Here is a 72089-nt window from a genome sequence, read left to right on the forward strand (position 1 = left end):
TTTAATTTTTTTTATGTTCATGTTTTGACCCATTTAAAAGAACATGAATTTCCCTATTCTGCAAATGTTCATATGAGTGTAGAAAAATAGATTTTTTTAAAGAGTCACAATTATGCATTAGTCACAACATTGTCATTTTGCAGGCCTACCCCGAAGACTCCGTGGAACTACCTTGCTGTGGAAAGGGAAGACCAAGTCTGCAATAAACCTCCTGCAAGATGATGTGCTCGTCGCTGACCCTGGGACCAAGTAAGTTTCCGCCGCATTAATTTAGCTGACTCATTAACCAGATTTCTTCCTATCAGCTACTTTTAACAAACTCATTATGTGCCATCTGAATTGCTGTTTCTTTGTGTTGGGGTTATGAACCATGACGATAATGATAATAACTTTTCTGTTGTCTCCTAATAACACTCCTTGGAGGCAGAAAGAAGACATACTGTAACATACTGTTCTCTTCTATTTTCTCTGTAGATGTCACTACAGCATTTGGCATTCTCTTTGCTCGCCCATGTCCTCTCTGAGAGAGTTGTCGGTTTCAATTACCAGCGATGGATTACGGATAACATTCTGGGCAGGTTGGGAATGGAGGACACAGGGTTTGACATCAACCCTGGTATTCAAAGTCAAATGGCTGTAGGTGTATACGCCAGCGGCCAGACTGCACCTCTTTATGACTTGGGTTGGTACCGCCCCTCAGGCCAGATGTATTCAACAGCTGCTGACATGGCTAAATTATCAATGATGTTACTGGGAGCCTATCACCGCAAGATACTGGAGCCCGACACTTTAAAAATAATGCAAACCCCTTTGTTCCGCTGTGAAAAAGACTACTTCGCCAACCGCACCGGAACACCATGGGAAGTGAGTGAACAGATGGGATATGAGGTGCTACGCAAGGATGGCGATCTGGACGGCTACTCCGCCATGTTCTCTCTGGTGCCTCGCCTTAAACTTGGATTGGTGGTGCTGATGGCAGGCACGCGGCCACAGAACCAGGATATTGGTGTCAAAGGCCCTACTCCGTTTATCATTCCTGCCATTGAGAGGGCCTTCAGGGAGGCAAGCGGTTTTCCTTAATTCCTCCGCCCAATCCTGCATCTCCTGACGTGGGCTTTTACACCTTACAACAACATTACGTTTTACGAGATTAAGTGGGACGCAGATGGTGTCTTAGATCATGCAGCAGTTTGGGACCCCAAATAGATTGATCCTCATTCCTGAGCAGTATCGTACCATTAAATTGAATTACCTAGTGGACCGAGTCTTTAAAGTCGTGTTTGAGAAAGAACTATCCGTGTGTGCTGCACGTCAACAACAGCGTCGGTGTCCCTCGAAGCCCAAGACGGGCAGCTGTTTAACTTTTATGTCTTTGACAAGAAAGGCATATCTCCTGGATTCGACGCTCCGGGCTCAACACATATAATGTGATTAGAATATCTCGCAGACCCACGTTCTCTAACTGAGGATGAAATGGTTTCTGAAAACCTTGTACTCTGAGACACAGAGGGTATATTTATGAATGATTGCATCAAATGATAACAGAGGATGATTACCACTGTCATTGTTTTTTTTCTGCAATAGCTTAAATTCAGTATAACCTATTTGGTAACACTTTACAATAAGGTTCATTAGTTAACATTAGTTAACTACTTTAGTTAACATGAACTAAGCATGAACAAAACTTCTACTGCATTTATTGTTTCAGTTCATTTCAACATTTACTAATGCATTATTAAAATCAAAAGTGAACTGTATTTTCATTAACTAACATTAACAAAGTTTAATAACTACTGTAATAAATGTATTGTTCATTGTTTGTTCATGTTAGTTAATACATTAACATTAACAAATGGAACCGTACTGTAAAGTGTTACCACCTATTTTTGCACACATTCATATACTTGTATATATACTGTAGATGTGCTCATATTTTCATATCTCCTTGCCATTGTATATAAAAACCTTTTTTTACAGTTAGCATCGTAAATAAATAATAAATGCTACTTCCTAAAACTAACATTACGAGAGATCCATGTGTTTTTAAGCAAAATAAGATTATTTTATTAATGGGCTCTTATGGAGACCTCATTGGGTTTAATGATCTTGCTAAATCACTGTCACATTTTCATTTTCTATGCTATTGCAATTGAAGTATGCAGTAATAAATTAATAATAAGAATGCAGTAATAAAATCCAGTTTCCAATGCTGTAATATTCTTTTATACAAAATAAGCCTTGTTTTAAGTCCCGTTTGATTTAGGAATATTAATGTGTTGGAATTTTCTGAAAAAGATTTGAGTGTGACAATCATTTGGAATGTACATGTTTTGGTGGCCATAATTCATTGTTAGCATTGAAAGGTCAATATGCATTCATACCTTTAACCCTAAGAGTTTGTACTTGTGTCCTCGATCTCCATCATATATTAGTAAGAATAAGTATGGAATTATGAGAATGCAAATAATAATGTTCTCCCAATTATTTGCCCTAGGCTTAGTTTGTACAGTTGAATGAATACAGATCATTTACAAAAACATACCAAAATAAAACATGGGTATCTGCAATTGGAACCTAATTCTGCGGTATATTAGGTGATTTGGAAATAATATACTCAAAACCTTTTAATATAGACTACAACATTGCTTTATTTCTATATTAATAAACAATTCTTGTATCGTATATCAATAGAACTTGGTGTTAAACCCATTAATGTTTTTCTTCTCTTTATCATGTTCTATAAATTACAGATCACAAGTCTTCCCCGAGACCGTGACCCATTCATCTCTCATTTATGTCACAGCAGGATGAAGCTGCTAGATTAAACTGTCAACAGGCAAGGTCACCAACATGGGACAGAAACAAATAATGAGCAATGTTTGAAAGTGAAGCCACAGTTCTCCAATCGATTTAATAGTTACAATCCACAGATACAAGAAATATTCTAATTCTCAAGATGCTGAATTCTAGTGAAGCACTTTTGGCACAAACATTTCTAAACCAACAATAAAACTCCATCACTGCAACATTTAACTAGAATCCCCGCACACAGCATTCTTGTACCTGTCAAGCCCCTGCAGTTAATTGAAACATAAAATACACACATTTACGTAATAGTCTGTAAAGATTAATGTGCCATGCAGCTCTTATTGTTCTATTTTCTTGATGTATTTTCCAAAGACTCCCGTCTGGGACAAGTATGCTACTTCCTCTCCTCTCTAGTTCTGGAGGCAAATAGATTGGGGGAACAATGTGCTTTTTACCCCTTCTTTTCATGTCCCCATGACACAGATGACAAAAAAGAACAACTTGTTTCCAATAAGACTGATGGCGATCGTTTAAAATGATTTCTGTCCGTATGACATTTTATACAGTAATACAGTTTAGATGTGTAGGACAGACGTCCACCCACATGCTGATAGATAGATAGATAGATAGATAGATAGATAGATAGATAGATAGATAGATAGATAGATAGATAGATAGATAGATAGATAGATAGATAGATAGATAGATAGATTTTTTTAAATGCATTGTATTTATACAGTCTAAATAAATGATCTACATGCATAAATCCTAATTTGAGTGAAAAAGCTTTGAATAAAGAAACAAGGATAATTATGCATATACACTGAATTAAGTAACACTTTATTTTGATAGTCCACTTTAGACAATCTAACAACTAGAAATAACTTTGCAACTACATGTCAACTAGCAGTCATTAGAGTAGACTGTCTGCTTAACATCTGCTAACATTATTTTGATAGTCTTTGCAAGTACATGTCAACTTATTTTACTAATTTTACCATAAGCTAACAGTCTATTAATACTCTAATGAGAGTTAGTTGACATGTAGTTGCAAATTAATGAGCGGTAGTTGATGTGTAGCTGCATAATTTATTTAGTTAGGAGAATGTCTAAAGAAAATAAAGTGTAACCCTGAATTATACAGAACAATTGATACAGACTTTATGTGAATTATAAAGTTGAATTATATTATTATATATATATTTTTTTTTAAACAGATGCATAGCAGAAATTTCCTAATCGGTTAATCAGTGACTTTGGCGTCTCCTGTAATTTCACTAATGTTCACAGGAACAATATCATTGACCACGCGTGGCTTGATAACAAGTGGCATTTCTGCAAAATTGTACATGGTTTTATTTTTGTTCTAACTTTTATTTATTTATTTGGACAGCATGGCCACACTGGTTAGCATTCTCTTAAGTTGGTCTTTGGCTACAAAAAGCCTGATAGACAATACCAATCCAAACCCAGTATGTGTCCATTCACATGTAGTTTTAAGAAAACGTCACTTATTTGCGTATTTTTATTGACCCATTTCACATCTGTCTTTTTCTGTTATTAGCAAGAGGTAACCAAAGCATCCTATGTGAGATTGCAGAGCATGTTGTCTCACATAAAAGCATTCATTCTCCCTTTCCCACCCGCTGCTGATAATGACAAAAGGAAGTGGGCCGCTCGTGTTCCTGCTCTTAGCCTGGACGTTGGAGATCAGTGGGGTTGTCTTTGGGGATGATGTAGAAAGGCATTGAGTCATTACGAGAAGAGCCTGATGGCAGGCGACTCCACACCAGAGCTTGAAAGCGCTCCCGGAAACGACTGGAGAGAAGGTTGTAGATGAGGGGGTTAACAGCGGAGCTGAGGTAGAAGAGCACACCTGAGATTATGTGCACATATTCAAATATGTTATGCATGTGGTCCGTCCAACTCGTGATGAAGCTCCACAAGAGTCGGTCGATGTGGAAGGGAGCCCAACAGATGGCAAACACTAATACCACCACAACTATAGGGAGAGAGAGAAGGAATCAAGTATATTGTATATAATGTTATAAAGTTCCAATTGCAATGGACTATTTTTGTGATTAATTCAGTGTTTAGAATAGACGTACGGTTAATTGCATTTAGTTCACTACAGTTTCAATGTAATTTTTAATGAGACATTGTTTCAAAGGAACTTTGTGTAAATATATTGCCTATGAGCAAGATAAAGATGACAAGAGCAAGGAAATGTTTTCTGATGTTTTGAGATAGGGTGAGGAAGAAAGACTTAAATCAATTAATTAAATGACTACATACTATCCAGCTATAAAATATTGATGGGCTAATTGTTTATTCAATTAAAAGTAATCGATAAAGTGCTGCTGGCAGTACTGGTGATGTATCTCAATCTATTGTCAGAGACATTAAAGCAGAGTGAATTTTTTAAACTGAAGGGGTGAGTCACGCAAGGCACTTTAATTGTGTGGAAGTAGTGTTGAAGTCCAACTAAAGATATACTTATTTGAATGTGCTAAAGTGGAACTACTGCAAGCATGCTTAAGGTACAGTACACTTTAAATATCTTACATTTAAAGTTGCATTGAAAGATCATACAATCATTATCAACAGTGACATTAAAACGCATTTTAGGGATAATATTAAGAAGAAAAAAAGATTAATTATGATATATCATTAGTATGATATGATATCTCATCAGTAAATCTTGATTGATATGTCAGTAAAGTTAATAAATTTATACTTAAAATGAATGAAATAATTGCATTTTAAATTCATCACATTTTTATGTTTAAATCACAAGGCCCTTTTCTAGATAGATGAGCACTGCTAATGCTTCTCTCAAACACTTATAATATAAAGAAACCCTAAAATAGCAATGTGATGAGCTTATAGTTGAGTGTATAATTGAATAGCTTTAATGGGGAGAAATTTGTGCCATTACATTTTGTAACTGTATAGACATATGCTCTATAAAAGCAGATGAAAGTGTCTTGCTTTTAGGTCCCTTTCATTATGTTGGTTCACTTTACTTTGTGAGTTTTACCAGAGCAGAGAGCCATGATATGATCATAACACCTGCTAAAAACTGAAAGGCGCTTTGGGAATAACATCATCGCCATTAAGGAAAGGCATACAGAAGATGTGAAACACAGGGATTTCTTTTGTTGTTGTTGGTTGGTCGGTTGGATTTGGACAATTGTTTGGCTAGAAATTTCACTCCTCCATAACTTAACACGATGCAGATAGATGTTTTCAGACATCTAAGTGACGCTTTTACTGTGGGACTTAGATTTGCTAGTGGATTAGTGATGCTACTAATTTGGATTTCCTATAATAATGTCCAAAAGGAAATAAAAAATAAATGTTACGTTTTAAAATTCTCTTTTATGAAAATTTAAACCCATAAAGAAAAATACAAAATAGCCTTTTGTTTCTTCTCTATGCCATGCCTTGCATGACTCACTGCTTTAGTTTTTCTATACAGTATATTACTGATATATTTTAACCTACCAATTAATTCTGCATTAATTTCACTGGTAATTGAGTGAGATGCATGAGAAATACTGCTATTGTGTGGCCTTCCACACACACACACACACACGCACAATTTAATAGCACAAATAAAATAAAAGTAACTCGAATAATATATAAATATTTGCATAAAATTATTTATCCCATACACTGAAGATTTTAATATTCTATTAAATAAATATATATATATATATATATATATATATATATATATATATATATATATATATATATATATATATATATATATATATATATATATATATATATATATGTACACACACACACACACATATATATAAATGTTGTTTTTACTGTAAAAATCTGGCCATCACTTACAATGCATCTTGGTGACCTGCCTCCTCCGTCTGCTGTCCAAATGGATTTTCCAGCTGTCCTGGTTCTTGTCCAGTTTGTCCTTCCTCTGCTTCTGTCCCCTGGCCAGTGTCAGACCAATCATCAGATACAGCACGCTGATCATCATCATGGGGACAAAGTAAAAGAGAACAGTGGTGACTTGGATCACCAAGTTATACATCCATTTGGGCTTGAGGAGGTTGCAGGTAGCTGATTCCAGAACCCTCTCTGGAAGGTACTGGTACTGCAGGCCATGAAGTGAGGTGTTTGGGATGGCGCAGATCAGGGACAGAACCCAAACGCTAGCGATGACCCTTTGCGCATGTTTGTTGGTTATGGCATAGCGGGTTTTGAGTGGATGGATGACAGCTATGTAGCGTTCAATGCTCAGCACTGTTACGTTGAGCACAGAAGCAAAACAAACCATCTCAAATAAGAAGATCTTGAAACAGCAGATGCTTTCGCCAAAGGGAAAGGGGTAGTTCTGCCAGAGCTCATAGATTTCCAGCGGCATCCCAAAGAGCAGCACCAGCAGGTCTGAGATGGCCAAGCTAAAAAGATATAAATTGCTGGGTGTCCGCATCTTCCTGTCTTTAGTGATCACGGTGCAAGTGAGGAGGTTTCCCAAGACCCCAGTGATGAAGATGAAGATGTACGTAAAGGTTACAGGAAGGAAGAAAGGAGATCGTCTAGGGCCCAGAAGCCTCAACAGAACATCATCCATGGTCTGAAGCTGACAGCGTCCACTCTCGTTGCCGGTGAAGTTGAATGTAGTGATGTTGCAGAACACATAGTCCTGGTCTGATCCATTCACAGACTCACAAAGGCAGGTCAGAGCCATTATGGCAATCGAGGGAGAAATTATTAAATGTGCCGGTCTTGAAGTAAGCGTTTGAACTGCTACCTCTCAGAGTGTACCTTCAGCATGATGGAGACCTGTGTCAAACAGATTTGTACAATCTTAGTGCAGACTAGCCAGTATAAAGGCTGATGCAGTGGAGGTACATTATAGTGTGTTTACAGGAACATTATCTGCTTTTTTTTTCTTGATTACTGTCATTTCCTCAATTGCAAATGGATTTTAATCACCCTGAACATTGTGAGCTTTTCCATAAATTTGATATTTAACCATTACCTTGACAAGTAAAATATTTATTATTTAAATGATAGGAGTATTGCTATAAATGTGTGTGTGTGCATCTTTTTTTTCTTTTTTAAATTAAAATATATACTAGGCTATATCCATCCAACCAGTTTGGTCTAGGTCTATCAGGTCATATTCATCATCTAGATAGGCTAGACCAGCTTGGATTTAGCTATTGACCATAACTGACCAGCTTGGTCTAGATACAAAAAAAAAAAAAAAAAAAAAAAAACTATTTAAAACCATCTGTCATTAGATGGGTAACAGATAAGCTGCCATAACTCTTACCTTGTGTGCCATGGTACAAATTAGCCCATAATAATAAAGTAATTCATTAACAGGTATAAATGATTTAATCAACCTGGTCCCACTTTTCCTGAACTCACTCTAAATGTAAATTCATGCAAACGCATATTCTGTGTATACAGCCTTATACCTCTTCATTAGTTTATTTGAGATCCGTGAGAAACTTAAATTATAAACTCATCAGCCCACATTCTCATCCTTAAATTAATCAGGATGCGTATTGATATGATTTGACTGTTGCTTTTTGACCCAAAAAATAAAATAACAAATGCTAATTAAGGTTCAGTGTGTTCATGCATGTAAAATTATTTAAAACATTGATTACGCTATCTAACAGAAGCAGCATATGGTTTATTAAAACATATTTGTAAAATATATAGTTGGTATACAGCTGACTGAATTTCAGTTTAAAAATGTACTTTATATAAATGTTACTTCAACAAATACATCATTTAAGCCTTAAGTGTTTTTAAATTAAGAAATGCTAAAAGACACGCACCTTTCCAGCGTCCTCAATGCACGCGCACCGCATCCAGACTTGTTCTTTCAACTTGATCCCTGTTCACGCACATGTTAAAACGATCGCAGTAAGCAATCAGTGTGTCTGTAAAGCTGTAAGACCCATAGCAGGTGTCATTCACAGTCATTACAGTGTCTCTGCCTTGACTGAGTTGCTCGGATGATGGATCTTTGCGGTGAAGACGCTCCCTAACAGATGACAGGCTGCCGGGCTTTCATCCTTCTCGGTGTTCGTTTCTCAGAGGTTTCATCTGCAAATCAAAATGATTTTGCCTTTGATTGTTTATGCTTCACTCGTTTTAAAGTGGATTCAATGGACCGGTATGGAGGGAGGCAATTTCACGCGCGTCTGTCTGCCTCCAATCACAGTGGCGGATGGTTGAAAATTGTCTAGGTAGGGCGCCAACAATTTTAGCATTCATTCCGGTATGATTTATCCCAGTAAAACAAAATAAAAAGTCTGAAGACTTAAAACAATTTATAAATTATAAATCATAAATTGTTTTTCCCAGTTTAAGATTCGAGATGACTCCCACAAAACTGTTTTCGACAAGCTTTTTATAGATTAATTTAAACAGTTGTAATTTTCATAATTCACAATTGATGTATTCACTGCAACAGCAAAAACTGAGGTATATATACTGTGTATGTATATATATATATATATATATATATATATATATATATATATATATATATATATATATATATATATATATATATATATTGCATTTGTTTAGAGCATTTTCTATACATATATAAATAACTACAAGTCAAGCTGCAATACCAAACAGGACCACACGGAGAAGCCAACACAGAACACTACTAGTCGCCTTAACCAGACTGTATATAAATATACACGGATCCATTCAGAATTATTAAACAAAGCAAACCACAAATTAAGAAAGTAAATCAAATAAAAATAAATAAAAACATTCTGAATCTGTCGAATGTGGTGATCTGAAAGCAGGTCGACATGACCAATGACCATACCCATGTAGTATACACACCACAGACCCCTGCAAACCCCTGTAAAAACACGCTTCTTCAGCAAGTGCCCATTATAAAACACTTGTCAGACATACGACCATACTGAAATGCGCTCGTGCAAAAAGCTATCAGAGAGCACACATACACAGTCTGTTTGTTTGCACATTAATAATGACAGACCCACACATCCAATAGTGTACGGTTGCAGTATGTCAGTGTCATCATCTTTACCTCTATTAAACAATCGTCATCCATCAAAACCTTACTGGTTTGCTTTATTCAGCCCCGACGTCAGCTTAAAGATATTTAATATAGGAATGTGTATTCCCACCAACCGCTGCTCAAGTGTCTTTACTGTATTTTTGATCAAATAAATACAGCCTTGGTGAGCATAAAAGTCAAATTAAAAATTTATTTAAAAAATCGCTCCATTAATTTTGACCTGTAGTGTGTATGTATGTGTGTGTGTGTGTGTGTGTGTGTGTGTGGACTGCTGTATATAGGCTAACAACACTCTCCAGTCTTTATTACTCTTTTTTAGAATATGCCACAGTTTTTTATGGAAAATCCATTATTATGAAAAAAAACATGGATTTGCCGTGATGAATTTTAGTGCTATCTTTTGCTTAAAAAACTATTTTCATAATTTTAACGGATGTTCAAGCCTTCTAGGCTCTTAACTAGCTATGCAGTGTGCACTGTACATTCAACTATACTCACACCTTTGGGTCAAATAATTCATAACCTTCTTTGATTGAATTCACTTCAGCTGTATTCATGCATACACTTTCTTTTTAAGTTCTTTAAATTACAATTCAGTTTTTTTATACTGTATATGGGGGGAGTAAAATATGTGAAAAAGGTCTAAAAGATAGAAAGCACTTTATGATGAGGAAGTGGATTTAATATCTACTGTATATGTGATTTAAATTTCTTTGAACTGGTGCAGTAGTGCTCTTGATTTAGATGACAACACTCTGAACTCTGTGTAAATTGGACATGTTCAAAGTGTTAAAACTTTGGGGCTTTTATGAGGTTAGTAGTTCATGTAACTAAAAAATTATATTCATGTAACTTTTACATTTACAGCAATAAGACCAAAACTAAAATCCATGGTGCGTTAATTCAAATTTAGATGCACTTTTTAGATGCAGTAATTCAAAGATCAGAGCAGGTATATAATCTACAGAAAGAGGGCATTATATGTGTCTAAGCAAACAGTGAAATGCAATGAGCCCTGAGAGGAGATAGAATTGTATGTCCATATGTTAATGTGTTTAGAAATGTTTTAGTATGCACACAAAATGTCTCAGTAAAAAATTTTTTATATATTAATTTAAAGGGGGGGGGGGGGTTGAAATGCAATTTCATGCATACTGAGTTTTTTACACTGTTAAAGAGTTGGATTCCCATGCTAAACATGGACAAAGTTTCAAAAATTAAGTTGTACATTTGAAGGAGTATTTTTGCATTTTTTGTTTGTTACAAGTTTCGGAAAGTTTTTTTCGAGTATGGCTCGGTGTGACGTTAGATGGAGTGGAATTTCCTTATATGGGTCCTAGGGCACTTCTGCAGGAAGAGCGCGCGCTCCCGTACAGCGAGGCTGAGAGCACAGACATTTCACTGATCAGAGCGATTCAGTGATCAGAGCGAGAGCGTCGCGAAAAGTCACAAAAGAAGTGTGTTTTTGGTTGCCAGGGCAAGACAACCCTGCACAGATTACCAAAAAAAAAAAAAAACAGCATTAAGGGACCAGTGGATGGAGTTTATTTTTACAGAGCATCAACGGAGTTGTGCAAGTGTTTTTGTTTGTTCCCTGCATTTCGAAGATGCTTGTTTTACAAACATCGTTTATTTCTTAAGGATGATGCAATCCCAACGAAAAAGGGTCACGATCGTGTGTTGGAACCGCAGGCGGTGAGTAAAACTGCTTAAAATATATCTGCCTCCTTGTTGGTGCGTCCCCTCCCATGCCGGAAACCCGAGTTCGAGCCCCGCTCTGAGCGAGTCGTTGCTGCTGCTGCAACGTTTAGTTTCTGTTCAGTTTCAGCCTCGGGATCTGATTCTGGATCATAAATAAACGGCTGAATCTGACTATAAGCCATGGTTTGTTTTGGATGATGGTTTTTCCCTCACGGTAATGTCACAGCTTCCACATGCTCTCAACACAAAAGCCTACTGGCGCTCGTGATTCTTTAGCTCCGCCCACACGTCACGCCTCCAGTCGTTCTTGTTTTTCCGGGAAAAATCGGTACAGACTATCTTTCTCTTATGAATATAATAAAACTAAAGACTTTTTGGAGTTATGAAGGATGCAGTACTACTCTATATGTACTCAAGATTAACAGGATATTGAGTGAAAACGAGCATTTCACCCCCCCCCCCCTTTAAGTAATCTGAGCATCAATAATGGATCATCACCACTAATAACAAATTTTAAAATGAAAACTGAATACCATCAGAATTTTTGTATTTATTTTTTTTGTATTCAAAGACATTTTCAACCCTTACAGAACATAAGGTTACATAAAATGAGATTAGATAAGATGACCCTTTATTGATTCAAAGGGAGCCCATGAACAGTACGGTACGGATTTACACCCATTTCAGTGCCTCACAGAGACATTTAATAACACTCACTGAAATAACTCACGAATCTTAAAGACAAAATTATTGTCTGCCAGATAATCTTGTCCAAAAAAGGTTTTTGAAATTTTATGTCACAAGTGCAATACCATGTTATAACCTTTTCAAGGGGCACAATTCTCTATTGTAAATGTTTCTAGGACAACCGAAGTAACACACAAGACACAACAAAATCATAAATGAGAACCATTCAGAATGCTGTATGCTTTAGCAGAATCCATACTGCACAATTGAGTGGTCTGAAAGTGCTGTGATAAACTGATTCATCTTGTCAAATTTGCTGTCATCCTAATCTCTAAGATTTATGTTTATTTTTGACAGATTACTTCATGATAAAAACTAATCAATAAATGTCTGTTTACAATTATAATTTTACATGAATAATATCTTGAAGCTTTCATCAAGGAAAAAAGTATATTACAACATTCAAAACAATTAGCCTGGGTATATATAACATAAATATAACATTAATATATTAATTAAAGTGACCAGTCAAAATCAGGTATGGAAAGTTTGGACATAACTTTTTTTATGTTTTTAATTTGTTTGGTTAATTTTGACATAAAAAATATTACATAAAGTAGCACAATAATAATAATAATAATAATAATAATAATAATAATAATAATAAAAATAATAATAAAAATAAATATCTTCCAAACCATGTCTTTACTTTTCCCAGATACACGTTGATAAACCTAAGAGCAGTCGGGACAGATTTCAGGGGAAATACCATTCTTACCATAGATTGTCTTATTATTGGGAGTTGAGAATGTCTTTAAAAGTAATTTACTTACCACTGGAAAAAGCATAATGGCTAAATGGCTAATCACTTTGAGGCACCTCGGCCTATCATACAATGACAGTGATGTCAGTGGCTGGCTTTCACAGTTCTATGACAGTCAGTTGTAGTTTATTGTTGCACAGTAAAAATAGTATTCTGTTCATTTAAAAAAGCAGCATGACTGGGCATACATAACACTGATGCTAGTCCTAAAAAATTAATTTATTTGTTGAAAGCCATAGAAAGAATACATTTTTATTTTTTAAAAAGTGTTATATCATCATCATACGCAGCTGTTACAAGTCACATTTCAAGTTTATTTATTGAAACTCGGAAGCCATAGAAAGAACATATTTTATTTTCATTACTAAGTTCTTGAAGTGGGGCGATACGCACCGGTATGCATTACCGGCACTTCCATATATTAGTCTTTAGCGTACTGCCATTTTTCATGCGTACCAGCACTTCTGACATGTTGCCGGTGCTGAGTCAATGCATCAGTGTCTGGGTTTTGTATAATGAATCCTGGCTGGCAGATTATGCGCTGGTCAGTGGTTTAGTTATTCTGAATGGATCCGTATGGTAGCACGTATCAGCAGGTTTAGTGATCTTTTGTCGTCTCACAGTTGTACTGTATAGCAGCTTAACTGGTGCTTATATTAAAAATGCTCCAAACTGTTTTCTTTCTTTCTTTTAGCATTATATACAGTTCATACATTGGGAATTATGGAAATGTATTTATGTTTGAGGGGGGCACTTCTTTTTTTCACTTCAAGCACTGATACAATATAATACATTTATTCAAATGCATTGTGTCAACATAAGGAATTTGGACACATAATAGTCATTACAACTCAAGTCTAATTTTCAGGTAAAACCTAAAAACCAAAGAAAGAAAACATAAATATTTTCTAGAAATACAACTACAAAACCCCACTCGCAATTCATAAAACTCTACTCAGAAGTGCATCACTTCACTCTGATACACGTGCATCAAATATAACAGGGCATGGTAAACGTGAAAAATCACACGTGCACTGCTGCGAGTTTTTTACACAAGCTTCAACACAATTTTCTCCTCCTCCCACATAAACAAAACCCCTCAATACAATAAAATAAAATTTTTAAAAAACCCTGATCCCCCCAAATCCAGAATTGATGTCCGTTGATTCCATGTCTGTTGATCTGTTCCATGTCACTCATATACACACCAACATAGTCTCTGATCACAAACAGGGCACCATACATTCATCCCCTTCGACTCATTTCAATAAATTATTTATCTGACAACAGAGTCCTCTTTTCAACAATTCATTCATCCTGCACAGGCTTCACAAAAAAAGGTCAAGCAAGCCTGCTTCTCCAGTCTTGTCTGCTCCTTATATCCAACCTTTTCATTCACTCTGCTCCAGGTGATTCACATCATTAATCAAAGTGCCTCCCATGCCCCACTTGACAGTTCACATTAACATTTTTGTCAAGGTAAAATCTTATAATAGTTCCTAACGAAAGTGTTGAGTGTAAAACATGTTGAAGATTAGCAAACAGGTTGTCGATTCCTTTAATGATACATTTAATCCACTGCAAAATCAATCTTTTCTATCTAAAATTTAGAAATAAAAGGCATTTTTATATCCTGATTTTAGTTCTCTGACTTGAATGATCTGTTTGAAGGGGTGTGTCTGCTGTGAGATTCAGAGTAAACGCCAACTGTCGTGATTGGCTGACATCTTTGCACTGGAAATGCGTATTACACCACACTCAGATACTATTACAATAATAGTTATTTTATTATTATTATTTTTTTACTATTACAGCTGTCGAGATTAACGAATCGTGGAAGTGTTGATTATAGCATTATTTGTTTTTATCTTTTCCCATCGCATGAAAGGCTGCAGTGATGAGCGTTGAGTAGACAGTCTGTTTATAGCGTGAATGCAGTGTTTTCGTCTTCTCTCACAAAAATGCTTTCACCACAACTAACAGCAAACACAATATCCACATGAATACAGTAAGAGTTTCGTCGTTCAGCATAACAGCGTCATTCATTATAATGGCAGTTTGGGCAAGTGTGCAGATATACTCGCAATGTGTGATTGACAGCTATAAACGATATAAAGGCATTCTTTGATCACTCTCTGTCTTTTAATAACCATTTAAATAACAGATTTGTTTCATGCTGTGCTACTAAGAGAAAGAATGTGACGCTGATTGTTTAGTCACTGGCTTATTCACTGATGCATAAACAGTATTAAACGATTTAGAAAGAAAGTCAGTGTGAACTTGAATAATTAGCTACACATCAGAAATCACTGATCAGGGATCTGGCGTTAATGAACACTGTTACTCACTGTTTGTGGCAGTGATGTCTGTTTGTAATGCCTGTGCTGACATTGTGACTGAATTATATGTAAATGTTTGGGCAGGCAAGGCAGACAAAGGGGAGGTAACCTTTCCCCTTATGACGACATATAAGGGGAAGATTCCAGATCGGTCGTCTGAGGTCTCATTTTCTCAAGGGCAGAACAGGACACCCAGAGCTTGGTTTACAACTATCGAAACGTCTAACCACTGGAGGACCATTGACAGGCTAGGGAAACTCATATTAATGTTAAAAAACCTCATAAAGTGACATTTTCATGTCACTAGACCTTTATGATGGAGACCCAATTTCCAGATAACACCCAATTTGTCCTGACACTGATTACTCTGGCACATGTATGGTGTGTAAGTAGTGTGAAGCTGAGAGGAGGTTGTCAGGAGCGAGAAATATTGACCATGGACCATGTAAAATGTCAAACCTCTGGGAAACACTGGTTGTAAAAACAACAACAACAACAAATGAACAGAGCAGCATCTACAAGCAAAAAGGGAAAGCGATAAGCTCTGTAATAAAACCTGAATCAACATTAGCTTGGCCTTTCAGAGGTGGCAAGAATTAACGTTAAATTAATGTAAATTTGTTACGTCATACGTCATTGTTACATCATACCTCAGTATTTCCCAGAAGGTCAACAACAGCACAAGAAATGGCACCTGCTCAAATGACATGTTTTTTAGATTTCCATGTACACCACATTCATCTGCTCAGGGGAGCAAAGCTGAAGCACAACCAGTGCTCTTCTACAAGTCACATGCAGTGTTAAGTTTAACCGCTAGGGAGTAAAAGGTTACATAGCATAACAATGACACTCCTTCACTGTGATAAGAATTACTATAATGTACACACTCTTGTAACTTATATAAAGTAAATTAAATTGCCCAGGTAAACAATACAGTATCATAAGAGTAGTCACAAGCATCTTCATTCTTGAGATATTCACAGCACGGACATCACCTGGCAACTATTAACCAACTGTGACACTGGGATGCTCTTGTTACTCATATCCCGGTAAAATCTTGCCTGGTCACGCTTGGCCTTTGTGAGTGCATGTCTGCTTTGGCCTGCCATGAAATCATCGTTGGAACAAAGTCACCCATGAGTAAGCACTGTGTTCTTTTATATTGACTTGCTGTTGCCATAGCAGAGATCAATCCCAAATCCAAAACTTTGAGTCAGTTCATACTTAAGGAACATGTTTGCAAATCATTTATGACTCCGTATCAGTTTGGACTTCTGTTTCGAGGCACAACATGTTCAATGAGGAAGTTAGAATGAATCCTGTTCATTAAGTTTCTAATGAATCCATCTGCAGGACCAGAGAAGGATTTGATGATGGTGCAAGGCAGGGATCCAAAAGTCTGTGACCACACTGAAATATTTAAACCTAGGAATAGACAGTAAGTTGAAACATTTTAAATGAAAGAATTCTAATAAGGTCATTATAATGAAATGTAGTCATCATGATTATCAGGTACTTATCAAGTTCATGCAGCTTGATTAGTGCTGTCATTAAAGGAATTGTTCACCCACCCCATTGTTTACTCACAGTATTAAAGATGTAGATGAGTTTGTTTCTTCATCAGAACAGATTGGAGATATTTAGCATTGCATTATTTGTTCAACAGTGGATGCTCTGTAGTGAATGGGTGCTGTCAGAATGAGAATCTAAAAACAGCTGATAAAAACATCACAATAATCCACAAGTGATCCATCAAATAATGTCCTGAAAGTTTCAGCAAACTTTCATTTTTGGGTGAGCTAGTTCTTTAAAGAAAATGGGAAATAAACAAATAAACAGAAATCAATGGGGTGGTGTTGGCACAGTGGATAAGACGCATGCCTTTGGTGTTAGAGACCCGGGTTTGAATCCACTGTGAGACACCAATGTGTGCCTGAGCAAGTGTAGGATTTAGGCTGAGTGGATTCCATAAGCGGGTCTTTATTATAGGATATGAGCATAAAATCCAAACAATAGACACTCATGGTCAGGTCACAGGCTTGTGTCAAAACACAGGCAAAACAATCCACTGGCAGACAAATCCAAAACAGTAATCCAAAAGAGCAAAAGTCATAACAAGTATCAACAATGGAACAATGAAAGAACGCTTAGTAAGGCAGTGAACTGGCAATACTTCGCAAAGTAGCAGTACAAACAAATGACTTAAATACAGGGTGACAGGAAATGACAAGAGAGGAACTGATGTGGCAGGAACAGGAAGTGGCAGAGTTCAATATTCAGGTGAAGGCTCCCTCTGGTGGACTGCAGCCTGATCAAAGGTTACAACAAGACACTTAACCCCTAGTTGCGACCTCTGACATATATGTAGCAATTGTAAGTCGCTTTGGATAAAAAAATTAACTTAAATTTCTCTTATTTTATTTTTTCAATAAAAGCTTTCACTCGAACGGTGCAGATTATATAAAAATGTTCGGTTCCAAAATGCAATAAATCCATTTGGATTAATTTGAGTAAAAATGTGTTTTCTTTACCAAGAAAGTGGCAAAATGAAAACCACTGTTTTCTGTTTCAAACCTTCACATAGCATCTTTAGGTTATACTGTAATAACATAAAAAAATCTAATCCAGGTTTTAATCTTCAAAGATTTATTTTACATTTTTATTTACGTTTTTCCCCAAAATGCAATAAATCCATGACACTTTTTTTTTCTCAAAATGCTATAAATCCATTGAATCAATTTGAACACAACATAGTAAGTTGATCCACATATGACAGCCTCTGAACTTGCTCAATAGTGATCTTATATTCGGGCACTGGACTACATTAATCAGTCATCGCTTCCAAAATGAATTCAACAGGTCATCTTATTAGTGGTATATATTAATTACAGCAATAAAATAAAATTGAATCATGTACAAGAACATTAACAATATCACATTAGACCACAAAAAATACCAAAATGACATTTCCCTTACATTCAACTTCCTTTCATCTTTGCCATGTCACATTTATTTAGTTGACTAGTGCTATGTGCTGTATTAAAAAAAAACACAAATGGCATTAATAAAAACACTAACACTGACAAGCTACGCGATATCACGTTCATAATCGAATGTGATTCATCTAATGAATGCGATATAGCGTAGCTTGTCTGTGATCTACTGCTCTGTGTAATGCATCTGAATAATTTCCGTCTGAATGCACGTGATGGAGATTTACCGGTATCACAGAACCGGCTTTACTGAGGAGATGCGCATGACAATCACATGCGATTTATCGTGCAGCCCTTGTCTGCGAATATCGCATTTCGCATAAAACTAAACATTATCATTCTGATTCTTTTTTTTTATTTTTATGTCATTTATTGCATTTTGGAACCATTTTGGAACAAACTCTTCATAAATTTTTATAATGAAATAAAAAAATAAATTAAATTAGAAAAATACATTTTCTTCATGGTCTTATCCAATCAAATATATTGTCTTATTAAATGTCTTATCCTTTACCATGCTAAATCAATGACTCCACTTCATGAGGCACTCAATATAGTGAGAGATAATGTAAGCGCTGTAACAGAAATGTTCAACTATTGTAAACCTCTGGCCCAAAAGAGTTAATGTCTCACAGATAAAGATTATGCAGGTTTATAAAAGAACAAAAGGATGACCATATAAACACAAGCAGTTTCGTTAATGTGTGTGAGATTTAAGAATATGGAAAATATAGGGTATATTAAAAAATAAATAGGTCACAGACATTTTAGTCTCTATTGCAAGAGGTTTACAGATACAAATCTGTTTTGGGGTTCCCACTGTTAATCATAATTATATATATATATATATATATATATATATATATATATATATATATATATATATATATATATATATATATATATATATATATATATATATATATATATATATGATTAATGTGATCTACTGTAACCCCACGGACAGATGAGTATTTTCTTTACAGTTCTAGTTTGACAACAGCGTGAGGTCATTAAAGATCTCCCATATTTATAGAATCAGCTATTTATCAACTAGACTGTCTACAAAGATCCTGTAACATATTAGTGTCTTACATAATTTAGATTACTTTTAAATCTCATGACGTACATCTGTGCTTGTAAAACACACACATGGCGTGAGAGAACATTTTACACCATAAGTCTTGATTGAGAGTCTTTTGTTTATGCAGTAAAATCAGCCTTTTCCTTAAATTATTTTATAGATGTATTTCAAATATTTTAAATCTTGACATTTATCCATAAAAAAAAACAAAAACATACTTTTTGGACAGGTTTATGAATGAATTAGCTTTGCAATCACGGCCAACATGGGCATGATTACAGTTTTGAATTATACAGAAATGTGGCTGCAATATTAGTCCTGAAAATCCTGAAATTATGCCTTAATTTATAAATACAGCTGCATAATTAGCATAAAAAATAGTTTTTTCCTTCTTGAGCTAAAACAAAACAATGCAAGTGCAAATCAGTCGGCTGACATTCATTTAACTGATATAATATCTCTCACGTTTCAAATTACTATGTTAATACATTTTCGCCTCAACCACAATGTAGCGCAAAATTGCTTAGCTTTTAATGTTGTTTATGGTTGATTACAGACCAGCTATTTGAACCAGGAAAAAAAATATGAATATCCTATAAAAACTGTCAACAAGTTTAGGTGCCATATCAGTTTTACACATTAACATAATGTCAAGGATAAGCCTTGTGCATATTCTTACATTAAAATGATTATGGTAGCATGAGAGTTTGGTTTGTTTCTATGTATTTGTTGTAAATGAATCCCAGTGCAAGTTTTAGCTGAAGTGGAATATAAAAATGAAACTGTATACATCCTCATTAATTTCCTTGCATTTTCAGCTTTGTTTTCCAAGCAGCATTGACTTCCTTTTCAATCAGACAAATACATTAATTGAAGTTCTGTGTTTCCCTTTCGGATACAAAGCTCAAGAAGACAAGAGTTCAATTATTAGACCATGACGTGAGTCACCATCCGGGGGCAGCTGTCTCCGGTCCATGTCACTGATAGGTGAAAGATTTCACAAGCTCTGTGACTGTGTTGATCTGATTATCAGGCAGTAGAAAAAAAAAGACGTTTTTGAGTTTTTTTCCATCAGAGGAGACAGTCACAAAACATAAGTAAAATGTGAGCTCCTAATGTTAGTACACAGCAAATAGTTAACGAGTTCAAGAAGTGAGCAAAAGATAAGTGACTGCAAAATGTATTCATGCTGAGGGCTCAGAAAAACAACAACAGTTTTCAACAGTAGTTGTTCTAATTATTTTATTTATTTATTTATTCGTTCGTTCGTTCGTTCGTTCATTCATTTTTTCTGCTTATACAATCTCCATTTTAGCCTGTTACCTACAACTGGCCCCATTATCTATTTGGACCCCTTAGATATTGTGACAATAAATGTCAGGGGTAAAGTTCTGGGTTAATTGTACCTCTTTACCATGCTTAATTTATTTTTAATGCATAATTACATTAGAAATTTGTACTTTAATCAAGTACTGTGAAATTAAATAAATATATTACTGAAATATAAAAGTATATGATTACGATTTTATCTTTAAAGAACAAAGTATATATAGAGAGAGAGAGAGCGATAGATCGATTTACTCAATGTTCATGTGAGCTGTCATTCACGTCATCCACACAGAGGTACTTTTGGCACATTTGGCACAATATCTGCTCGATATGACTGGCTTGAAGTCCTATCATTATGAACACAGGTGAGACAGGTTTAGCTATGGACAGGTTTTTTAGTCCTGATTTAGACTTCCGCTCTCCGAGGGGCATTACATTTGTTTGAAAAAAAAAAAATCAGATCAAAAATTTACTTCACTGAAAAATCATTGTAAATATTCTCTCATCTGACATGCTCTTTCCTTTCATGCGTCATCTCAAATAAATATGGACCATCTGCAGTTGTTTAACATTGGCCTGCATCAAAACGTTTAGAATTGCAAAGGACGATGCTTGTAATACACAATATGCTGGAGCAGGAGCACAAGGAAATAAAAAAATGAAAGATGTTCTCTTCATAAGCGGTGTCTTATAAAACCTAGTTTTCGGTGAATTATATTTGATTTAGACACAAATGATGTGCTCTCATGAATGCAAGCTTTCACTGACTAATAATTCAGGTTCAGATCTGGCCTGTCATTACCCAAACCCATTTACTCCCCTCTCCACTCTTCTGTTGATCAAATGAACAAACAGAAAAATATTCAATATAAGGCAATGAATTAAGAAAATGCAACTATTAAAAAAATGTATTCGATCATTTTTAATATTTGTAATCATTTTATATTGAACATCTAAACCATTTTTATTGGTACAGGCTTTATAAAACACAATGAACTGTTTCAGTATTAATTAAAGTTTGATATTTTCTATCTACTTTATTTTTATGTTCATGCAAAGGGACTTACAATATATTTTAGACATTTTCCACTGTCCTGAATTCGTTCTCACAGCTCTTGGAGTGTCTGATGCAAAGGTCAAAGCAGTTACGGTGTAATTAGGGCCATTAAATCATAAAGCGGTTTTAAAACAGAACGCGCCTTCACAGGGAGGAGATTATTGACAATATTAAGTAAACACAATACATAATGATCATTGTCTTTGAGCCATGATAAGCAATGGCATATTAAAGCATGGGAAGCTTCCTATGTACAAACAGGAGCGTTGGGTTCTGCCTGACGTCCACATGCACTTGATAAGTGTGAGATATGTGGGTTGTGTTGGAAGCTGAACATGTGTTTATGAATGTCCGTAGTGCGAACAATCACGTATATTGACAAAGGAAAGAAGAGGCTTGGTCGATAAGGAGTTGCAATGCTGAAGTTAAATGATGTCATCAGGTGCGGGCACCATCACAGTATCAAACTAAAGCTTTTAACCTGGTAATTATTAGAATTATACACATATTGAAAAAAAAAAAACAGATTTAAACAGATCTAAACATTTCATTTAGCTGAACTGAAGGTTTGAGTGGATTGAACAGATTATTGTGTGGAACTTTAAAGAAGAAACTTTCTGATTAATGATTAAGGGCTTTATCAGAACCTGACAGACATCAGTCTTAATGTTCATTTTGTCAGCACGGATAACTGAACAGAGTATCTTTATACTAATACATATCTAAAAAAAATAAGCAATTTAATGATAATTATTGATAATGGTTTAATATGAACTTTCATACACTGCCCATTTAGCATATTGATTTTGATTGCATAATAGTGATTTGTAACTGATAACTGAACAGTGAAGTTTAATCTTTTTTTAGTTCTTAAACAATATCCAGGGAACGTGCGACATGAATATGCTTCCATAGTAATGTTGAAGAATCAGATCCACTTTGTTGTACTTCCCTGGTGGGCCTTAACTAGTTTTGTGGCAAGGCCCAAACTTAAAACTGAACATGTGGTGACCCAAAACAGCACAAATTACACTAGAGTTACTAAAACATGCCTCTTATGCTCACCAGGGTTGCATGCATTTAATTGAAATACAATAAAAACAGCAATAATGTGAAATATTTTTACAATTACATTTTTTATTTACTGTAATTTATTTCTGTTATTGATATTTCAGTTTTCAGTGTCACATGATCCTTCCGATCATTCTAATATGCTAATATTGCTAATTAATAATGTTAAAAACAGTACTTTTGTGTCAACTGTGATACTTTTTTTTTCAGGGTTCTTTGATAAATAAAAAATTCAAAAGAGCTGAGCAAAATATTGTATTTCTTTAAGCATGAAGCCTTAACCGTGTTGACAACTGACATATTTGCACCAAAATACACTGCCATTAGATTAATATGCATGAGTGTATATTTAGTTACATTTTATTATTTCTTTGCTGTCCTGCATGACCTTTTCAGAACGTTTTGTGCAGTGACCCACTAGATGTGAACCAGTGACCTAGACTAAATGTTTGCAATAGGCAATCTTATGATATTCTTTACATTTGTATATTTTTACATAGTTATATATCACTCACTTAGGGTCCCGAGAAAGTCAGTTTTCAAAGATCCACAGAGGAATGTATGTTTCGTACAGCATGGTATATTAGATCATTAGTGTAATATTTGCAGAACATGTACTGCAGACAATGACTAAACATGTAGTCATAGCCTGTGTGTGTGCTCATTGGGTGGTTATTAATTAACCCAAACTAGAGAATGAAGAACAGGCCACAAGGCAAACCTAACTAAAAGATCCATAAAAGTGCATGTCACAACTACAGACGAGGTCACGTAGGATTTATGAATTCTGTTTTACGACATTGTAAAATTTATCCTCTTTATTCATTAACAGCAAAGAAACAATGGCCGGATCTGATAGGCTGGTGGTCTGACCCTTTCCTATATAAGAGGAGAAGGAAAGAGGAGAAAGGCAGAGATTGCATTGACAACAACCGAAAAACATTTTATAACTAAACACTTCTCGAGAAGAAGCAGCCAGCATGAAAACCATTTTGTCTGTCGCTTTCCTCATCGTGGCTCTTTGCCTGGTCTCTGAGGCTGTGCAAGTCCAGGTAAGTTCAAGCTTTTATTGTAAAAAAAAAAAAAAAAACTCTTACTAATTTAAATGAACCTTATGAATACTCTATTCCATGACTTATGGACGTAATCTCCTTAGAATTGCACCAATTTGCAGCTGACTTCATTCTGAAACCTGTATATTGTTGCATTTGTAGCTCAAATGTGTATTCAATAAATGTATGAGTCGTTTGAGCTATTTATAAAGAATCATTCAGCCAAAGGTTATTAAGTTTAAGTCAACGGTCAATGCTGAGGCATAGTTCGATCATTGCATTCAGACTCATCCGTTTATTTCTACGATTTCCCTCCTGCAGGAAGGCGATTTTTCTTTTTCACTGGACTCGGTGAAGGTTCTCCAGCAATTAATCGGCCAACCACAAACACAAAACCCTCGGTTGACCAAGACGAGTTACTTTTCTGTATGTTCCAATCCCACGCTGCCTCAGGAGTTTGTGCCTCTGTGCATGAAGAGAGGAGCAACAATGTCCTTCGCTAGGCTAGGTAATAGCCCTGGTTTACTTTTAAAACCATGCTCAATAATCGTACACAATGTACTGTAAATAAATAACATTTTAATGTCTAACCTGAGATCCTGTTATGTCTGTTTCAGCATCTGTGCCTGTGGACGTCTGTGAAATATGTGCTTTTGCGGCCTGTACCGGTTGCTAATTCCTTCCATCATCCCCTCGCTTGATTATCATCACCTTCACTTCATAAAATCCGCGTACTTTCATCTTCTGCCATAAGTTCTAACAATTGAACATTGCGAATGTTGCCTGAATGGCAGAACACGGTTTATGAACTGTTACTTAAATTTAATTCCCTTCTTTTCTTTCCCATGTTTTGTTACAGCACATATTTCATTTATTTAAGAAAGAAGTGTCTTTTTTATTTGACTGTTTCTCTGTTTTATACTCCTTTATGTGTGGCAATGCCTCAGTGTTCAATAAAAAAGAATAAAAAAAGCCGAAAATCTGTTTCCTGTGCATCATGTATTATATTTATTGTTCAAAGAAATTGATTGACGTTGCAAAAATGTTATACAATTTTACAGCCGAAACTAGGCAATTAGTTCATTTGTAATGAATGAAGATGTCAAGATGCATGAGTGCAAACCATTTCATGTCATTCTTTTTGATTGGCATAGGGGAAGCAGACTACCTCATGTTTATATTCAGTCAATTTGAAAGCAACATACCCATGGAGTTCTTGATGAGGTTCAGTGGGCTGTTGCTCATAAAAGATTTATTGAATGTTGAGTGACAGGAATATTAAATGGGAAGACTATATTTACTGATATATGTCTTCAGGAAACTGCTTGACTGCTCATTTAAATATACATTTTTCTCATTACCTACTCAAAATGGAATCTTTCAGGCATGAATGTGTGTTTTTGTGTGAGTTTGAACAGTGTGTGTGTGTATGGTGAAACCGTTCTGCTGATTGCATATAGACAGCACATCAGTACATCAACCCAACATAACACATTCCTGATCAGCCGTTGTCCAGATGAGAATGCAAACCTTTATGGAGCACAACATTTGTACATAAAACAGCCACCTTGATTGCTGCCTTGTGCTTTGAGTAAAAATTTATTAGGTACAATGTTCTTTTTGCGTGCCACTCCGTGTTTGCTTGTAAGCTCTAGAAAATAGAAGCAGGCTGCTGATGGATCTGTAATTTACTTGTTTTGAAAGCTTCGGTGAAATGGTGAACAACAGAATGAAAGAGAGTACACCTTTTCTTTCACTTTGAAGGTTTTGGTCATTAGGGAGGCCAACCAGCCTTGAATAAATAGTTCTTTCTGAATTTTAGGTGACAGTATTGAAATCTTCAAAAGGAGAAGACATACGAGTGTTATCCTAAGCATCTTGCATCTTATATGTTTGGGTTTTTGAAATGTTGTCAAAGTCTCTTATGCTCAGCAAGGCTGCATTTATTTGAAAAACAAACTACAGTAATATATATATCAGTTTTAAATATATTTTAATACAATGTCATTTATTCATGCACTGAATGCAAATTTTGAATGCATTTATTATGCAAATCATCCCATCTTTTTGTATTTAGTAATATATTGCACAGCTGCAATAGATCAGTGGACTGACGCAAGTACAGTATCCTGTTGTGTCACAGCCCAGTTTTATTAGGATTATGCATTGTGTTTTATCGCAATGCATTATGAGATCACACCAGCTCATTTCTCAAACAATACTTTATTATAATCTATTATTTTAATCGTAAGTCTTTATTGTCTTAAATGCTTAAATGTACTTTGTGCATACCATGCAGTACTGACTGGTAGTTCAGCTTACATTTTGTTCAGTTTTGGCGAGTAAACTATATGTTGCCATGGAAGAGGCCGTGTGGAGGTCATTCACACAGGACATGTTTTTCCATTCCTCTGTAGTACTTTTCCATGGTTTCTCTTTCGGTGCGTCCTCATTTGCATACTATTAAATGCACTTTTGTATTATAAATAGTGCAAGTAGTGTTCACATTGAAAATTCCAAAAAAGAAAAATTGCACTTTAAATATCTGGATTATTCACTTAATTAAGCAAAAAAGTATATTGTGTATAAGTGTATAGTGTATAGTGCATCATTTGGGATGCAACTTGATTAATTCGTTTATTTTAGTTTAGAACATGGGTGTCCTGGAGGGCCAGAACCCACCAGAGTTTTGTCCAAACCCTGCTCCAAGACACATACCTTGTAGTTTTCAAATAAGCATGAAGGACTTGATTAGTTGTATCAGCTGTGTTTAATTAAGGTTGCATCTACACATCTACACTACACAAGAATTGAGTGTGACACCCCAGTGTCTTCCGCATTGTAATAACGCCGCATTAATTTAAAATAAGTTTGACTTTTAAAAAATAAATTGCATTGCCCGAGTCTCTCATTTTTCAAAGCACAAACATGTTCCGTTTTTATTTTTTGATAAAAATATCAGGTCACTGATTCAGACTTGCTTCCGAACTGATATCAATTTGCACAAGCCCTACTATTAAACCCTGACAGCTCTGCAATTTATAGAGAAACGACCTTGTGTACAATCTAATTTCTAATCGCAGTTTGCAAGCCGGCCAGCTGACATCTATGTCCTGTATGTGCTCGTAGCGGATGGATTTATGAGATTACCTGGCCCACTGTTTGTCACTTACTGACAGGCCTGCGTATGATTCATATAGAGAAAACACATACATCCTCTTTTGTTATCAAGGAGGAGGTCAAAATGTAAACGACGGGCTGTATTCGACCACCAGGTCTTAATAGGTTACTTAGTAACTCAATAATCACACTTTATATAGCTTGACCTGATGTGCATCTGAATTCACTTAATGGAATCTCTCTCCACGTGGAGCCACTCTTCTGAACTTGTCCATCTGAGGCTGAAAATGAGAGCTCTGATATTCGTCCTCCTCCTGACCCACTTCTTCCAAATCTTACAATGTGTGCAGGTTACGGTAAGTCAGAACTGGCCCATTCTCACAAACCGCTCTCACTTTGTGAGGCTGGATTGAATTGGGAATTTGTTTGGGGAAAGATACTGCAATCTCAAAGCGTTTCTGTATTTGATTAATATAGGCAACTTGTGGGAGTATATAGTGAACCTTCATTTATAATGTAAATATTTAACAGATAACATTAGGGCAATTTTAAAATTTCAAATACTACTACTGTTATTACATTTTTTCATCAGAAAAACTGAAATAATATTTTCTTGTAAAACATACTCCAATAATCGGAGATTTATTTAAAATGTCTTTTTCAGATTTCACACGGTCATATCCTTTATACGATTCGCATTGTCTGTGAAAAGGAGAATCTGACAAAAATATTACAAAATTATATTTTCCATTAAGAAAATTACTTTTTTAGACAATTATGATTGGAAAGTATAGTAACACTTTAGGTTAGGGACCAGTTCTCACTATAAGTTGTTTATTAGCATGCATTGTTCTAGCTTATTGGCTCTTTATTAGTACTTATGAAGCACATGTTGTAGAATTTTTCTTCTTAAATCAAGAACACATTCAGAGTCTTTTAAATATTTATTCTTGTAAGAGATTCAAGATGGTATCCTGTTTTGCCTAAGCATATGAGAACAAGCAGGTAATCGTGAAATCTCCTCATATTCAGACAGAAGCAGGCCTCAGAGATCTCACACATGAACACTCATATTGCGCTTCACAATATCAAAGCAATATTTCAGTTAATATACAGTTGCAATCAAAATTACTCAACCCCTCAGAAACTGCAGTACTTTACTAATACAAGCTTTTCTGAAGATCCAGGATAAAATTAAAATTGCATCTATAACAGTTCACTGGCATATAAAAAAATGATATTGTCAATATATAATGTAATATTTAGTGAGTTATAATATTTTTTTAATAATACTGCAATGTCATAATTATTCAACCCCTATTCAACATTACTGTTTTTTAATCACTTATTTGCATGGTGGGGAATAAAACAGTCTCAAAACACAATTAAGCCTTTAGAAACTCTATTAAAAACAGAATTAGCTTGAGCGTTTACACATACAGTTAGCCCATGCATGTGTTGAAGTTGAGTAGCAAAAATGCTAAAGAGAATAAATATTGTATTACTTTAGAAAGTCTAAGGCTATATGAAGATTTCCAAGACATTGAAAGTTCCTAGAGACACAGCTCTCAACCTTATTTCTTAGCTTAAAGTGTGTTTTACAAGAAAGCTTTGAGGGTGTTGAAGAAAAAGCACAATATCATAAAATGTTTAATCAGAGCAACTGAGAAAAACCTGCAATGTACGGCCAAAGACTTGCAAGATGACCCAATGAAAGGAAGAAATCATTTCAGTTCAGTGTTTAAGAAGATCACTAGACAAGTATTGCCTTCATGTTGAGACATCTTGTAGAATACCACTCTTGATCAAGAAGAACAAAAGGACAACTTGAACTTGATAAAATTCATTTGTGTAGACCTGTGGAGCTCTGGAAGAATGTTTTATGGGGTAATATGACCAAACTGGAACTTTTTGGACCCATGGATCAGCTGTACATCTGCTCATAAGCAGAAGAACACCATCTCCATCGTCAAACTTGGTGGTGGATCAGTCCTGTTATGGGGTTGCTTTATTGTAGCAGGAAGTGGAAATCATGACTGTATGAAGGACATCATGGATTCTTTGAAGTATCAGGCCATTTTGACAAGAATTGTGATGCCTTTGGTGCAAAGACTGAAGCTGATGATCAATGGACTTTCCTGCAGGACAGTCATCCCAAAGTGCACCATCCAAATCTACTACTGCTTGGTTCAGGGTTCAGTCATAGAATGTACTTGAGTGACCTGTTCAGTCTCCAGGCTTAATTCTCATTGCAAATATCTGGTTGAATTTCAAGAAAATGTGAAAACCAAAGATTATCAGTGATCTGGAAACTTTTTCAGGTGTGGAATGGGCCAAGACTGTAGTAGATTGGTGATAGAAGCTTCTAAACACTTACAGACAGCGTTTATTGGTGATTTTAAAGAATATAAGATTCTGCACAAAGGGGGTTGAATAATTTTGAACATGAATGTTTAGAGCCAATTTGAATTTCATCATGATTCATCAGTGCTCCATTCTCAGAAACACTCAAAAGTGTATTAACAAACTTTCTCTAATACTTTACTGATGCCTTTATTGAATTGATTTCATAAAATGTTGTTCTCCGCAGCAAAATGTCTTGCAGGTCAAGGGGGTTGAATAATTTTGATTGCAACTGTACAAAGTAAATATAGATGTAATTTATTAATTGAATTTTACCCATACACACATAATGCTTTATTCTGCATATGTTAGATCCCTTAATTCTACCCCATACCTACAATGAACAACTACCTTTCTAACTATTAATAAGCAGCAAATTAGGAATTTGTTGAGGCAAAAGTTAATAGTTACTTAATAGTGAGAACAGTTCCCAAAATAAAATATGACCGAATTTTATTATTATTAACTTTTTAATACACCACCAATTCTCATTACCACAGTGTTTCCAGAATTTTTTTTTCTTGTGTGTATTTATAATAATTCCCTGATATTCTCAGTGGTTATGCTCATCATTGTAACACTGCAATATTTTAAATACTCACAACCCTTTTAAATCTTTCAGATAATTTACATACTAATTAAATAATTTATGCTGATCTAAACAAAAGTCATTGTAATACAGGCTTATATTTTATTGTAAATACATACATATAATATACTTATTTTATAGTAATGAGAATAACTGTGAATGTTGAGAATTGCTATATATACAAACATACATATATATATATATATATATATATATATATATATATATATATATATATATATATATATATATATATATATATACTGTATATCATAAATTAATTTAATGTGCTTAATTGCCATGAGTAAAACTGAATATTCCTAAAATATGCTTCATTTTCTTTAAGTGAAATATAATTTATTTTTCCCTTCTTTAGGTTTTGGTTGGGAAAGACCAAGATACATTCTTGAAAGATTTATAATATTTATCTTAGCATATAATTAAGCTGACTATGACCAAATCAGTATTATTTTTTCAATGTTCAGCATACATTTGGAAGATTTTTTTGTGGATATCAGTTGAACTTGAACTTGAACTTTTTAACTATTTATGAATGGCTGGATTTTATTCAGTGTATAATTCAGATTCAGTCTTTCAATATCAATCAATGTAAATGGTGGCTAATGCTCTTCACTCTCAGTACCTCCCTTTAAAAGAGACCCTGGCTATCATCTTAGGTGGTCTGTAACTAGATATCTTTCAGTTTAAAAAGTCTCCTCTTTTATGACTGGTTTATGCAGACCTATGTGGGGAAAAAATGCCTTTGCAGTGTGGAGTAATAATTCACATCTTAGCTTCTTATTGCATGTCTGTTTTATAGGACAGTGGGTACAGTTTCTCCCTGGAGGCAGTGAAGACCCTGAAAAATCTTATGGAGACTGACATGAGTACAAACCCGCGACAGACCTACGGCGGTGCAGCATCCCTGTGTGCCGACCCTGACCTGCCAGGAGAGTTCAGAGTGATGTGCAGAAAAGATGATGCTGAAGAAGTCTTCCAGCGTCTGGGTTGGTGTGCTCTAAAAGCATTGATAAATATAGACAATTGAGATCTTGAATACATCTATTGTATTGTTCTGTTCAACAGTGGTGCATTAAATTGATCAAATGTGACAGTAAAGAACTGTTTCTATATATATATATATATATATATATATATATATATATATATATATATATATATATATATATATATATATATATATATATATCTATATAGATATATAGATATATATATCTATATAGATATATATATATATATATATATATATATATATATATATATATATATATAGATATATATATATATATATATATATATATATATATATATATAAATTATTTTATTTTATTTTTTTTGTATAAATGCAGTTTTTAACTGTGTTTGTCAAAGAATCCTGAAAAAAAAATGCATCACAGTTTCTAAAAAAATTGTAAGCCACACTTATGGATAATAATAAGAAATATATCTTGAGCAGCATTTTTGAAGGATCATGCAACACTGAAGACCATAAATAATTATGCTGAAAAGTCAGTGTTGCCTTCACAGGAGTAAATTACATTTCAAAATAGAATTATTTTAAAATAGTTCTTTTTACAGTGCTGGCCATGAAAAACAATCACACGAACGATTCTGTTTATGAACGCAGTGGCCAATCAGAGGCGTTCAGATGAGTCATCGCTTTGAAACAAACACTAGAATGCTTGTTTTTGTCTTTCAGAAGGACAGCATTAAAACGTGTGGTAGTGAAAGAATAGAAGTGTGTTCCTCTGGTCATTGAAACAGTTAACACGATTTGTCAAAGGCGTGTATGATGAACACACACAAATCTTTTAAACCGAACACAGTTGTATTGCCATTTTTTTCCCGGCTGTGACATAAGGCTGCATTAAAGGGCAGCCTTATTTTCCCGTCAGTCTCCCAGGCACTCATTTCCCTTCTCCACCGGTGACAGACAGCAGCGGAGGGGTGTAATCACCTTAACTGTGATACTGCAGCTGCCATGACGGCTCTGGCAGTGGGCCTGATCAAAAAAACTGACGGCTGATAATATTTCTCTAGTCTTGATGCATCATGCATTTCCTCGTCCAACTGTGCTTTTGTAATTCATACTAGTGATCATTTAGTTTAAAAAAATACACTAAAACATTCATATTATAAAATATTATTACAAGTGAAAAAAAATTCTATTTTGATGATTTTTTAAAAATGTAATTCATTCCTGGCAAAGCTGAATTTTCGGCATCATTCATCTTCAGTGTCTTTTTTCCAAATCCATTGATGAATAGAAAATCATTTATTTTAAATAGTATTTTTGTAGCATTATAAATGACTTTTTGATCAATTGAATGCATCCTAGCTGAATAAAATTTATACAAAAAATAATCATAATTAAAAAAAACTTAATGGCCCCAACATTTTAAATAGTATAGTGTAGATTAAAAGTCAGTGATGTCAAAATGAACTCAAACATTTCTCATCAAATAGCTTCATAATCAAATCATTTGGGCTATTTTTTAATCATGCTAGCTCTATAATCTTACTGTGTGGTGGTAAATTGTTTCTTTTGTGTCTTTAATGTCTCCTAAGTAGAAACAAGTGTCAAGTTGATATTTAAATGAAATATAACTCCATTACGTGTCAATAGCTTTAAAAGAGCAACCTCTAAGCAGTAAAACTGTACTTTAGCGAGGCAGATAGAGATCTCTCTTTGTAAACATGGCCCTTCTCTGTAATGGGCCATATCTTTTATTGCCATCTTATAAACAAAGTCTGTTTTATTAGCTGAATGTGAGAACACCCCAGAAGTTTTCAGATTGGATAAGCTGCGTGATTATAAGCAAACATAATACAGGGTCATTAGACATTAAAGACTGACCTTTTTAATGCTCTGTCAACAGTGAAAATCATCAGTCCTGTAGACCCCTGTGAGATCTGCGCCAATGTGGCCTGCACCGGCTGTTAGAGCGGACACACTCCCAGCATCACAGCGTTCATATACATCACTGCCATCATACGTGCATCTATCTACAGAACAGCCAGTAAAATATAACAGGGTAAAACACATATTACTCATTTAATTTCAAAAATATGTATGTATTTAAGTGTGTTTCATAAAATGTTTGGGTCACATAGTACAGAATGATTTTTTGGTTTTGAATGGAGACACTGCCACCTAGTGAATCTAAACACATTTTATATTACATAAACCTTTGAAAATGGCACATTTCTATATATTCAGAATGCAAAATCTAGCTGGGTTGTAGCTATAGTATTTTGGGCCTCCTCCTGACTATATATTGTCCAGGGACAAATAATTAAGAATTATACATATGTTTACATATTTTTGTTATAGTTTGGTTTTTACTCATACTTTAACTTTTTTTTTTTTTTTTGGATGATTTGTAAAATATAAACTTAACTAAAATAAAAATCCTGGACCTTAGAATGATTCCCACTAGCTACAGCCCTACGAAGGGGACAACTTTCTGGAAAGTATTCTGGATTAAGTGGAATAATTATTCATTTATAGTATATCATAGCCTAGTTAGCATATTTTATCTAATACAGTATGTCTTTCAAAACCAAGTGTCTATAATTTTATCTGCGTTGTATAAAAAATTTAAATAAATAAAAAAAATCACAGCTGTTAACAATAAGTTAATTAAAGGTTTGAATAAAAATACTGACTATTAAACTTTGAATATATTTATTTCAACAATGATTATAACAATAATAAAATATAATAATTTGTCAAATGTATAATCATGACAACAATAATAAGCTGCACCCAATGCATTTAACTTTTTCTTCCACTAGAGGACAGCACTGCCTCAAACAATGTTTTGGTCTTTCATTGATGTCCAGCACTGTGGATATTCGACGCAGGTGTTTGGTGTTTCTCTTGTGTGAAGCGGTGTTTAAAACGACGACAAGCTGTAGGTGATAAACACATAATTCTTGGCAGGAGAGCGATCCCACATCTCTTTGATATCCATGTAAGCTAAATGTGTAGCCTACTTGTAGAACAGATGTTACTATATTTGTTTTTTTCACGTCATGATCTCATGTATATCGAAAACACATTTGCATAAACAATCTGCACCGCACAATTCATAACACACTAATAAGAAAAGTGTTCAAAAACACATCGCAATTGTGAAGAATGAACGTGTTTGTTTCAAAGTGTGACTAAATGCATTGCCTATAAGTGTATTGACAACCCATCAGTCTGCAGTTTACAGCTCACATCAGATCAACAGAATCAAGAACGTTTCCTGTCCAAAAGCATCAAGCATTTTTCTTCACAAGCACTCAAATGAGTGTGAATCAGACAATCCCACATAGACTAACAGCTAAAGTGTTGTTTTGAGAGCCAGTTATGTAAGAATATAAAAGTGGTGTTTGCCTAGGGAGCAGAGCCTGTTTGTATTTTATTGTAACATTTTTTTTAATTATCATTTGGTTTCCATATTCAACAGATCACTCCCTCTGTGATTATAAAGGAAAATCTGTGCAATCCTTGTCCATAATCTGAGGCTTTTTCAGTGTTTCTATGCAAAAAAGAAAAAGGAAATTAAATTAACACATTGAATTAAAAATGAAATATGAAATTCTGAAATAGTATTTTCTGTTAAACATACTCCAGTTATCATTATATACAGTGTAGATGCTCTCTTTAATACATTTACAGATGGGGTTCCTGGATGAGAAGTTACCTAAAGATATCCTTTCGCTCAAATACATCTAGCATGTTCCAATACACAACAAAATACCTTAACCAAACCTCATTGTGTCCATCTCAGTAGTGGTGTATTCATATGAGCCATTTTCCCAGGACGCGTCCAGGATTTCTATTTTGCCTAAAACATCCAAAGTAGTTTGACCAATATCATGCAGGTATGGTACATAATCAACCAATCGTGGCGTGTAGGAAGCTGAGATCTGCAGAGAACGATCAAAGCAATGCATACACACGTGCATGTTAGGTGTTTGTTCGTTCTTTCAACTAGAAGCATCACTGCGCAACGATCATTGTATGACACCAAAGTACCAAGAGAGTGGTTTTAATGCATAAGGAGCTATCTGCTCTGCTCTCTATAGCTGTTATGTATGTCACACAATGATCGATCTGCACAGCACAAACAGCCTAAATCAGGATATTTTAGGTAATAGAAAAATTCTGGCAAGGATGCGTCCTGGGAAAATGGCTCATATGGTCACCTTACTGAAATGGCTTAAGCTTGACCTAGTGTGATCTTGGAATAATCTAACCCAGAACAACATCATTTATGCATTTAGCAGACACTTTTATCCAAAGCAACTTAGAGTGCATTCAGACTAACAGTTTTTTTTTTTTTTTTTACCTAACATGTTCCTTGGGAATCCCAAATTATGGAAAATGTCCTATAATGTGCCTATTCCGAAAAAACCTGGAGCCACTGAACTAGAAGATTTCAGGCCCATTGCCCTTACTTCCATCTTAGGAAAATGTTTTGAGAGAGTTATAAGCAAACATATTACAGCATCAGTTTCTAACAGCTTAGATCATCTCCAGTTTGCTTACAAAATTATGAGGGGAACCGATGACGCAATTGTCAGTATGTTTCACACCCTGGCAAAGCACCTTCAAGCCCCCTCCCACTTTGTTAGGGCCCTGTTTATCGATTTTACATCTGCCTTTAATAGCATGCAGATTCACATCTTGCTGCAGAGACTTATCGATATAGGAGTAAATGGTGGTATTATCCACCTTGTAAGGGATTTCCTCTCTGACCGCCCTCAACAGGTTCTGGTTAATAATACTCGGTCTGACATCCTTGTACTTAATACTGGCACCCCGCAAGGGACTATTCTATCTCCATTACTCTTCTCCATTTATACAAACGAATTCCAATTAGATCTGGAAAATATTCGTTTGTTCAAGTATGCAGATGATATGGCCCTGGTTGCTTTATTAAAGAGGGGGGACATAGTTGGAGAGGAAGTATATAGAGCACATGTGTCATCTCTCCAGAAATGGTGCGATGAAAGTTCCTTAGAGATAAATGTAACAAAAACAAAGGAACTTGTCTTTTATGAAAAGGACCCTGTGCAGCCCCTTATAATTAGGGGACAAATTGTAGAGGTAGTAGAAAAGTTAAAATACCTCGGTACATATATTGATTCTAATCTAAATTTCGGTGAAAACACAGACTACATTTTTAAAACTTGTAACCAACGTCTCCATCTACTGCACAAGCTCAACTCTTTCAGAGTGAGCAAGCACATTATGGAAATAGTCTATAAGAATCTGATAGAGAGTATTCTAACTTTTAACATGGCGATGTGGTATGGTCATTTAAACGTAAAAGGGAGAAGTAAGCTGCAGAGAATAGTAAACCTCGCCTCAAAAATCATAGGGACAAATCAGAAACAATTAAGTTCCATGTACGAGGAAGTTCTCAGGAAAAAAGCTTTTAAAATAACAAACGATCCCACTCATCCACTCAATAGGGAGTTTGAACTCCTTCCCTCTGCCAGACGTTACAAAGTACCTAGGGCAAATCGTAATATTTTCAAAAATTCTTTTATTCCTAATGCAATTCGAATGTTGAACAACACGTCCCGCTGATGTATTGTAACGTAATTGCTACTGCTGTGCTGCATTTTGCCCTGAAGATGTTTGTGTGTTAGTTTTGTTGTTCTTGTTATTTTTGTTGTTGTTGGTTTGATTGTTGTTTTTATGAGACCGAAGGCAAATTTCCACATTGTGGACAATAAAATGAAAATGAAATGAAATGAATCGAACCCACAACCTTGCTCTGCTAAGTGCTAATACAGTGCTCTACCACATGAGCCATAGGAACACATATGCATACCAACAAGCCCCACAAATGAACTTTTACGGTATAATAATGAATAAAACAAAATAAAAAGTCAGTAGGTAGGCTGTGAAAACATGCAGTTTCTGAAATCTGACAACAGGATCCCAAGAAATCACATACTGCTGTTCGTCCTGTTCAGCACACTTCTGTTATTTTTGATGGTGGCATTGGACATGGGCATGCTGATGGTGACAGCTGAATAAGGAAAATGTCCTGGGCATTACTGAAACCCCGGGTGGTGTTGACAGATGGAGACTGTGTTATGGCTTCTGTTACTTCTGTTGCTGTTACTCGTTCATTCTCATCTTTTTTGCTGTGCTCTCTTTTCTGCGCTGTATTTGCTAACCACTTTATATTGAACTTTTTGTGCGAGACGGTATTTTAGTGCTTTTTGATAGATTGATACATTCATCCCCTCCCACACAAGCCCTTCAATATATTTTTCTCACTGAGCCTTTCAGTGACTCAGTTGGAAAACCGAATTGTTATTTTTGAAAAACAAAATGAAATGGCTGACACTACTGTGTGCTTGAAAAAGGTGAGGGGTTTTTGTTATCTTTTCTCATAGCCCCACCCACAAAGAAATCTCACTGGTCCAAAATTAGATGGTCTTATTATTTGGAGATAGCAGGGAAAAAGCAGTACCACTGGAGAAAGCGTAATGGTCCTTGATAATAAATCACCTTGACATCACTGAATTTCTGTCAGAGTTGCAACAGTCAATCACTGTTTACAGATTCCATAGGAATTAATAAGAGCCGTAATCTGAATCACAACATTTTTTGTGACTTCTCTTATAAAAAATAAATAAATAAATAAATCAGTGCAAACTCTAAAAATAGATAATGAATAAATGAATAGCTGATAGGCTGTCGATTCATTTAATCAACTATGAAAGCACTTTAATAAGTGTAGTGAACCCTGTCCTCCACTGAATTACACACACACACAAAAAATGACTTTGTTACCACACTGTAACAGGTTTTTTTTTTTTTTTTTTTTTTGCTAACCTTGGAGGTTAGCCTTAAAACAGCTTTGGCAGTACACTGAGGTACATCTAAGGTCAAATGTGTTCAGATTGGCTGTGCCTAACAATTTTGATTTCTAAAAACTAGATGACAATACAAAAATATTAAAACTAAGAAATAAAACCTCAATCTGTTATTATTATTATTAAATAAAATGTAGTGTTAAGATTTAACTCAGTATACCGTATGTTGTGAGTTTATCTGTGTTGTGCTGTTTTGTGTTTGCTGGACCGCACTGACCATTATTTTCTACCAGGCCAACACTTTGTAAATATAAAAAAATAATAATAATAATAAAGAGAGAACCTAAAGTGGCAATATTCTATTAATGGACTTGCTGAGGAGAGAATATGTACAAAAAAAACGTTAGAAAACGTTACAGTTTGTCCTCCAAAATATAACGGTCTAGTCTACATACTTAAACAAGCAGAGGACTTTGAGGGGACCACATTCTTGCCAGACTTTAAAAGACTACACAACACACAAGAGGTGTTCACATTGTGCCATTTCCTATGTGGATACAGGAACACCTCACCCAGCCTAAACTAATTTTTGTTTGGCAGGCTGTAGGAAGGCTGACAGGAACCTGGGGCACTCTGAATACAATCAAATATAAATATTAAAAGGGGGGACATTGGACAATGTTTGTTTGAAAGGACAGTGTTTCCTTTTTAACACGGAAATGAGCACAAATTATATCAATTCCACCCGGAGTCCCTGGCCGTGAGCTGCTGCTGGTTGGGTAGCTCTCGGGGGTGTTCCACTTATAATCCCATTTATGAATGTGCAGACGCAAGAGTATGGTAGTGGAGAGTGGATTAGAGACTGTTAATTATCGTCTGATTTACCAAGGGACTGTTTCAAGGCGTTTGAAGGCATATAGCTGAGCCTATAGAGTCAACTGAGAGAGAATGTCCTTGGATTGTCTGAGGCATCTAATGAAAGACTTTTCGAGGATGAACAAGGTGTTCAAGGATTTAATCAAAACTGCTTTTGTCTGAATGTACTGTACGATGATGAGAATGAAGGTGGTGGTTGTATAAAGTGGTTCTGAATCATCACACTTCAGTTCCATTTGGTCCTCATACACACTGACCTCTCAGTAACCTGGTGTTTATAGCTTTGTCATGTTTGTCATCAGCTCTCATTGTTCCTTCTGAGCATTCACTACATATTGCTACAGGAATGCTCCACCCTAAAATGACAATTCTGTCATCATTCACTCACACACATGTTGTTCCAAAGAAGTATGACTTTCTTTTGTCTTCTGTAGAACAAAAATGAAGATATGTGATCTTAGTGTTGTTAAAAGTCAATAGGTCAGTTTTGTTTGAACCCCTATGGTTTCTGTAATATCTTCAGGCTCATTGGAAAAAAATGTGCCTGTGGTGATAAGATGTAAACATCAAAATGCATTAGTTTATAAATCATACACTATGGTAAAATTAGTCTTTATTAATCAGTGATCTGCCTCTGTAATTAAAAATTGAAAAGGAATAAAGGTTGTTGCCATTGCATTTCTCCGAAACTGCAGTGAATTGCATTTTGTATGAGTTTTCACATATGTATGTAGAGGCACGTTTCAGGTTGAAAGAAAGTCATAAAGAATTGGAATTTAAATTTTGGGTGCACGGCCCCTTTAAACAATAGTGCTATTGTTGTAACCACACAGCACACGAGTTAAATTAATTCATGTGAATGCATTAACGTTGCACAGAAATTTCATAAAATAAAGCTTCCATGACTGAACAGTACCAAGTAGAGTAACCTACTGCTCTTGGACAAAGATACTATAATGAAGTCTGGCCTAATGTCCTCTTTAATTGGGTGCATTATCCCGTGTGGCAGTCGTTCAATGGGCATCATTCAGGTTCGCCAGCCAGGTTAATTGGATGTAAAAAGAATAACACAACGCATTTAAAACAAAGACAGTCAACGTCACTCATAGAGGCTGTTTGTTAGGCATTCTGTAATTTGATTAACTGCCAACTGATGAAAAACAGTGTTTACGATAGGCATCATCATTGTTGGAAGGATGTTATGACAGAGATGATGAAAACTCAGACTCCACAAAAGGCACTTTGAAAGATTTTGGTCTGGTTTTATGTGCCAGCATTCCAGATGAGTATTTTATCATAAATGAGAAATGTCTCATCTTTTCCAACTAATCATGTCAACATTTGTGTGTACAAAGACAGAGAATTGATCTGTCCCACCCAGAGAGATTCACTTACCAGGAAAATGCACCCTTCCGTCTTCATAAAAATATTTTATGCTGTAGATAAATGCAATTTAACAGGAAGATAGTATTTCAAATGTCATGTCCTCCCTATCCCAAATGATTTCAAACACTCAGTGTCTTTGTACACTGAGCTTGCCTTTGATTTCTTGTCTTTGATATGTACTGTACAAACATAAATTTATTGATCGCTTATTGTCGTGATCTCACCATGATTCTTTGTTAAAAACTTAACTTTGAAGGACAATTTGGTGTAAAAGATTTCTCTTAGATGTCATTATGATCTTTAAAGCCCTACTTGTAATGTAATGTCAAAGCCCCCAGGTTATTCTGGTATAAATTGGTCAGGAGAGAAAGACTTGGCACTATTTCATATAGCATTTGGGGGGATGGTAGTCCGCTTCATTCTGAGTGGATTGAGTGCTTGCAGCTGTTATGGGCTCAAAGTGAAGTTGAGAGAACGGTGCTTGTGTAAATGTAGAGTAGACTTGGTTTTCGTCCTGACTTCGGAGTATTTGTGTGAGTCGCGACGCTATTCACGAGTGTGTGGTAGCTGATATTATACCAACTGGTCTTTTTGAAGGGCTAAGGCTAAGAAACAGAAATTCAGTAGATCTGCATCCTATTCTGACTGGAGAGAACAGGTGGAAATATTGACATTTGATTTTTTGATGAGCTAAATCTGTGGTATTCAATTCCAGTACTTGTGGGACACGACCCCGACTCTATCTCTTATCTCTTCAGAGGTTTGTCCTACATGATCGAGAGTGCCCTGCGAAGTGAACTTCACAGGTTATTCCGCCATGATTCCAGTTCGAAGGGAGAGTATATGTTCCTATTCATGGGTCCTCAACTATGGACCTTGAGATCCACTTTCCTGTAATGATTAGCTTCAACCTGGGTTAAACACAACCACCTGCAACTTTGTAGTGATCATAAAGTCCTTGATTAGCTTGTTCAGGTGTGTTTGATTAGGGTTGGAGCTAAATTCTGCAGGAAAGTTGAGGACCCCTGTTCTATTCAAAGGGCATTGAAGTGTGCGAAACATGAAATTAAATTATATTTATCTACAAGGGTATATTATATCACACTTCACACTTCTCTAGTAAGTTTCGTCTGTGTGTGAAAATGCTGTAGGTCATGGTATAGTGCAAATCTGTGAATAAAAGTTCCAGAGTGAATTAAATTTCAACTAATTTCTTTGGCTCAAGGAGTAGGGAGCAATGAACACTGTGTCGGGACACAGTTCATGCATGGAGCTCTCTTCTAACAAGCTGGTGTGTTAAATAAGAGTCAAATATATTACAATTTGACTAAGCTATAATAATCAAATAGTTTATATTATATTATGTTAATTCACATTAGACTTTGAATTAGTTGGTAGAAACTTTCTGCAGTTTACATTGTTACTCCAATAGGTGGCGAATTGTTTTTTATGATTGAGCCATCCTTCGACCGATTTATTATTTATTCCAGAAATAATAGGTGTTTTAGTGACTGTTTTCATATTTTATGAATACTGTGAATTCAGTGACATTCCTTTGTTTCAAAAGTATTTAGCCTAATTTCTCAGTTTTTCGCCTACTTTTTCAAACGCAGCATTCCATTCATGAACAAAGCAAGTCTTTATGAGTGAGTCATTGAATCAAATGCTGAACCGATTCATTCAAGAACAATGGGTTCATTCATGATTGCCAAGTTTGATGGTCGTTGCTACGTTTGCTTCATTTGGAGCTATTATTGTTGGAGGAGCAAAAATAGATGAAGTAACTGGCAATGCTGTGCCTGTAGTAGGCTAAGTTTCTCATTATTAATGTCTTTTCAGTTTAATTTATTTTTTTGTTGCTATTGTAATCTAGTCTCATGATGGTTAAGTGTAATTGTAGTTAAACAGTTTTATGAATAATATCACATATGTGACCCTGAACCATAAAAACCAGTCTTAAGTGGCAATTTTTTCGAAATTGAAACTATAAAGCACCTGAAAGCTTAATAAATAATCTTTCTGTTGGTGTAGGATTGGACAATATTTGACCGATATACAACTGTTTGAAAATCTGGAATCTGAGGGTGCAAAAAAATCTAAATACTGAGAAAATCGGCGTTAAAGTTGTAAAGTCAAATTTTTATATGTACGGTACAGTAAATGTACAAAATATCTTCATGGAACATGATCTTTACTTAATATCCTAATGATTTTTGGCATAAAAGAAAAATCGATCATTTTGACCCATACAATGTTTTTTTGGCTATTGGTGATTTAAAGCTGCAGTCGGTAACTAATAAACAGAACTGCTTGCGTCTTGCGGAAGAACATCGTAGCCGGAACTACTTCTCTCTGTTTATGTCTATGAAGAATCACAAAGGTACTGGGTTACTCCGCTGCGGTACCCCCGAAGCAATCTAAAATAGTCTGAATATAAACACTTATTATAGTGATTCAGGACAAGCTAAAAACACGGTTTGGAAAATGGATTCATGGTGTACTCGCTTATTATATAAATTTTTCTACATTTTGAACACAAACAAAGTTACCGACCGCAGCTCTGATTGGTTGTTTCTTAACGGGAGCTATGTAATTTCTGCAAATGGCAATAGGACCACTGGGAGGAGCCAGAGGAGCTTGATTTTTTCACATTTTTTTATCTGTCTCATATTCTACTGTCAGGACATAATGACAGGTTTAACAAATATGTAAAAAATATATTTTTACAAAAGTTACCTACTGCAGCTTTAAGATTGGTTTTGTGGTCCAGGGTCACATATGGGCTTATCATTACCCACTGTTAGACAGAGTAAATAAGTAAAAAAAAAGTGGAATGCTGACTTTTAGTAAAAATGTTTCATAAGTCATCATAAGCTCACCCTGTGTCAAAAGGATTAATTTTTAACAGTCTGAGGATAACAGATTCTCATAGAAAAAGTCCCTTACTCCTTTATGTAAGTTTGTACACATGAATTGCCGTTACATTGTTGAAGAGTCAAGAAATAATTATTATGGTCAGAAACAACACAATGACATCCAAATATTTCATTAGTATTTTGTGTTTAGTTTTTTTTTTTTCTCGAAATGGGGCGTTCATGAGTAAATCTGTATAATGTTTGTAAAAGCATTAGATGAATGTCCTGTATAAATCTAATTGGAGCTGTTACTGGAGAACTGTGGGAGAGACTAATGAATATGTTTTAATATACCCCACTCTGTTTTTGAACATTTATTTTCAGTCACGTCAGGGTGTGCTTAACACAGAGTGCCTGGTGGTCCTTTTACAGCAAACCCTGGTTCCTTTTAGGCTCTTTAGCTGTCTTTTTATCTCTCCCTGTGTTTTACCAATCAGCATTAAACCTATACATTCACTGCTCATATATATTTCTTTGTCCTTGATGAACATAATGTTATTGAATTGTCTCAGAACAAAATAAATCACACTTAAGCCTTTAATGGGCACGTCCAGATTTATATATATATATATATATATATATATATATATATATATATATATATATATATATATATATATATATATATATATATATATATAAAGGTCAAAGAAAAAAGAAATGCTTGTCTGTATAATGGTGTTAAACTGAAAACTGAAAATTGAGGATTATAATAATTTTTATTATTATCTATATTGTAATTCTATTACAATATATGTATTTATAGTTGTAAATTAATGGAAATCTTATTCTAGTAGTTTGGCATAGATAGTATCCTTAGAACACAATAAAATCTGCAAATTGAAACTAGCAAACCAAAATGATTTACCATATAATCATGGCTCAAAATGTGATATACCAAATGGCTGAAAGGACTGTTAAAGGGTTAAAACAGAGGGGTTAAAAAAAGGGATGGCTAAATATTTTCAAACAGAAACCTCAACGTATTCCCTTTGTTTAAGCATTCATAATTCGTAAGCTTGAAAAAGAGAGAGACCTGCTGAAATACAAACCAAAAGGTCTCTTACTCATGGAAAATGTTAACTTGTGCCTCAAACAGTTTACTAAGTATGCAAATAGAAAACAGCTGTAGTGTAATTTTCCACTATACCTTGTTTGAATGTCACAAATACAAGTTCTACCAGCACAGGAAACTTTAACACGGGACAATCAACATTCAGTAAACACTGAAAGTGTTTGACCCTGACTCTGTCTGAAAAAAAAAACACAAGATGTATTTCACGCTAAATAAAATAACAATAAAATCAAAAGTTTCAGTCTGAAAGAAGGATTTACTTTCACATCTTTCAAAAGTTGTGACCATTACGAGCGAGCTGGAGGCTTTTCAATGCAAAGCAAGAAGATTCCACCATGAAAGAGCGGGATTTGGGGATAATTATAATATTCATTACATTTATATAGCGCTTTTCTAGGCACTCAAATCCTCATCCACCACCAGTGTGCAGCATCCACCTGGATGAGCCATAGTCCGCCAGAACGCCCACCACACACCAGCTTACTGGTGGAGAGGAGACAGAGTGATGAAACCAATCAGCAGATATGGGGCATGATGGTCAGAGGCCAATGGGCAAATTTAGTCAGGATGCCGAGGTCACACCTCTACTCTTTTCAAAAGACATCTTGGGATTTTTTAATGACCACAGAGAGTCAGGACCTCAGTTTAACATCTCATCCGAATGAAGGTGCTTGTTGACAGTATAATGACCCATCACTACACTGGGGCACTAGGACCCACACAGACCACAGGGTGAGCACCCCCTGCTGGCCTCACTAGCACCTCTTCCAGCAGCAACCTAGTTTTCTTAGGAGGTCTCCCATCCAGGTACTGACCAGGCTCAGCCCTGCTTAGCTTCAGTGGGAAACTGGTCTTGGGCTCCAGGGTGACATGGCTGCCAGGATAATGTATTATAATGGCCAAGTTATTATCGCTACAAATAAAGTGTTAGGTGTTAATTCAGTAACACTAAATGCAAACCGGGCTTGTAAATAGAATTCAGTAAATACATGCAGTGGTTTCATAATTGTTCTAAAATCTAAACATGCATGATTGAATTTGTAAAAAAAAAAAAGTTTCCAGCTCAATCCCATCATTATGTACTACACAGTACACAGTGGACTACATTTCCCATGCTCCATTGCACCAATCACATTCACCTGAAAACAATTACACACAGCTGCCACCAATTACACACACACACAGTGCAATCATCAGACATGCTTTATAAGCATTGGACTTCCTTTCACACACTGTCAAGTATTGTTCTGCACATATCCCTCTCCTAGCGATAGCTGTGATACCAAGCCATTCCGTGTTTGTATTCATGGTCTTGTATCGGTTTATAGTTTTCATAGTCTTATCTTAGTTTCTATTTTTCATAGTTTATTCTTTTTCTTGCCTTTCCCTGTTTCTCGTGTTTTGATCCTTTGCTCTGGATTCTGGATCACCTCTCTTGCTTAGCCCTCTGGATATTGTTCGTTCATCGAAGACGCACGCTTGCCCTAGGAATATTCTTTGTCTTGCCCTTTATATGCCTGTTTGCCAGTGTTTGACCCATGCCTGTTACGACAACGTCTCTGTGTAATAAAAGCTTGCACATGGATCCGCACATTTCACGACTCAGCCCCGTTACAATGTACCTAAGAAATTATGATAACTGACAACCCCACATAAATAAATTGGCCTTTTGATAGCATTTTTTTTAAGAAAAGATCTTCTCAATGTGGTGCCTTCATTGTAAAAAAAAAAATTCCTTGTAAATTAACGGTAATATACTGGCAGCAGGGTTTCCAGCAGTGCACGATAAATTTACAGTTTTATTACTGTATTCTGAATTACGGCATTTTTGTAAATGAATGGTAATATACTGGCAGCAGACTTTCCAGCAGTCTACCGTAGTTTGACAGTTTCAATAATGTATTCTGAATTACGTCTTTTTTTTGTAAAATAACGGTAATATACTGGCAGCAGTGTTTCCAGAAGTGTACCGTAATTTTACAGTTTTATTATTGTACACTGAATTACAGCTTTTTTGTAATTTTATGGTAAAATGATGGCAGCAGGGTTTTTAGCAGTGTTCTGTAATTTTACTGTTTCATTACTGTATTCTAGATTTATTATTGTTATTATTATTATTACACAGTAGAACTGCCAATTTTGCCAATCATTAACTTTATTATAAATATCTGTACTTCAACAAATTCACACACTGGCATTGTCATTTTTTATACAAAAAAAAGTGGCAGCAAATACACAGAAAAGAGAAGACCAAGAGGGTATTTCTTTTAGCAGAGTATTTATTTAAATGCCCAAGAAATAATTCAATTGCTTTCTAAAAAATAAAAAAGGAATCAAAATGAAATAATCTATTTGCAATTCAATGGAAGAATCAGTCTTGGTGTATGTTAGAGAACTATGAGATAGAGGAGAAAAATGAACCATAGCATTACAAAACAGATGCTATGGAAAATGAAACCTGCAGAAGTCTGTAGACATATTTAGACTGTTTTAAGTCTACCATATAAAACACGAAACAAGCAGCCATTTAAGGTGTATCTGTGTGCTATGAGTATTAACTAGCATGGGCATGGACTTGGAGAATATGTTCCCCTAAAAACAGCCTTTCAGAAATGGCAAACATCTTCTAAACAACATTCTTATTTTGGTATAATAAAAGTAAAAACCTGAACAATCCAAGAAAGTTTCAGAAACATAAAACTGTCAACAACTCTGATCCAAGTGCAGCCAGGGATGGGTGTAGTCTGAAGCATAAACATTGAAGAATGAATGGAACATGAACATTGGGCTGAAGTGTACAGATGAATTAATTTTATGTCTTTTCATCTGGGGACTCATTTTCTTCTTATTATTCTCATTATGCTGGGCTCCGACAAATAACAAACCAAAGCAATATGTGGGGGGAGGCCAAGCAGAACCTTTTCCCTTCCCAATTAATTTAAAGACTGAGGCTTTAATATAATTAAATTATAGAATTCTTAATTGAATAATAATGCTTGTTTATTGTCATATTGCTTTTACAGTGATGTAACATATTTTGGAATTAAAACTGAAATTAGGTATTGGAATTGGAATTAGGCACATGTGTTCCATCCACTTTTATTTTTGTTTTGTTTTTCTTGTCCACTTTTCTAAATTAGTTTTTTGGTGAGGAAAAAGATGATAGAAAATGGAGAAAGCCTATACTATATATGTTTAGCTTAAATGTTATGAGTAAACTCCTGACCATTGTATACAGTATTAATGCTCTGTCAACGCTTTTTCTACTAAATGTATATCATGACCTCTCGACTCCACCACAAACCTGCTGGATCCGTCACCACTCCTCATACCAAGACATTAGCTAAAATAATTCAAAATGGACTAAATGATCTGTTGGCAGTATATTATATACGTTTCTTTGACATGCATACAATATTACTGTTTGATTGCTAAGCAACAAAAAAAGCTCAGAATACTAGGTGCATTATTCCAAATGCAGTGCCACTTTATGATTGATTCTGAAGGGTGTGTGTGCTTGTTTTGCTCAAGTCTTGTGTAAGAGGTCAGGGAGAAAATGATAGGGGGAGGATATGAGTTTTGAAAAAGAGAGCATTACTATCTCGTTGCAGCATCAGCACTCCCTTTATGAGGGCAGCCAGTGGCTGTCAGCTTGGCCCTGATTTCTAGATTAGATCTGAGAGAGCAAGAGTCCATACAAAGCCCCTTCCCACCAATTATTCAGCCTGGTTATGCTTGCCTTACACCCGTCCTCTAAAGAAGAATAAACACGAGATCAGCTTCTTGGAGGACGGTCTTTCACAATGGATCCTTATAGATGAAGAGGTTAGAGAGAAGGAGGGCACATTAAAAAGGAACATACAGTAGGAGAGAGGAAACGAGATGCTGATAAAGATTCGATGGTGCCACATGCCAGTGAGTTGTCAGACAGTGCCCTCATTTCTGGCTCTCATTGATTCTTTATATCAATCACAGAAGCTCCAAAGAAGCTTTAAAGATATGATCAAATTCTCTTCAGGGTCATCTGTAACTGGCACTATCCTGTGAATATTGTACACTTTGGTGTTTTGCACCTTAAAAAAAATAAATGAATACAATATTTAGAGGCAAATCCTATAGGTTTTGTTGTGAGAACTAGTAGATATGATCATTATCTGAGAAAATTAACCTAGTATAAAAACTTGCCTTGCATTGACAGCCATCAACCATTTAACTCTATCACCCATTTATAATAAGTAAACATGATCAAACAAATATTGGGAAATATTAATGTATCTATCAACATATATCATTATTTGGTCCCAAATTAGCTACCAATCCACTCAATATTTAGCCTAAAGCCTAATTTAGCCTGTTCCCAGTATTTGGCATAGTTTTTTAATGATGTTTATTAAGTTAATTTAAGTTATGTTAATTATTTATTTAATTATTTTATTTATTTATTTATTTATTGGTTTTAAACTGTATTTCATGTGTCACAAATGTTTGTGATGGGGTTAAAAAATTGCAAACCTTTTATAAAATTAATAGATTATTTGAAATAGAAAAGGAGTTAGTATAATAATTAGTTATATTGTTTATTGTTTAATATTTAATAATAACAATAATATTTTGGTTATATATATATATATATATATATATATATATATATATATATATATATATATATATATATATATATATATATATATATATATATAGTATTAATTTTGTTATTATTATTATTTTGTATTAAATGTCAAATATTTATAGATTTTATACAAATTACAAATATCTGAAATATATACTTTATATTTCATGCAGGAATTGTATAGTCTCAACAAGAACAGAGTTCTCAAGTGCATAGAGCAAAGGGGAGATTTTAGTCCAACAAGCCGCTGAATTTGTCAGCACACTGAGTGTTTTATTTTATTTATTTATTTTATTTAGACCAAAAAAGGTCTCTGCAAAAACGCTCTGAAGTTTATATCAAGGTTAAATATGTATGCCAAAAAAAAAAAAAGATCATGGCATGGACCATGCAGCAGAAAAAAGTCTGGATCAAGGCACGGCTGCAGGCCTGGAGTGTGAAGCAGAGGATAAGACCATAAAGGATCAGGTTGCCAGTATAGAGTCAGCAGAGATGGAGGCAGAAACAACGGAACAGGTCTTCATGGCGGAGCAGAACACCACAGAAGTGATAGTGGTCTGAGTTGGTGAAGCAGAAACGTGGACCGCCTTCCTGGTTGTGACTGAGCAGAATTGGACAACCTCTGTGGCTGTTACTGAGCAGTCATTGACAACCTCCGTGCCCGTGACAGGACACGCATGAGTAAGCAGGTGTGGACACCCTCCATGACTCAGAAGGCATGGATGGACTACGTAGCCATGACTAAGTAGGTGTTGACAATCTTCTTAGCCTTGATGGAGAAGGCGTGGATGGCCTTTGTGGCTGTGACAGGCTATTGACAACCACCCTGGGAGTGATTGAACAGACTTGACTAAACAGGCGTGGATAGGGAGCATGGAGCACAGGAAGTTCACAAACAACTTCCGTTGCAATGACATGGAACTAGAGTTTTCAAGCTATGGGGCATCAATGGGGGGGTGAGCAGCTGTAAAATCAGAATCATACACTTATCTAAACATAAAAAAAATATGACTTGTCTGCCAGCTAATCAAGTGAAATCCTCATTGGCTATGGATATTGCGAATATAGCACAATTGATTTTGAGCAAAACACCTCAAGATAGTAGAGTTATAGTGGACTCTGCTGCGTCTGGAGAAATCTGTACAGCCCAGGTTATTAGTGGCTATTACCAGAAGCACTGTGGACAGTGGAATGACCTCCAGGACCATTGGACTTGGGACCACCAGATTTGGAGCAGGGACATTGATAGCCATGGCCGGTAAAGTCCGTGGTGGACCAAATCAATTAAAGTTAAGTTTAGTTATACAATACTGATTGTGTCAAAGCAGCTTTACAGTGTTAAACAGGAAAATAGTTGGTCAGTTATGCAAGAGGACAATAACAAAAAGCATTTTTTTCAGCTAAAGTCAGATCATTGATGATTCATTGATGTCATCGTCCAGTCCAGCTCTCTTTCAATAGTAAATGTGCAAGTAGTCAAGCATCCCCAACTAAGAAAGCCAAAGGCAACAGTGGCAAGGAATGAAAACGCCATCGGTCTTGTAGACTTATCTGGTTCCCATGGTTTTGGGCTGATGGATGACAAGGTCTTCGCAGGGGATCTGTCTGGGACACATCTAGTTGACTTAGTCTCTGCTGACATTTAGGCCTGTACAGGTCATCTCTAGGTGCTGATCCACCATCTGGTCTGGGTATGGACTGGAGCTGGGTGGCTATGGTGACCTCAAAATAAGCATGAAAGAGACTAATATTGGCATATATGCCATTATACTTACGATGCAGCAAATACATCGGGTGTTTTGGGAAGAGTTCCTGGTTTCCATTGACCTTATTAATGCAGCCTAACAATCATTTAATGGATATGAATCCTAGAAATGCGATAGTGTATTATGTGTATGCCAGAATAAAGAGATGGGTCTTTAATCTAGATTTAATTCCCCATTCTGATGCGGACTTTGGACTTGTCTACATGCCTAAATGGACACGCTGCCCATATTGCTGCTATGTGATTGGCTGATTAGATATTTATAACTTATCATTTGTATGAGTCACTGATGTTTCTCAAGCATAAGTCACCCATTTACATACAATTTGCTATAAAAGATAGTTTTAAAAAAAATAGTTTCAGGCTTTATTCTGTACTCTGTTCATTTAAATCTCATTTTACCACAATTTCAGAACAGTGCAGGGTACTGCAGCTGCCACACTTCCCCCACTGCTTTATACCTTATCAATACTTTGCGAAGGCCAGGACACTAGCACTCCCAGCCTATGGAAATTAACAGCTCTGGCATTTAAATGTCAGGGTGATATAGGCAGATCTAGATGGCGGATATAAAAACCCACTAGCCTTGGAAAAAGGGGTGGGGAAGCTCTGCCAAATTGTCATGTAATGCGAAATGTCTGGATGATGATAAAGACAACTCGACTGGGACACCGACAGAGGTCAAAGAAGCTAAAAGAAGATGAGTTTGGGACTGGGACTCATTTCCATAGAGGTAGTCTCTCAGGTGACATCAAATACAAATATCACATTCCCTCATTAAAGCAGCAGGCTGACAGAGAGAGAGAGAGTTTGGCTGGTTTGTTACACTCTAGGACATAAATGAGATGAAATGTGTGGGTTATAATATCTCTAAATCATGCCACAGGACAAATAAGTGCAAGCTTGTGGTGCTGATGTTTTACTAGAAATGTCTCACAGCACTGCATAATTGTGTGTTTTATAGAAATGCATCTGAGCACTGTGGTCACAATTCTTTTCTAAAAGTCTTTCAAATCTGATGACGGTGGTGTTTTTCAATGACATCATTTAATCAGCATAGATCCTCATATCTCAAATGTCAATGTTAGTCACAGTCTTTCATATTGACATTTACTGTGGCTGAGCTCTGTGCATTTTACAAAAGCAACAACAGTGTAAGAAAGCCACCTAAAAAAAGAATGACAAACAAAAAGTTTCTCCCCACACATTTTTCTTTATTGTATCATTTTTCCTCCATCTTCAGACCTTTGTATATTTTTACATTTTTTGCAATGTCTGCTTTAATGGCATGTTTGTGTTTGGGTCCAAGTGAACAGCCAAGGAAAATAAACTAATAAAATAAACATTTACTTTAAATCCATATTTTGCCATTATTCATGAATTACCTACATTCATAGAGAGACTCAAAGACTGCTATAAACAAACAACGATTGAACAACTATCATTCAGATTCTGCATTCTATAATATGATGTGAAAACATGGTAGATAAACAGTATTTCAAAAACTCCACATTTGTTCTGATGATCAAACAGGTACACATACCGTTCTGTTTCAGATAAATCCATATAAGCTGAATCCAGCATTTCCATTTCAAATATTAATGCACATTTTTGCTTTTCACACAAGATATGAAAACATGGCTTGAATAGTAAAAGAAAATAGTCATTCTGGAAAGTAACTATTAAAATAGTAATAGTTGCTCTAAATCTGTGACTTGCTTTAATGGAAATTTTGAAGTGGTCTTCACAGGGGAATGTAATGCACGTAAGGCATCACATGCCAGTGAGGTAAGTTGTATTCGATTTCAAATGAATCCTTATATCCTTACAAGTAGAGTTATTTTTGTATCATCATTCTCTAATAAACACAGATTGTGGTTTCTTGTTTTTTTTTTTTTTTTTCTAATCATTTAATTATTGCTTTGCTGTCATTTTGGGGGGAAACCAGGTAACAAAAAAGGCCGTGCTCACACTAAACAAGTCAGACTCATTGCCTAAAGCACACAAAATCTGAAAAGCTGTTCTAATTATTCTGTACATCTTATAAACATACCAACAAGAGCAACATCACATCCTTTTTATTTTTTTAATTCTCATGAAAACATCTGCTTCTAATATCTATCATTAAAAAGTTTGGGGTCAGTAACCATTTTTATAATGATTTTAAAATTCTTTATTACTCACCAAAGCTGCATTTAATTGAAGAAAAAAAACATCATAATATTAATCCAATTTAAAATAACTTTTTCTATTTTAACATGTAAAATGATATTTTTTTTCTGGTGATGCAAAGTAAAATTTTCATTGTCATTACTCCAGTCTTCAGTTTCTTCACATGATTCTTCAGAAATCATTCTATTATGCTGATCTGGGGCTCAAGGGATTTTTTTTTTTCAATGTCGAAAACAGTTGTGCTGCTAAGTAAAAAAAATTTTAAATAAAAACAAAACAGCATTTATCTCAAGTAGAAGTAGAATCCTTTTGTAATATTATAAATGTCTTTGCTGTCACTTTTAAAAAATGCAATGTATCATTGCTGAATGAAAGTTCTTATGACTTAAAAAATCTTACTGAACCCAAAATTTTGAACAGTAGTATAGATATCTTCTTACGGATCCGTGGCAGATAAAATCTTCACAAGAGATAAGTGAAACAGCTCATGTGATTTAGCAGAACTCACAAAATCTTGGAGCAAAAATAGTGTAGTGTTAGCTTGTTTTACAACAATTAGTTCTGATCCTCTAATTTGGATTCGTTCCACTTGCATTCTCTGTTCCAGACAGACTGTCAATCTGTAAGTTTACTTTGTGACACAGAAAGCGTTATCTTTTTGGTCTCTGCTATTCAGTACACCAGCAACAAAAATAATTAACCACACTTTTTACATTTTGTTTACATTATTGCAACAACGTCACAATAATGCAACAAGCTCTCCATAATGCCCATACATTGGTCCCAATGTTGATAAATGCTTTAAAAACTAATCATGTTATAAAAATAAAATAAAAAGAATCATAAATTCCACTTTAGGATAGTTCCTGACCTAATCACAGTAAGATAAGAGATGATCCAAAGAAGAGGGGTCAGCACAGAAGCCATTTAACTGAGAGAAGAAATGCAAGTGTTGGGGAGATGTGACTGAGAGAAGGGGAACCAGAGTTTGCACGGCAGTGGTCTTTGTTTTGGCCGATGCAAGCTGCATAGGCCATGACGTGGGGAATGTAATGCTGCTCCTGGACTCCATGAAGAAGGTGAGCCATGGGACCTTTGGAGAAGATTGCCACGTCTTCACCGCCATGAGTCTCCATGCTCAAGGGAACGGCAGACTGTGCCAGATAGTTGTTTTGCGCTGAGGACGGAAGAAAGAAGAATTGTCATGAAATCAAAATGCCATTTTTAATGTGTTAATATTTATATTTTAATTAAAATGAATTATTAAATTAAAATGTAGAAAACACTACTTTAGTTAAATATAAATAGTATTTGTAACTAATTAAAATGAAAACAATGTAGCTTAAAGGCACTTCTCAATAATGAGGAAAAATAAATGAATAATTTTAATGCTACACATTACAGTTAATATAAAATAAAATAAATACTTAATTAATAACAAATAAACAAAATTGAGAGCATTGAGCTTTCTTGTTTTCTTGTCTATTTTTGTTTGCTTGTCAATACATATAACTATAGCAACTTGTATTTTGTAGAGTCTATGTACTATAATTTATTCCCAGAAAGATGTCAGCAGCAAGGATGACAATGCATTTTACTTCATTGATAGAACACAATCAAAAACAGTGAATGCAATTGAAACAGACAAACCATTGCTGTGGAATAGTAATGAGACAAACAGGGAATGCCAAAGAGGGTGATAGGGAAGAGAATGAGAGAAGAGAGAGACCAAGCAGGAACAAAAGCCATAATTCTATGGCCTGTCAAACATATAGAGGAAGAGTAAGAAAGATGGGCGGTGGGATCTGAGAAAGATGCACTTTATCATCATCAACTAACGCTGAGTTTGACATTCAGGGCACCTACATGCTGAAGTTAACACTGCATCAGAGACTACATTCAACAAGGATGTTGGGTCACAATGATGTAGACCAGGTGTCTTTGACAAGTCAAAACAACGCAATACATAAAATTCAAATATACTGTAAACCAACAAACCTTAGCAACCACAACCTTTTGTACAATTAAACTTTTCTTAAAGGTGACATTGGATGCAAAATGCACTTTTACATGGTGTTTGCTAGGGCTGCCCATAATTATCGATGAGAAGAAGCTTGGTCGACCAAATTTAATTTGTCGCTTAGTTGCAGAAAAAAAATCCACAGACAGATCTTTAATGGCTGGATTTTGTGGTAGCCTAATACAGTACATCCAAATGCTCGCCTATCATTCATCGACCTCAAATATGGCTTATCATCTGAAATATGTAAGTAGTAGCAACTTTACATGGCTGCTCAATCTAATGTTAACCTAGAAAAATGTGCGCTATTCAAGTGTCTGTGCGGAGTGTGAAAGCGGAACAGTAGCGTGCTCACAGCATGACAGATGGAGGCGCCGGTGCGATCATTTGCTCTTAAAATACTAATTTGGGCATACAGATAAGAGTAATACATCTTTTGAATCAGTAAAGCCTCTACGTTTATTTGTGTGCACTCACTAAAACAAAAAAACATTGCGCTTTTGTAAAATAATGAAAGCAAACAGGATGCACTTTCTGCCATCTCAGCCTCGCAAAACTCAAATATATCTTACAGACATGAAAATATATCTATGGAGAGTGAAATGTCTACTTTCAAATGAAACAATTTAAATCTGAAAAAAAAAAACTTTTAACCTCTGGTCTCTGATCTATATTGGTGTATCTAATTTAATTTTATCCTCATTGAGGAACTCAATGCGAGAGTTAATTAAGTTATCGATGGCTGTTCATGTCTATGCAATTTAACGTATTGCTGTAAACTTGGGATTCCACATTTTCATTCTCTTAAACTCATTCTTTCCTAACTTTCTATCTTCCTGCAACTTGTCTGAATGTGTGAGTGCGTGTGCTTATGTGTTAGATTAGTTTATATGTCTTAGATTTATCTCATTCATATTGAAAAGAGAAGTATCTTGTTTTCTGCTTACAAGTTAATGTCTTAAACTGCCAATCTTGTTACTGTGCTAATTAATATTAGTACTGCACTGGATATATTGATATTGTTAAGATTTGATGTTCAGTGAATCGCAGTGATTAGCCGTGAAACAGTGATTCTGTTCAAATTCCCTTTAAAATCTTAAATGATTCCCTTTGAGCTAAATTGACCTATTTCCCTTACAGGGGGAACGCTCACTTTTCTAAGAATTGTCTTAGAATTCTGTCACAACGGTTTGCACTAAGAATTTTTATGAATACAGGCCCTGATATGGTATATTCCAAGCTTGATTTCTAACCAGGCTCATTAATTTCCTCAAAATTAATTTCAATCAAGTAAGCATTTAAATCAGAGCTGTATATCCATCCTTACTGTATAAGCTCCTTAGAATAGACGTTTTACATTATTCGTTTTAGCAACTATAAAACATGCCATAGAAAAAAAAATCCCAACATCAAAGTATATCAAAAGTAGGGGGACCTAGGCAGAACCAGGAAATGATCTGCCTGTAATTACTTACCGTAGTCCACAGTTGAGACATTTTCTCTAGTGCCGTTAACCAACTTGAACCCTGGGCCATTTCCATAGAGAATGGATGTGAAGGGCTTCTGGTCAATATCACTCACCATGGGGGCCAAACCTTAGGAAAAGACATTTAAAGGTCTGAGTCTGGGCCATAAATCACTGAGAAATCACAGCATACTGTGTAATTAAAGTTTTCCCAACATGCCTTGAGCTTTCATTACCTACCAAAGATTGAGTTTCCCCGTTGTGTGTAGCCTCCAAAGCTGAAGACATGAGAGTGATCAGCCGTGACAACAGTTAGTGTGTCATAAATGCTGGTGAGGAGACCGGCTCGGGTAATGGCCCGGTCCATTTCCACGGCCTCGTGCAAGGCCTGCTTGGCTTTTCCCTCATGGTGTCCGTGATCAATGCGCCCACCTGCCAGCATACAGCCCAGTCAGGGATTTGATCCAGAGCATGAAGCCATACAAGCTATTTCTCTTTAAAACCAGCAGCAACCTTTGAACATTTGATCGTACATTAATACACAATGGTGGGAAGTTAATGAAAAGTAAAATTAATTAAAAGTAGCAATCCTGCAAACATAAAAAAAAAAAAATAATTACTGTGACAGTAGCTAAGCTGTTCTAGTGCAGCTTTTTAAGTTAGATAACTGATTTTAATTAAATTAATAAGTGGTTTAGGTTTTTTTTTTTGTCACGTAGTGCTACAAGCAATCTGAGGCAATTGTCAAATAAATTTTAATGAATACTTTAAATTAATTTATTCAACTCATTATTCGTCATCTAAACATTTAGTGAAATTAATACATAAATTCCGCAGTTTATAACTATGCTATAACTAGTTTAATAAATTCGTTTTCAATCAGATTTTTACGAATCTTTTTTTGATCATATGTATTTCTATACACCGTATTTATGAAAGTGACATGACATACAGCCAAGTATGGTGACCCATACTCAGAATTCATGCTCTACAACAACCTTAGGATTAGGAGTGAAACTCTCTAACCACTAGGCCACGAGTTCCCCTTAACAAATTTATAATTATATTACAGACTTAGAAATCTATTTAATCAAAAGAGCAGTGTATGTGTATGTGTGGTAAAAAAAAAAAAATCAGAATCAGAATGAGCTTTATTGCCAGGTATGTTTACACATACAAGGAATTTGTTTTAGTAACAGAAGTTCCACAGTGCAACAGAATGACAGTGACAAGACAGGACACAGATAATAAAAAGAATAATATAAATATAGACAAAATAGACAATGTTCAAAAAAAGCAAAAACACAAAATGTAACATAGAAAATGATGAAGTACATGTTATGTGCAAATTTGAAATTTTAACATGTATTGTATAAAATAGGTAATGTATATAGTGTTGTGTGTTCCAAGATTATTGTTAAGGGTTCATGAGATGGATTGCCTGAGGAAAGAAACTGTTCCTGTGTCTAGTCATTCTGGTGCTCTGTGCTTTGTAGCATCGACCAGTCGGTGACAGTTCAAAGAGGAAGTGTGCTGGATGTGAGGGGTCCAGAGTGATTTTACTGGACCTTTTTCTCATTCTGGATGAGTACAGTTCTTGGAGAGAGGGGGGGGGGGGTTGTACCAATGATTTGCTCAGCAGTCCGGACTATCCTCTGCAGTCTTCTGAGCTCAGATTTGGTAGCAGTTATAGAAATGCAGAGGACGGATTCAATGATGACGGAGTAGAACTGTTTCAGCAGCTCCTGTGGCAGGTTGAACATTCTCAGCTGGGAAGTACAACCTCTGCTGGGCCTTTTTAACAATGGACTCAATGTGATTGTGTCACTTCAGGTCCTAGGAGTTGGTGGTGCCCAGGAATCTGAATGACTCCAGTGCAGCCACAGTCCTGTCTATAATGGCGAGTGGGAGGAGAGCAGGGGGGTTTCTCCTGAAGTCCACGATCCACATCTCCACTGTGTTGAGTGTGTTGATCCTCACATAAGTCCCTGGTCTGTCTAGATGTTTCAGGATGTAATATGCAGTCATGTTGACTGTTTCATCCACAGACCTGTTTGCTCTGTAGCCTGCAGGGGGTCCAGTGATGTCCTTCAGAAAGCCAAAACCAGTCTTTCTAATGATTTTATGGCACAGACGTTAAAGCCACAGGTCTGTAGTCATTTAATCTATATATGAATTTATAGTAGAATAATAATTATGTACATTATGTATACAAGAAAATGATATTGTGATAATGAGAAAACAAGAAGAAAAAATATATAATGCATGGCCACTTAGAACTTCCGTAAAATATAGAAAATGGAGGAAATGGGAGGAAAATATATATTTTTTAAATACGAAACTTAAAGAAAGACAGTGGCAGGTATGAAATGGGAAACTGGAATAAGGCATAACTCGGGTTGATAACATAAAATCTTATCACCACATGTCTTACTCCCTACACCACTGCTGCTAACTTTTCCATTTATAAGTAAAATCGTCTTTGTATTTCCATGACAGCCACGTGTTTGGTTTTCTGATTTTCTGTTGAATTTGAGTGAGTCATCACTACTCTGAACAGGCTGCATGAGAGTCAGAGAATCAACAGCTCCAAGTCAATACAATCCTCCATCCATCCATCCATCCCTCTCCCTAGACACTTCCTCCAGCTCTTCTGGGGGGATATCGAGGCATTCACAGGCCAGCCGATACAGTCAAACTTTATTTATAAAGCACAGCATCACACTGTGCCCGTTTATGGCATTGGTGTGCCCATGTATAGCAACTAGAGGGCACACTTCTTAGTTTTGTTTATTTCTATGGACTTCAGTTCCCATCACCCTTTGCCTTGACTATCAAGCCTCATTACAGTCAAGTGTGTTCCATTTACCTTGTTAACTCATCCATATAAGCCTGGTTTTCTTTGTCTTTGGTTGCTGGTGTATGTGTTTGTTGTGCCCTAAGAGTCCACTCAAGTCTATGGGTTCACTCTAGAGCCTCTCAAGTCTATGGGTTCACTCCAGAGCCCACTCAAGTCTATGGGTTCACTCCAGAGCCCTCTCAAGTCTATGGGTTCACTCCAGAGCCCTCTCAAGTCTATGGGTTCACTCCAGAGCCCTCTCAAGTCTATGGGTTCACTCCAGAGCCCACTCAAGTCTATGGGTTCACTCCAGAGCCCACTCAAGTCTATGGGTTCACTCCAGAACCCACTCAAGTCTATGGGTTCACTCCAGAGCCCTCTCAAGTCTATGGGTTCACTCCAGAGCCCTCTCAAGTCTATGGGTTCACTCCAGAGCCCACTCAAGTCTATGGGTTCACTCCAGAACCCACTCAAGTCTACGGGTTCACTCCAGAACCCACTCAAGTCTACGGGTTCACTCCAGAACCCACTCAAGTCTACGGGTTCACTCCAGAGCCCACTCAAGTATGAGTTTCCTCTGGAGCCCACTCAAGTCTATGAATTCATTCCAGAGTTCGTTTCAATCTAGGAATCCACCCCAGAGCATACTCAAGTTTATGTCTTCACTCCTGAGCTTGTTCCTATACAAGAGTCCACAACTGAGTCTGCTCTAGTTGTTCCAGAGGTGGCAGTTTCTGCTATGGAGCCTCTTGAGGCGGCGGCATCCACTTCAACTCCCGTTTGGGTGTTGGTGTCCATTCCTGAAGTCCCAGTCTGCCTTGTCATGGCCGTTCGGTAGGGAAGACCGTTGCTGGAATGTCTGCTTGTCATATTGCAGCCATCAAGGCTGTTACTAATCTTTATGTGCTCTTCTTTGCAGTCCTGCCTGAGTTGTTAAGGGGTATGTTGGCTTTGTCAGCTCCGCTGAGGTGGTCGTCATCTCTGCCTTTGCTGTCTGCCAGGCTACAGGTCAGCTGCCGGGGGATTTTGTTTGGCTGGAGGCTCACTGGCCTGTCCCTTCTACCCCGCCCTGGCAGCCTCTTGCTCTGTCGGCCCTGCCCTGGCCACCTCCCTCCGGGATTTCATTAGGCTTGTTCGAGATGAACTATTCACTTGTTAAGTCTGACGTCCAAACGCTCTATCAGTTACCAGGAGAAAACAACAAAAGGTGCTAATATAAACTCACAATGTTATAGAATACTAGTGAAAAAGTTTGAATCATAACCTTTAACTCCATACCGAAGTCCCAGATAGCCAGACAATGAAAATATAAATATAAAAAAATATATATAAAAATTATTTGTGTTTGGGACACAGTGAGCATGGAGACTGTAGTGTATACCGTAAGTTTGAAAGCGTTTAGCTTAAATTATTAATATGAATAAACAGTGCTCATAAACTGCTGAGGTCCTATTCTCAAGTGAAGCAAGTTGAGCCCTGGACCCGGAAACAGCGCTTCTTACGTCATCACTTAACAACTGAATACTAGCCTGCCACCAGCTTTCGAGAGTAACTGCTTGCATTCGGGGGAATTAAAAGCTGAGATGCCAAGTCTGACACTTTCTGCTCCTGTTTGTGACAATCTTGCGGTGTTTGTATACTCTATCACAGATTAAATGAATTAAATGCAATATTTGTCAAATACACAGATGCTTCAGAAACGTTTTTTAATTAAAAACAGAACCACTTTTATATACTGCTTAATACAGCGCCTTCTGTTCATAAATAAAGTTCAGCATAAACATATACTATGTAAATACCAATAAAGTGGGGGTATATATGCTTTTATCGGTTTATTATTATTTTATTTTTTTTGATAAACCTGACTCAATATAACAGTGCAATTACATAAAAAAAGATTTTACTGTTACAAAAACACAGATTCATAGTACCTACACATACAGTACCATGCAAAGATTTAGAAACAAAGATTAAACATTTCCAGGGCTGGCGCTCCGCACACGCACATCACGCACTGCGCGTAGGGCACCAAGTGCTTGGGGGGCACCAAAAAATCTGGGTCGTGAAAAAAATCATCACAATAGGCTACTAGTATAAATAACAAATAAAATATTTCTAAAAGCATGTTAATATACAAAAGCAATACAAAAGTAATATAGGCCTAGACCAAATTAGTCGAGAAAAAGGTGAATCTCTGTGCCAGTCTCCCTCTGGTGCCCCCCATTCCCCAGCTCCCAGTGGTCTGTTCGATTATGCCTCAATCAATGTCAAATTTGGCAGACACCGACCTCAGACATGGCCTCGAAAAGGCACCAAGAGTCGGGGGCGAAACTATGCAATCCGAACGCACCCCTGGCTCACACAGCGAGTGAGCAGGTGGGTTAATGACGAGATAAGCCGTTGTGATTGGCTTAGGCATAGTCATGTGTTTCATGGTAGCCAATCAGAGCCAGTGTTTTTACACACATGCCGGTGCTACACAGAGATTCGCAGCAGAGATGGCGAGTCAGGAGCAATCCGATGAAAAGTTGGCATTTTCAAGGTGAAGATTTAAGCACTACTTCAAATTCATTGTGGTCAAAGGCAAGAACGTGCATGTAATGTGTACATGTAATGTGTGACACGCATCTACAAAGCTAGTGGCCAAAAACACTTTTCTTACAAAGATAATACTTGAAGTGCAGGATTAAACTCTTGCTGTCTGTTGACGTGCAATAAATATTGAACGTTATGTACCTGTCTGTTCTACTCATTTCAACTGACTTGTGAAAACTGCGTAAAAAAAAAAAAAAAAAAAACCCGCAAATAGTTACTTTCCCTGGTAACGAGTTACTTTTATTATAGAGTAATTCAGTTACTAACTCAGTTACTTTTTGGAACAAGTAGTGAGTAACTATAACTACATTTGAATGGTCTCTTTATAGAGATGTAGTCCCTCTGTTGAGTAATTTCTACTGTGCAGTTATGCATGGTTATTTGCAGTTTAAAATGTGCACTTTAAAATTCATACTTCATAAAATTCATACACTTATACTGTTATTTGCACTAAACTTTTTTTGCACTTTAACTTTCTGTGTTTACATTGTTCATTTCCAATTATTCATTTGCAGCAGTTATTTTGGAAGTAAAGAGAACCTAATTAAGAAATTCTGAATGGTAGTTATTTCTTTGGTTGGTGGGTGTTTGGTTGGGGAGGGGATGGGGGGGCACCGCCAAGCATTTGTGCTTAGGGCACCCAAATGGCTAGCGCCGGCCCTGAACATTTCTAAAGGAACATCTATCACCGTTGCACTCGCATCTCGCACAAATGTTTAGAAAGCCATGTAAAATTAAAGTTCAACTTTGAAAAAAATATCTCAAGACTTTATGGTGGGGCTTTTCCCCCCATCCCACTGCAACTCGTGTTTTTAAATGAAAAATGTACTCTGTGTAATTGGCTTTTTGTATTAAACTATGAATACATACATGATGCTGTTTTGTTTATTGTTGTTTAAGAAACTTAATTAATTATAATTGGTTTATAAACATTATTTTAAACATTATTTTCTTTTTCACAGATAGTCATGTTATCTTATGCTTTGAATAAACGATGCACCCTCTTGTGGCCTCAAGAGAGAAGCTAAAAGCTTTTTTCCACCCTAACTGAAATTATGCATTTTAAATTAGAATATAATTCAGATTTTGTTCATATTTAAGTACAAAATTTGAATCTAGTTTTTCAGCCATTTTGACAGCCCTATAAGGCAATGGTAACCAATGCAATGATCTCAAGACGTGTGATATGGTCATATTTATGACTACCTGTCAGTAATCTCACGGCTGCATTCACAACCATCTGTAATTTGTCCAAAAGTTTTGTTTGAGTACCATAATAAAGCAAATTACAAGAGAAAATAAAGGCTTAATTTTGAGAGAAAATAAAGGCTTAATCCTAGAAATCATTCTTATTTTAAATAAAACTAGCTTTGAAAACTTTTAAAGCACTATCACAGATCAACCTCCACTCCTCAAATTTTTTTACTTGATGTTTCCTAAAAGGGCTCAATGTACCCAGTTTAAATCCAGCAATATCACTCATTTCAGAGGGACCAAATATAGTCTTCAGCCATTCATTACTTCACCTGCTCTACACAGGCCAAGGCACTGGAAGAGTTTGGGTTAAAAGACAAATATAATTTAGTATCATCGGCGTACAAACCAAATTTACCCAAAATGGTAAATGTATATTTACATATGCTAATGGTAGCATATAAAGAGATCCTAAGATCGAACCTTGGGGGATACCACATGATAGGGGTGCCAAGGCCGATACATACTCTCCCATGCAGACCAAGACACTCCTATTTTGGAAGCATGACTTTATTTATCTTCGGGCATTTTCCATAAATACCCACACATTTCAAGATGAGATATAAGAATATAATGGTCAGTTGTGTCAAACACTGCCATCACATCTAGGAGTAGAAGTACAGTGAAATTACCATGGTCGGTCGAAAGAAAAAAATCATTAAACACTCTCAGCAAAGCTGATTCTGTACTGTAATGTTTTTTAAAACCTGATAGCAACACTTCACAGACCTCATTTGCAATGATAAATGACTGACGGTGTATGAGAATTCTCTCCTTCATAATTTTTATAAGTTTAGGAAGGAAGTTTAGCCAAAATTAGCAAACATACTCTTATCCAAGTTTGATTTATTCAAGGGGTTGAACCACTGCGTGTTTACAGTAGTCAGACACAACCCCCAAAAGCAAACTCATATTAATTATAGACACCATAAATGTGGCAACTGATTCGAAAAATTGCTTTAACAAATGGGTCGGAACCATATCTTGAGGATAAATTGTAGACTTTACAATAAGGATTGAAAGAGAGATCAGTTCAAAATCGGAGAAAGTAACACCAGATACAGATTGCTGAACAACAGCATACAAACGATTACAGTAAGGTTATTATGTACATTTGAAATCTGATTTATGAAAAAATGTAAAAAGCAATCACGTAATTCAACAGAGAGGTCTTACCACCTCTAATCTGGGATTAATAAAGGAATATATCATCAAGAACAGATATCTAAGATTATGAAAATTTTTCTCAATAAGATCTGCAAAGTGCTTCGATCTAGCAGTTCTTACAGCCCTTTGGAATTTAGACAGAGAATCTCTGCAGAATGCATTTCATAAGAAATCTGTAATTTATAATTTTTCCATTTTCATTCCCATCTTCTACATACCCATCCTAAGGAACGAATATACTCATTAAACCACGGGCCTGATTTATGCTTTTTATTTATCTGCTGTAAAGGAGCGACAATACCTAATGTATTAGAACAAATTAAGTAAAAACAGGTTCCTCCACACCAAGATGAGGTGAAAAAAGAGTCTAATTTTAAGCACTGCAGTGTTTTCAGGAAGAAGTCAGCTTGTGTGTTTGAATTAATTGGTCGCACCCAACGCTTTGCATGGCAGACTCTCTTTCGCTGATAAGGAAAGGAGACAGTAAAAAGAATGGGATGATGATCAGCTAATACAAAGTCCTCTATGGTAATGTCTCTGACTGGTAGACCAAGAGACAGAATCAGATCCTATGTGTAACCATTAGAGTGAGTAGAGCCATTAACCATTTGCTGAGAGCCTAGAGAGTCTATAAGGTAATAAAAATGTTTTGAAAAATAACTTAAAGGACAAGAGACATGAATACTAAAATCCCCTAGCACTGAATATTCTGTCATATTTCAATAACACGTACCCTAAAAAGGAAGACTATTCTGAAATAAAATCCTTAATTGGTCTAGTTGGCCAATAAATAAAAGCACAGAGCACAAGGCTCAGCATCTGTATTTCAAAGACTTGAAGTTCAAAGCTCAAAGTTCAAGATTCTCCTCGTTCTTCTTTAACATACTGTTTAAAAGTGTACGATGATCGTAGATCAGTGCAGATGTAAAGCTGTGTATTAACCAAGTCACAAATAAGTCAAACAACCTGAAACTAAACAGACTTTTTAACAAAGGCAGACTGCAGGCCATCTTGAAAAATCCAGCTGCTTTTCAAATTTTCCAATAATTTTGCATTAATATTTTATTAAATAAATTACATTAAAATTCTAAAACACTTTTTGGATGTAACTGTTATTTGATTACCACCCCTTTAAAATGTAATTATAATGAAATACAGTTACTCATATTTTGTATTTTAAATAAAACGGTACATGTATTTTGTTACTCCACAACCCTGATTATAAAGTATTAAAATCTAACTAAAAAGCATACATATGTACAGTATATATTTAAATATAAATACAAAAATTGCAGTAGTTTGAAAGTAACCTCCCCAGCACTGAGAAATGCAAAATAATTATTAGTAGTTTAATCAGATGTTGAACTCACCTCCCATTACACAACTGTGATTTAATGAACAGTGATGTACACTATACTTTTACCTTCCACCAGCAAGTAGAACCCACGTTCATTTTTTTGGAGGATCTTAATGGCCACATCTACCATCTCAGTCAGGGAAGGGTCCGTTTCTTTGTTTCTCTCCAGCTCATAGGGCAGGTCTCCCGGCTCAAACAGACCTGCAGCACAAATAAAACCAGAAAACAACATAAACAGAACAAGCAGCAAAAACTACGTCATATACGAGGTCCCTTAACCAATGTTTATTCAACTCACCCAAAAGATAATCCACATTATTTGGATTCAGGGCAAGGAGATCCTTCCTGTTCCAAACATAGTACCCTTTCTGATTACACAAAGGTTAAGAAAGAAACAAAGAAACAGTTTAGAGAAATGACTATACCCTCTTATCTAGATGCTTTATAGAAATGTACTACACTGCTATGATCCAATATCTGGCAACCAAATCTCTGTAATACGGTCTCACAACAAGTACAAATTGTCTTCATTTGTTATTAAGCTGTGCAGCTGTAAAGCCTGCTTTAGGGGCCTCAAGAGAATCAGATTAGATTCAGAGAAGTCAATAAACAGGGCATCATCAAAAGAGCACAATATACCACAAGAGTGCAAACACAGAGAGAAAATGAAAAAGGGATTTGTCATCAGAAGCATAGCGTGGAAGCTTTTTTTCCATAAACTGAATTGAACATGACATTGTAAATGAAAAGATGAAATGAAGTTCCCTGTTTTCCCGTTGTTTCATGTTTTACCTTATCCTTCATGCTGTCAGTCCACTCCCCCACAAGGTTCCTGCCATCTTTGCGTGTACCGTTGTGTTTCTTGTCTCCAGGGTATTCCACATCTGGTGTGTTTCTGGGGTACATACTTCTCCGCCCACCCCCCATAATCACCTGCCCATCCAAACCAAGAAAATAGAACACACACACATTTATTGTACACAGTGCTGTCAAAAAATATATATATATTTTTTTATTTAAACCAAATCCATTTAAGATTTTGAAAATGTAAAACAAATAAACATGATGATATATAAAAAATCTGCACTATTTATAACTCTAACTTCTATGCTGATTAATATCATTTGTAATTTATATTTTAAATACTTGTAAATATTTATTACATTCATACACTGTAATATTAATAATAGTAGTTATAATTATTACTATTTAATATTTACACATTTATTATATTATTTATATATTGTTATTATATTATAATATGATATTATTCTATAACTTATTTAATAATATTTCTGTTTTCAATATTATTAATACTAATAATAATAAGAATACATTCATATTATTTGTTGTTGTTGATAAAATAATTTTTCATCAATACTAAATATATATTTTTTATTTGATCATTATTCAATTATATAAAACTATAATAATAATAATAATAATAATAATAATAATAATAACAATATTAAGTTGTTTTTATTATTATTATTAATTCATATATTCAATTATGGATTTTTTCATTAAATAAATGTATATATGTAAAAAGTTAATATACATATTATATGTAGCTATAATAATAATAATAATAATAATAATAATAATAATGTACAGAAGCATTTTAACTAGTGATCTCAGAATTTTAGTCCACTGTATCCTAATATATTAACATATACCTTGGTGGTGTAAAACTAGGTAAACGAACACAATATTAACAGAACCATATATCCAGAACCAGCACAACAATATATAAAACCAATTTTAAAAATGGAAAAATAATAATTAAAAAAACTTGCATCAATGTTGGGGATATTTTCAAAGAGTTGTCTGGCAATGTCTTTGCATCCGCTCTGAAGTGCTTCGGTGGGCATGTCCCCGTCTGAATACCAGTCCCGGTCTACACAGTGGGCATATGCTGCACTCGGAGTGGCATGGTTCACTCGTGTTGTTGTGACGATCCCCACTGATTTGCCTGGGGAAAATACAGGTAGTTGCAACTGTTCATTGTTCCTGTAGGGGCATGTCCATGATTACCACTATATCTATATTCAACTGGATTACATATATATTTTTCCTCATCTATCTAGTAATTCAATGCGAAATATTTAATCAACAGACTGACTAAGCATAAACCGACTGAAATTTGCACTGCTTCAGCTTTGCAATGCTGTACTGGATAAGGAAACAGCTTTATTGTAAGTCTGGCTAAGGTCACACAGTTGTATGGTACACATTTTGGTAACACTTTAGAATAAGGTTCCATTAGTTAATGTTAGTTAACTACTTTTGTTAACATGAACTAAGCAAGAACAATCATCCTACAGCATTTATAAGTCTTAGTTCATGTTAATTTCAACATTTACTAATGCATTATTTAAATCAAAAGTTGTGCTTGTTAACATTAGTTAATGCACTGTGAATTACCATGAACTAACAATGAATAACTGTATTTTCATTAACTAACATTAACGAAGATGAATAAATACAGTAATAAATGTATTATTCACTGTTTGTTCATGTTAATTAATACATTAACTAACATTAACTAATGGAACCTTATTCTAAAGTGTTACCCACATTTTTTATGCTTTCTCTGGACACAAGCACCCAAGTGAGAGAACATTTTTCCCTTTACTCAGATCAGGTCAGGTTATCAGTCTGACACTGATTGGAGCATCCTCCTTTTAAACCTCTCTGGATTTTAAATGTTTATTCTGGTCATGTCTTACAAATTCCACTCGGCTGCTTTCATTCACCTCTACATTCGGTGGAGGACTTCAGTCTTATAAAATGCTTCATTTGTTTTTATTTACAACATGAGAATAAAACATGAGCAAGCCATCTGCGTGTTGCGCTCATCAGTCAAACTGTCACTCTTCTCATTTATTCCTTTACTTCAGATAAGGATGTGTTTTTTCCACTTTCTTCCATTCTTTATCTGCGCAATCTGCTTTATGTGCCAGTGTCACCTTTGTTTCTCTCATGCAAGAACAAGGTAATGGACTGCTATAAAAAAAAAAAATAAGCCGGTGAAGCCAATAGACGTCGGGGGCAGAAAAGGCATTATAGCTGCTGTGTGGCATTCAACAGGGCATCTTACCTGCATCTTTGGCCCATTTTAGAATGGAGCTGACCTCGTTCCCCCGAGTGGTGTTGCACTGGGATCTTACAGCTGCTGCACTCACTCCAACTGTGCCCTCGTTGGCTTTGACACCGCACAGATATGCTGTGGCAGTACCTGCACTGTCTGGTACCTGAGCATTGGTGTTATATGTCTGGGGGGGAAAACGTGCACAATTTTAATAGCTGCAGGGATTTTTTAAAAGTGCAAAATTAAATTGTGGAAAAAAAAAAAAATTAAAAGTGCACTTAGTGTAAATACATAATTGCACTCTGCAATTTTCATCATTTAGTATGACTATAAATAGTCTGAGGAGACCATACATATATGTGTATATACATATATAGTTTTTGTTGTTGATAATAAAAATTGCCAAAACCCTATAAAACTTGACATATGAAATAATATTCTGAAAAAAATGTTGAAACTGAAAAGTTTAGACAAAACCTTTAGACAAAATATGTAAATGTTTGTGGTTGAGAATCATATTCGATACATCTGGGGCTTTTATGGATCTCATAGTATGATACAGGAAAATATGGAGCTCATATACAAGGATAAAAAAAATCTAAAATGTATTTCCAAACTGAGCAAAAATGTGAAATTTGGTGCGGTTGCTGACATGTACATGGCCACAACATAAGATTAACATCTTAGCTTGCAAGGTGCAATTTGTTACTCTTTATCCCGAAATAATATGTCTTAGTAAGATGAAAGCTCTAGTTTTTATATACAATGCATTGCAATAAAATGATGATTGAGAGATCTCACAGCAAAGATTTCACAGCAAAAAGACTCTATGACTTCCAGGGGGACATTTTTTTGAATTATACTAAAAGCCCTTTTACTTGCTGATAACACATAGAATATCAAACAGATGACAAAAGGCATGTAGTAGATTGAACAGTTTTTTAGAACAGCTTTTTCAGCAATGTCAATCATGTTAGTAATATAGAAAATTGCATATCAAATATGATAGAGTAGGCTTTATAGGGTTAAGTGAAAAGTTTACATGAAACCAAAAAGAAAACAGCTGAATGAATCTAGAAGATAATAATTGACTATCTTCCACAGATGTTATTTTAATAATAGGTAACATCTGTGAAATATTTTTATGAGAGAATCATCATCCCAGAACTGTGCCCGCAAGAGAAATTAAACTATGATTTGAATCTGTTCTCTGTGGTCCGGGTGAGCGACTGCATGGCTTATGAACACAAAGGAATGGTATGATGGGCTTACAGCAAGTGGGATGTACCTTAGAGAGGGCAACGAAGGGGAATTTGTCCATCTCTAGTTGTGTTTCCTCACCGCTGTGTCCACTCATTTGACCTTTTAAAATGCGTGCTGCTGTGACCGTGGGTACTCCCATGCCTACACACAACAAAGGTTGGATCATTCACACAGTCTATTTTTAACAACATACATATCCTTCAAGCACCATATATCACAAACAACAGTCTTCCTGTACCTCAGGACCTCAAAGGTGCTTGAGAAAGCCCTTATATTATTATGTTGATGAACAAGCCATTCTCAAATGAAATCCTGAATTTGGTCCATAATTGTGAGATAAAAGATTCACTTGTCACTTAATGACCTGCTATTCTTAAAAGCATCAGGCAAATTAGAGTACATTTAAAGGGATACTCCACCCCAAAATAAACATTTTGTCATGAATCACTTACCCCCAAGTCGTTCCCAACCCGTAAAAGTTTAGTTTGTCTTCGGAACACAATTTAACGTATTTTGGATGAAAACCGTGAGGCTCTTGATTGTCCCATAGATTGCCAAGTAAGTTACACTGTCAAAGTTCTGACTGTTGACAAAGGAATTGTTGAAAAAAAATTCATTATTTTTGTTTTCTTTGCTTACAAACAGTATTCTCTTCGCTTCATAACATTACGGTTGAACCACTGATGGCAGATGCACTTTTCTGAACCTTGACAGTGTTGGCAGTCTATGGGACAGTCACAAGCCTCACGCTTTTCATCCAAAATATGGTAAATTGTGTTCCGAAGATGAACAAACCTTTTAAAAACATACAAAATTTTATGCTCAGTTTTTTTTTTTTTTTTTTAAAGCACAATCATATTGAAAAGAGTTCACAAAGTCGATCTTTAAGCCTTAAGCTTAAAAGAAATCATGAAATATTACACAATGTTTCAAAATGTAATTATTGTAATGTCTTAATACTTGAAATGAGGGGTGTTTTAGCGGCAACTATGACTTGAAATTGTATCTAAAGTACTTTCAAATATAAAAACGCAATCTTCATTTGAACAATATTGCCTTTCTTGACAATTTTTTCCACAGTGAACTAGCAAATTAAGTTATATTTTATTTATGTTTGCAGTACACACTGAATGTGAGTAGACTGGGTAGCACAAAAATTGTACTCAATTGTGCAGGCTGGTATGTGGTTTATGTCATGGACAATGAGAACAGCAATACATCTACATAAATTCTAACTGATGTGCAGTGGTGTATAAAGTACCTGAAAGTCATACTCAAGTAAAAATACAGATATCTTACCAGAAAATTACTTTGGCAGAAGTTGAAGTCACCATTTAGAATATTACTTGAGTAAAAGTCTTAAAATATTTGATATTTATTGTACTTAAGTACGAAAAGTATTTTTTAAATCTTAAACGTACTTAAGTATTGAAAGTAAAAATACAAGTAAATGCAAAATGGAAAATAATAAATAAATGTTCATACACAGCTTGAGTAGCAAGATTGTGTTCAGTTCTAACTATTTCTTCCATTTAGTATTTTTGGGTAAACATATGAAGCACTTCTTCCGGTACTTAGTGTCTTTCATTCCAACATTAGAAAACATTTCTGGAATCTGCATCTGAAAAAGCATTTATGTATCTCAGACTGGACATGGATTCATTTAAACTGCTGTTAAAGATCAATCATTGAGATTAAACCGATTCATGCAAACACAGCATTTGACTGTGTTAATGAGTGAATCACTGAATCATTTATTCAACCTATTCATTCAAAAAGCTGGTTCATTTAATAAGTAAACACCGTCCATTGCTCAGAGATGCAAAAAAGTGCTGTGATCTTTTTTTGGAACTATTTTTGTTGGCAAAATTAAGCAAAAACAAGCAATATTATGTCTAAAATGTAAGTCACTTATTGCTTTACTGAACGTGTATAAGATGATTAAATGTGATTATGCATCTTCAGAAAAACTAATTTTTGTGTGATATAGATTAAGTTAACTAGGCCTAACGTTACAATAAATAATATAAATATAAAAAAGCATGCAGAATAATTATTGCCGTCTACAATTTAGAATGCCTGGAATATTGAGTTTTAATAGACTAATAAATCAATGTGCATGCACTCTGTGTATGATTCAGTGATAGACTAACGTACTTGATAATGTCAGATTGCACATCATTACAACAACACTTACTATATTATCGCACACGATGCTGTATTGCACACCCCAGACTCGA

General features: G+C 35.6%; 4 protein-coding genes and 1 pseudogene across 4 annotated transcripts in view; 3 read left to right on the top strand and 2 right to left on the bottom strand.

Annotated features, from left to right (window-relative positions):
• Positions 1–143: 143 nt before the first annotated feature.
• On the top strand, positions 144–1466 carry LOC113072372 (putative beta-lactamase-like 1; annotated as a pseudogene).
• Positions 1467–4078: 2612 nt separating this feature from the next.
• On the bottom strand, positions 4079–9046 carry LOC113072369 (neuromedin-U receptor 2-like). The gene is made up of 3 exons (XM_026245392.1): positions 8643–9046; positions 6676–7629; positions 4079–4810 (listed from the first exon to the last, which is right to left on the bottom strand). Exons 2-3 carry the CDS (start codon positions 7532–7534, stop codon positions 4500–4502), a joined length of 1170 nt encoding a protein of 389 aa, XP_026101177.1. The 5' UTR covers positions 7535–7629; positions 8643–9046; the 3' UTR covers positions 4079–4499.
• Positions 9047–23850: 14804 nt separating this feature from the next.
• Positions 23851–24994, top strand: LOC113072370 (guanylin-like). Its single transcript, XM_026245393.1, has 3 exons — positions 23851–24010; positions 24332–24518; positions 24628–24994. The coding sequence occupies exons 1-3, from the start codon at positions 23939–23941 to the stop codon at positions 24684–24686; spliced, it is 318 nt and encodes a 105-aa protein (XP_026101178.1). The 5' UTR covers positions 23851–23938; the 3' UTR covers positions 24687–24994.
• Positions 24995–27362: 2368 nt separating this feature from the next.
• Positions 27363–33422, top strand: LOC113072371 (guanylin-like). The gene is made up of 3 exons (XM_026245394.1): positions 27363–27486; positions 30943–31129; positions 33023–33422. The coding sequence occupies exons 1-3, from the start codon at positions 27418–27420 to the stop codon at positions 33085–33087; spliced, it is 321 nt and encodes a 106-aa protein (XP_026101179.1). The 5' UTR covers positions 27363–27417; the 3' UTR covers positions 33088–33422.
• Positions 33423–53080: 19658 nt separating this feature from the next.
• LOC113072375 (alkaline phosphatase-like) overlaps positions 53081–72089 on the bottom strand; it is a 26974-nt gene continuing 7965 nt past the window's right edge. Inside the window, exons 4-12 of the mRNA XM_026245398.1 lie at positions 69875–69990; positions 68596–68770; positions 67292–67467; positions 66288–66428; positions 65794–65863; positions 65562–65696; positions 56524–56715; positions 56294–56413; positions 53081–53975 (exon numbers count right to left, since the gene is read on the bottom strand). Of these exons, the coding sequence (XP_026101183.1) occupies positions 53710–53975; positions 56294–56413; positions 56524–56715; positions 65562–65696; positions 65794–65863; positions 66288–66428; positions 67292–67467; positions 68596–68770; positions 69875–69990 (1391 nt within the window). The 3' untranslated portion in view covers positions 53081–53709. The remainder of the gene's footprint in view (positions 53976–56293; positions 56414–56523; positions 56716–65561; positions 65697–65793; positions 65864–66287; positions 66429–67291; positions 67468–68595; positions 68771–69874; positions 69991–72089) is intronic.

This window comes from Carassius auratus, unplaced genomic scaffold (assembly GCF_003368295.1).
Source record: "Carassius auratus strain Wakin unplaced genomic scaffold, ASM336829v1 scaf_tig00009052, whole genome shotgun sequence".
Lineage (NCBI taxonomy): Eukaryota > Metazoa > Chordata > Actinopteri > Cypriniformes > Cyprinidae > Carassius > Carassius auratus.

Excerpts from the sequence above, each read along its gene's own strand:
- LOC113072369 (XM_026245392.1), bottom strand. The coding sequence starts at position 7,534 with ATGGCTCTGACCTGCCTTTGTGAGTCTGTGAATGGATCAGACCAGGAC. Across the intron at positions 4,811-6,675 it reads GCAGGTCACCAAGATGCATT|TTGTGGTGGTATTAGTGTTT; the intron begins GTAAGTGATGGC and ends CTCTCCCTATAG.
- LOC113072370 (XM_026245393.1), top strand. The coding sequence starts at position 23,939 with ATGAAAACCATTTTGTCTGTCGCTTTCCTCATCGTGGCTCTTTGCCTG. Across the intron at positions 24,011-24,331 it reads CTGAGGCTGTGCAAGTCCAG|GAAGGCGATTTTTCTTTTTC; the intron begins GTAAGTTCAAGC and ends TCCCTCCTGCAG. Across the intron at positions 24,519-24,627 it reads AATGTCCTTCGCTAGGCTAG|CATCTGTGCCTGTGGACGTC; the intron begins GTAATAGCCCTG and ends TGTCTGTTTCAG.
- LOC113072371 (XM_026245394.1), top strand. The coding sequence starts at position 27,418 with ATGAGAGCTCTGATATTCGTCCTCCTCCTGACCCACTTCTTCCAAATC. Across the intron at positions 27,487-30,942 it reads TACAATGTGTGCAGGTTACG|GACAGTGGGTACAGTTTCTC; the intron begins GTAAGTCAGAAC and ends TCTGTTTTATAG. Across the intron at positions 31,130-33,022 it reads AGAAGTCTTCCAGCGTCTGG|TGAAAATCATCAGTCCTGTA; the intron begins GTTGGTGTGCTC and ends CTCTGTCAACAG.